Here is a 60948-nt window from a genome sequence, read left to right as displayed (position 1 = left end):
AGATTGGCAATCATATTGTTGGAGATAAATTCAAAGATAATTTTCTTATTCCTAAGCATGTCTACACACAAGACTAAATTGTTGTTTTTTTCACCAAAACCTTAAATTCTAATGTTTTCAGATTTCATTGACCAAGATCAGAGCCGGCCTTGGACTAAGGCAACCAATGCACTTGCATAAGACCCCCCACTTTTATAGGGCCCCCATTTTTTTATATTTAATAATATTATATTATTAATATTATTTTTTCCTCTCTTTTCTCCTTTAATATTAAATATATATTATAAAAATAACTTTTTTTTTTCTCTTTTTTAGTCTCGTATTATAATATATTAATTATTTATATTTTATTTTATTAATTAAAATTTTAAAAAAAAATACTATTTTATTTTTGGGCCCAAAATTTAAATTTGCATAGGGCCAAGATATTGTCCAAGATGAACATTAAAGGAAGTATATTAAAATAAATATAAATTATGTTAAATTATGTTCATATAAGAATATTTTTACCCATGATAATAAGTTATATTAGATAATTTGTTAAATAAGGTAAAATAATTTTACTTATATAGTTATTTTTATTTATTTTATTATATAATAGTTTAAGAATTATTATGTTTTTTCAATTCCTGCTCTTAAATTTTACTAATCACAAAATTTTCCAATTCTGAAAATTAACATTATCCTCTGAATATATAAACCAGATTTCATTAATAGCAGAATTATGAGATAAATTGAGATTACAAACTCAATTAAAGTTGAGGCCCAAAGTGATCAATGAAACTGGTACTCCATTTTTATAATAAATTTGTTTTTATTTAATAAAGGTGTTTTGTTTGATGATTAAATAATTTAATTATTAGAAGAGAAATAATTGAGTAGAATGAAAAATGTTAAAATCTTGAATTACTCTTAAATTTTAAGATTGTATATAAAATTGAAAAGTTTCATTTTAACCATTTAAAATTTACAATTTTACTAGTTTTTAAATAATTTTGATTTTGCGATTTTATACTTATTTTACATTAAAAAATAAATTTATAAATTTAAACAAAGTTATTATTTATTTAAATAAATTAATATAATTAATTTTATAATTATAATTTTTTATAGTGTTATTTACTTATTATTTTTAATTAATTTTATATTCAATATTAATTTTATAATTAATATTTTACCAAATTAAAACCTTACTATGTAATATAAACTCTATATTTTACTAGTTTAAACTTTCAATTTTCAATGCATTATCTTATATTCATTCTAAATAACTTGATTAAAAGTAGTTTAAACTTTCAATTTTCAATGCATTACCTTATATTCATTCTAAATAACTTTGACAAAAAGTCATTTATATTTTTTAATACTTTAATATAAATATTTTAAACATCTTATTTGATTTTAATCTTTTTCTAATAATAGGTACTCACAAAATTTATTTATTTAAAACCTATTAATTATCTTAAATGTAAAACAAAAAACTTTGATGCCTAAGTATATTCTGATTTGAAGAAAAGTTTTGTTATGAGGTGAGAAGAAGATATAGAAAAGTTTGTTTATAGAATAAATGGACTCAAAATCGTTAATATTTTAAAAATTAACCCAAAAATTGGTAAATAATTTAAAATTCTTAAAAGAAAATTAAAAGTAACAGCATGAAAATGGGTTTTTATTGTGCATAATGCCATCTTCACAAGAATATTCAAATTACCTCTAATGGAGAAGTTTATAAAGCCATATAAGAGAAAAGAAGATGACTTCCATAGTTTGTCTCAAACAAAACAAAAGGAAATACCCAACACATTCAAGTTTATTAACAAACATAAGACATAAGACCCAAATTGTTCACATAACCAAAAGAAAGAAGAAAAAAGAGACAGTTTTTCATAGCCCAATATTAATAAGACACCATCAATTAGAACCCACCTCGAAGGCGAAGAACAAGGTGAAGAGTGGACTCCTTCTGGATATTATAGTCAGCCAGGGTCCTTCCATCTTCCAATTGCTTCCCAGCAAAGATCAATCTCTGCTGATCCGGAGGAATCCCTTCCTTATCTTGAATCTTAGCCTTCACATTGTCTATTGTATCCGAACTCTCCACTTCCAATGTGATTGTCTTACCAGTCAATGTCTTCACAAAGATTTGCATTCCTCCCCTAAGCCGAAGGACCAGGTGAAGGGTTGATTCTTTCTGGATGTTATAATCTGCTAGGGTTCTACCATCCTCAAGCTGCTTCCCGGCAAAGATTAATCTCTGCTGATCAGGTGGAATTCCTTCCTTATCCTGAATCTTGGCCTTCACATTGTCAATTGTATCAGAGCTTTCCACTTCAAGGGTGATGGTTTTGCCAGTTAGGGTCTTCACAAAAATCTGCATACCACCTCTCAGACGAAGAACAAGGTGGAGGGTTGATTCTTTCTGTATGTTGTAATCTGCTAGTGTTCTGCCATCCTCAAGCTGCTTCCCAGCAAAGATCAATCTTTGTTGATCAGGGGGGATGCCCTCCTTATCCTGAATCTTGGCCTTTACATTGTCAATTGTATCAGAGCTTTCCACTTCAAGTGTGATCGTTTTGCCAGTTAGGGTCTTAACAAAAATCTGCATACCACCTCTCAGACGTAGAACAAGGTGGAGGGTTGATTCCTTCTGTATGTTGTAATCTGCAAGGGTTCTTCCATCCTCAAGCTGCTTCCCAGCAAAGATCAATCTCTGTTGATCAGGGGGGATGCCCTCCTTATCCTGGATCTTGGCCTTTACATTATCAATGGTGTCAGAGCTCTCCACTTCCAGGGTGATTGTCTTTCCAGTTAGGGTTTTGACAAAGATCTGCATGCCACCTCTGAGACGGAGAACTAAGTGAAGGGTGGATTCCTTTTGGATGTTGTAATCAGCAAGAGTTCGCCCATCCTCAAGTTGTTTACCAGCGAAGATTAGTCTTTGCTGATCAGGAGGGATGCCTTCCTTGTCCTGAATCTTGGCTTTCACATTATCGATGGTGTCAGAGCTCTCCACTTCCAGGGTGATTGTCTTTCCCGTTAGAGTTTTGACAAAGATCTGCATGCCACCTCGAAGACGAAGAACAAGATGGAGTGTTGATTCCTTCTGTATGTTGTAATCGGCAAGAGTTCGACCATCCTCAAGCTGTTTTCCAGCAAAGATTAGCCTCTGCTGATCCGGAGGGATCCCTTCCTTATCCTGAATCTTGGCTTTAACATTATCGATGGTGTCTGAGCTCTCAACTTCCAAGGTAATTGTCTTGCCGGTGAGCGTTTTCACAAATATCTGCATGCCACCTCTAAGTCGTAGAACCAAATGAAGGGTGGATTCCTTTTGAATGTTGTAATCAGCCAGGGTTCGACCGTCCTCAAGCTGCTTTCCAGCGAAGATCAGCCTCTGCTGATCAGGAGGAATCCCTTCCTTATCCTGAATCTTGGCTTTAACATTATCGATGGTATCGGAGCTCTCAACTTCCAGAGTAATTGTCTTACCAGTAAGTGTTTTCACAAATATCTGCATCTGTTCAAATTTCAACCAAAATTTATCATCAAAAACCGATCAATCATTAGATCCATTGATCGCATCGATTTACATCCAAGAAATTTAATTACAAACATAAATTTGATGAAGAAACCCTAAAAACTAACAGAAACGTCAAGAATAAGATACGATCAGAAATAGACCGTACAAAACCTACACAAATAAACGCATGCCCCTATCTAAGATAGAACTAACAATATCTAAACCTGACATCAATGAAAGCATAAAGAGAACGTAGATCTAAGAAAAATAAAAAGATGAAACGAGATTGAATAAATCATAAAGATAACAAACGATCAAAGAAGATAAATTCAAGATGAAAGAATGGAATGGAATAGAATAGAAGATCGTCTTGTACCTTGAAGAATCGAGAAGAAATGCTGAAGATGGCGATGAAGATGAAGATTGGGAGAAAATGTGGTTAGGTTAAGAAGGGAAGGGACGTATTTAAAGGGTGAGATAATAATCAAAGATTGCGTGTATAACCAGCCTTCTTTATCGCAGTAACGTGTACGCTGTCTAATAAGGTATGTCACGCTTTCTATATCTTTTATTATATTATTATTATTATTATTTTATTTTCTAGGGCTTCCTTTTATAATAAGCCTTGAATAAATTTTAGCATAGTCCAATGGGCCGGAATGCTGGATAGGTCATAGGTGACTGACTGGCTTCAACAAAATGTTGGGAAGCCCAACTAAAAAATCAAATTTATTTTAAATAATAATAAATTTATATTAATTGTCTAAAAGATTTTAAGATCAACTACATGTACATTATTCTTTTTAAAAAAATTACACTAAATTAAGTCAGCTAATTGATTTTGGGGATGTTTAACTTCTAACATTTAAATAAAATACCACAATTTAAATTTTTAATAATAGAAAAAATACAAAAGTAAAAGGTGGCATCAATTATAAGAGACCTTATAGTTTTAGTATTACAAGTATATTGTATCTTAAAATATTAAAAATATTGATTTTTTAATATACCACAAGAAGTGATAAGGTATGGTATTAAACTTTAATATTATTCGATATCAATTATATAATAGCGATATCGTACCAAAAAATATTACTTTGAAATCTAAAAAAAATACATTTTGTCTAGGTTGATTGTTATGAAATCTCAAGTATTTCTAATGTAACTAAATTATAAAAAGATTGAAAAACAATAAATTTTTGAAAATAAAATTATTATAGGATATATCATATGTTTTCGTAACCCATGTAAAAAGAAAAAAAAAAAAGTTTACATTAGGAATTCTCTTTACCGTGTCCTCTCACTTTAAAGAGACAAAATATATATATATATATATATATATATATATATATATATATATATATATATATATATATATATATATATATATATTTATTTATTGTCTCTTTAAAGTGAGAGGGAACATGAAAAAAAAATCATATATATATTATTGTTACACTTCCATTTATACATTAGATTCTAAATATAATAGTAAGTAGAAACATGTCTTACCCGTGGTTATTACCCGTGGTTAAGAGTTTTTAAAATAAAAATTATATGGAATGAGAAAATTATAAAAATAATTTGTCATTTTTTAAATGGATTAAAAATATGAAAATTATTTCTTCTATTCATACTTTTTTTTTTAATATTTATCTACTCATTCATCAGTTCTGAATATATACATATATAAAGTCACTTAAGAATGCGACATTCACATGTGTAAATTAATGTGGTTTGGGAAGAAGTACATTTTTGCATTTTTATACTCTTTTATTAATTTGATTTTTTAGATAATATTAAATTATAAAATAAATAAAACAATTATATGATACAATTGTCTGTGTTGACTCAGTATACACGGACTAAAAAAACACTTTTAAGTATGAATAGTGATGTGAAGTTCAAAGTGATAAAGTAATTAATTAATAACACTAATAAAATAATAATTGGCCTTAATTAACCAGTTAATACTGACAACATTTTATGGCCATCCAGCTAATTATTTATTGCATATGTAAATCCGAGCACGTGCTTAAAGTATGGTGCAGTTATTATTCAATATGGTATATTGGTTATGATTTGAGAATGCCAATATTTATAATTATTTGAAAACATTTGAAATTGAATAAAGTTGAATTTGAATTTGAACAAAAAAATAACTTGTTAGTTATAAATAAACTAAAGTTCAAAATTCGGATATTTTTGTATTAAAAAGTTGGAGAAAGTCAATTTTATGTTAACTATTGATTTATCATTAATATTTTATTTGACGAATTACAATTCTTTATTTATTATGTGATTATGTTTTTTTTTCTTAACATTTATTTGGTTTCAATATTACATTCAGAATTAATGTTTAATAACAGACAGGGGCGGAGTCAAGATAAAAAATTACCTGGGGTTGACTCATTTGTCCAGTTTATTCACTTAATTTGCTCTATTTTTTTTTTAATTTAGGTGGGACTGGAACCCACCCTAACCCAAGGGCGAATCTAGGATTTTTTTTTTTACTGGACTGTAAGATTTTTGGTATTATACTATTACGTGTAAATGTGTAATACGTGAACATATTAATCGATTTTTTTTACAAATACCCTTACTAAATAGATATTCGGTCAACCCTTCCTAAAATAAAATAAATAAACGAAATTTTAAGAGAGATTAGAATACTCGATTTAAAAAACAAAATTATACATGTTAAAGAAAAATTAAGTTAAGAAAACGTGAAAAATTAAATTAATTAGATTTAAATAAGTTTAAACTAAATATATAAATAAAGAAAATATAAAAATCTAATTTAGTGAATTTTCGCTATTTTCGAAGAATAAATAATATATAAATTTATTTATTTAAATAATTGAAACAAATTAATATGACTGTTTAATTTGTTTTAAATATTAATTTATATTTTTTTATAAACTTTTATAATATTTAAAAAAATATAAAAAACTATTTTACTCTTATAATAAATTATTATTTTAATCTTTATATTAAAAATAATTTGTATTATAAATTAAACTGAAATTAATAAAAAAAACTAATATATCAATTAAATTATTTTATATATAATTTCTTATATTTTTAGTTATATAAATTAAAATTTATGTATTATTATATAATAAAGAAATTAACATTATAATAATTTTTATAAAATTAAGTAGGAGGGCAGAGTTTGATTTTGTGACCTTCCCTTAATCAAATTAAATTCAAAGCGGACAAATTGTTACATATTGTTACATGTTTAACTTTACCCTCGGCTACAACCTAAGAATTTTTTAATTTAGGTGGAACGGAAACCCACCTTAACCCAATAATTTTTTTAATTTAGGTGGGACGGGAGTCCACTTTAACCCAAACATGGCTCCGCCCCTGATAACATGTAATTATAACACTTGATTAAAGTAAAATTGTATGTGTTTTCCCTCAAAAAAATTGCATGATTGGGTTTGGAACTTTTTCAAAATAGATTATAAAATTTGTTTTAGAAACGCTATAACTTTATAATATTTGTACATATTAGGAATTCTGATTAATGTGGAAGTACCTACCATCTAATAATAATAAATTATTGTCTAAGGATTTATTGGACCTGTTTGTGCCTATATTTAATTTTTTGACTAAATTCTATTAAATTGAGAATTGTTCTAATTTGAACAAAAGTTCCATAATAAGAATGATTATAATAAAAACTTATATATTAAAGTCAAATACTTGATGTTCAAAATTTTGAATTAATCTAATGCTTGCTTCAATTTTTTTTATTGATATATCTTTGTTCAATGAGTCTAAATTATTATATATTATTTATAGATGATATGCTTATTTTCACAAAAGTTTTCACAAAATTAACAATTATTTGAAAAGAATGAGTAACATCTTTTATAAAATTAAATTTATAATAATTTAATAATGAAAATGAATAAATGTCTCAAATTGTCACTTACAAAAAGTAAAAAATTTAAGTTGAATTGAGATCATCATACATTTTTTAATTTAGAAAATAAAAATTTAGAAAGATATACTAAAATAAAATAAAAATGTGAAATTCTTATTTTCAGTGTTTAATTTTATTTTATTACTAAAAAAAAATTCAATTAATGACCCTTTAAGTTAACCAACTACTCTAGATTCTCAATTGACATTTGGGAATGAGAAGAAAAATAAAATAACAGGCTGTCCCACACGCTTATAGAGATTTTTTATTTATGCTAATATATAATTATAGCAATTGTAAAAATAAATAAAATTAAGTAGTATATTTTGTCTTAATTTTATCATATTCAAGATTTCATATTATTAAAATTATATATTTTTTATTTGATATAATATTGTTTTACATTCCTGATTTAAATTACATTTTGTAAAATAAAATATTTAATAGACAATATCTAAACTATTTTAAAATAATAATTCAAATTATTTTCTTAGATCTATAATAAAAATATAAAGTAAAAACTAATGTCGGTACATTAATGAGTTTAAAGTCTTATGGCTGGACTATTTTAAAAATAAAATAAAAGACAGGGTAAGGAAAGACAACCAGCTTGGATGGGAGAAAAAAAACAAAAAATTAATAAAATAGTGAAACTCATTTCAAATGAAAATACTAGCTATTAATATTAAGAGTGACAGAGAGAATTTAAGAGAATATGAGAGGGAACAGGATAAAACTCAGTTTTTATCTCAAAACTTAAACATCTTATTAATTATCAAATCAAATAATTTTATCATTTAAATACCAAAATTACTCTATAATTTTATTTCTCTTTCTAAACCATCATTCTCTCACTTATACTATATCTACTAAAATCAAAAAATAAATTAGTCTTTAAATTTTAAAAACCAATTTTTTATAATTTTTACTAAACAAGGGTTTTTAAGATAAAACCCAAGTAAATTTTTTTCTCAAACAAGCCTACATTTGGAAAAAAGATAAATGTAATAAGAGAGAATGAATTTTTTTATTTATTAATTTTTCAACAAATCAGATTGAAATTTTCATTTCCATTAAATTTTCTCTCCCAATAATTTTTCTAATAGATATATATGAAAATTTGATATATAAATTCTAATTTTTAAAAATTAAAAGTTCCTATAGTCATGATTATAACAACTTTGTATCTAAAAATAAATTATTTAAATTAGAGTGAAATACTTAAAAAGAATGACCGCTTTGAATCATTTGAAGATGATTGACGGTCAAACCAATTTACATAAAAAGTTATTATATAAATTTTATATTAAAAATTTCTAAATTACTATAACAATTTTCACCTAAAATCAAATAATTTAAAATAAAGTGAAATATTTCAACGAAATATTTTACATAAAACAGCTTTATATAATCTGTCAAATGATTTACATGCAAATTTGATGTATATATTTCTTGTTCATTAACCAAACAAGTCTTTAAAAAACGGGATTAAAAAACCATAAAAACAGCAACAGTCCTCTGTTTTCTACTAAGCTAGTTTGTTTCCATGGCGCTTTATTATTATTACAGTGAGCGCTCAGTTTTCTCTTCATCGTCTCTATTCCTATCTTCTCTCTTTCTCGCTGTCTTCTGATAATAGTTTACTTTATAAACTTCAACAATCAATGTACACGTAAATATATCATCTTTCTCTCTATCTACCACCCGATTGATAATATTGAACCAGTAAGCCAGAGAAATTGGATAAGATCTATAACTATCGATCAATCTCAAGTACTTTTCTTCAATCTTAATGCTACAAATGAGGTTGCCGCCGCTTCTTTACGTTGTTTTCTGTTTTCTACCTGTCATTATCTTCTCCACTACTCCCGGATTTGCAGCCAATCCGACCCTTCACCCGCCGGAAGGTACGAATTCTTCTTTATTTGGATCCGAGGAGGAAAATGCTCCCGGTTTCCACTACTTTAACGAACCCACTTGTCTGAATATTGCCATTGTCACTATATATCCTTGAGCTTGATTGTGTTTCTAACTTTTATGACTGGATTTAAATGTTATTAGTGAAGGTGCTGGAGGAGATTGGGAAAGAGTTGGGAAAGAATGATTGGGATTTTAACAAGGATCCTTGCAGTGGAAAGGGGAATTGGAGTCTCCCTATTCTCAAGAAGGGTTTTGAGAGCTCTGTAACTTGCAATTGCTCTTTCAATAACAATCTCACTTGCCATGTTGTAAGCATGTACTCTTTCTTCCTCTTTCTCCTAACTTACTTCATTATGATAGAACCATTTAGTTAACCAAATGAAACTGTTCCTCTCCACTTGAATTCTTTTGAATTACAACCACCACTAAATTATTGGGTTGTTTTCCAGATTGTTCAAAGTTGTATTAAATTATCAAGAACGCATGATATGTTTGACTCAATATGATTAGTCAACTTAGTTGACCTGCCGACTTTTTGAACTCATCCATAGATGTATCAGCTGGATCATGTTCTTGTCCGTGGGACCTATTAGTGCCCCCATCTAATCCTTTTCATTTGACTTTTAGCTGGTACTAGTGTTAATATTGATAGTTCTTAAGAGAAACTATGCTAGCCGGATACTGAAAAGTTTAATGAATGAAAGTGACTTGCTTACTCTATTACTGATCCCTATAACGCCTACAAGACAAGTCATTTCCATGATTGCTATTTGCTGCTGAATTACCTTCTGTATTACTGCAGAGCTTTGAAGTCACTAAATTTTTCAGGTGACCTGCCACCACAGTTTGCAAAACTTCGTCATCTTAAGAACTTGTAAGCCAATTAGCTGCAAGTTGGATATTGATTTATCAACTTAATTCTACTGCTAAGGATTTAATGTGATAACGAAGGGATTGTTTCTTTTGCAGAGACTTGAGTCGTAACTATTTTCATGGTTCTGTTCCCTCTCAATGGGCTACATTGCAGTTGGTTGATCTGTATGTATGGATACACAATCTATTTACCTTCACAAAGATTATTTGCATTTTCTGAACATACATTATGTGATATACTCAACATACCAACTTATTGTTTCAAAATGCAGCTCCTTAATGGGAAATCGGTTATCTGGTCCATTTCCAAATGTACTCACCAAGATCACCACCCTCAGAAACTTGTAAGCAAGATGCATTTCTCAAGTGTCAATATTCTGAGGGCAAGGCTACATCTGCAGTTGAATTTTGTTATGAGATTGATTAATGTGTGCAGGAGTGTTGAAGGAAACTACTTCAATGGAACTATCCCAACAGGAATTGGGAAACTGGTTAATTTACTAAAACTGTAACCTTTTTCACCCCCTGGACAGCAAATTTGTTTCTTACTTTCCCTAGTTAATGTTTTATGATACTAATATTATTGTCTTTTGGGTGCTTTCAGTACTCTTTCATCAAATTCATTTACTGGAGAATTGCCTGTGGCACTTTCAAATTTGACCAACCTTGTGGATATGTAAGCATATTGAAATGTTTTTCTTTCAATGTTTTCATTTCAGACAGGACATAAGGTTAAAAATATGTATAAGAAGTTACAGTATATATATATAAAATAAAATAACCTAGACTCCACATTACATTAAAGATGTCAAGATGATCTTAACTTTTATGAGAATCAAACCGTTGTTAATAAAGTCATTGGTTTGTTTAGTTACATCTGACTGTTGTTTATTCCATGAGTACCAGGAGGATAAGTGACAATAACTTCACTGGAAGGATACCAAATTTCATTGCAAACTGGAAATACATACAGAAACTGTAAGTTTGCTCTAAAACAGCGTTTGTGGTGACATTTTATGCAATCCTTTTCATTTCTAGCACTCTAACAGTACAACGGAGATACCAATCTTATAGATTTTACTTCAGACAATATTTATCAAATTTAGAGGCCATAACTTTCTCCACCATGGTTGAGCCAGGCACATTCAAGGTTGTCCATTGGAGGGACCCATTCCTTCCAGCATTGGTACATTAACAAGTTTGACTGACCTGTAAGCCAGTTTGAACTCTTTTTTTTTTTTTTTCATTCTGTTCTTTCTTAATTTTTGATTGAAATGAGCTTGTGCCAATTGAGTTTTCTACTTGTGGATTCTAGGCGGATCAGTGACTTAAAGAGTGGACGTTCTACCTTTCCCCCTCTTAATAATTTGGAGTCCTTGAAGACACTGTGAGTTCCACTTTTTCTCATTTTTTGTCTAGCTCACTGTTTCTGTTCTTTACCAAGTGCAACAGAAACTGAGTTTTTAATTTACAGGATACTGAGGAAGTGTTTAATCCAAGGAAAGATACCTGATTTTCTTGGTGAACTTGTAAAACTGAAAATTTTGTAAGAAACTCTCCTATATTCATTATCTTTCTTCATACTTATTTTATAGAAACAAGGACTGTTAGCTCGCCTTTTATTTCTGTGGCTAGCTTACCTAAGATGTTACTTAATATAAAAGTTTTGTTTCTGCTATTACTCACTGACTTTGTGCATTGTCCTCATTTACTCATCAGGGACCTCAGTTTCAACAACTTAACTGGTGAAATTCCATCTTCTTTCAACAAACTGCTCAAAGTTGATTTTATGTAAGCTTATAATCTGCATATTTTGTGATTGAGCCACTTCAAATCAGTTTGATAACAATTTAAGATTTGTCTGTAGGTATTTGACAGAAAATAGGCTAGTGGGACCCTTACAAGAATGGATGATATCAAAAAACTGGAACTTGTAAGTTAGTTCCTTAGATTCCTTAATCTATTATGTAATAATTTCAACCTTGTCTGTTCAAGATGTTCTATTATCTCATTCCTATACATAAACACCATTTAGTAATTTAGTTACACAGTTTTCTCTGTCCAAAGTCTAAGGAAAACTATTCACTACTTTCTGCTGTTGGCGCTATGCAGAGATGTATCTTACAACAACTTCACTTGGGGGAGATCCAGTCCAAAGGGGTGCACACAACCTACTGTGTGAGTTTTCTCAATGCTTTTGACACTATCATGAGCCCTGAATGAAATTCATAACGTCATCATTCCTTTCTTTTAACTTTTCCAGGAACCTTGTAGAGAGCTATTCTCAATCAGCAAAAAAAATGTGAGATCCTGTATCTACATTATGTTTAACTCCTTATCTACTCTCATTCTTTGTTATCATTCTTAAGAATTCCCAATAATTGACCTGTTTACCAAGCTACTAATGTTATTCGGATTGTTTATTGCAGAAGTGAAATTCACCCATGCCTAAAGGGGAACTTCCCTTGTTCTTCTAGGAATGAACGCTGTAAGTAAATGTTCAATGTCTGCATTATGTACTTCACTAATAGGTGGCTATGACTTGTTTAATATTTCTGCCTGAAAATGAAACAAAAAAGTTAGCTGTTGAAGATAGATTATAAATGGGAAATAACTTTCTATAGTAGTTTGAGATCTTGAGCTTAGCATTTCTTTGATCAATCCCATGGTTCTTAATCATAATCACATCTGCACAAAATCAACTGCTGCACATGTATGAACAGATAATTAATAACTGCACTTCTTTTTTAGGAAAGTCTATGCATTTCTTTAATAAATGAACAGCTTAACGACACTTACAAAAATGACAGTAAAAATGAAGAAAAAAACACAATATGCTTAGATCCCAAAATTCAAATAAGACCTGCTATCACTATCAATAAAAGGAAAATTAAAAGTGTCCTTACAACAATGTAATGAAAAAAGCCCTACATGCCAAACAATGACAAATCAAAAGATTCCCAACAAGGAGGATTAAACAAAAGGCCCATTATTTACAAAGGAGACCGGGATAGGAGTTACGAAAATTACCCCAAATCCTTTTATGTGTGATGCTGCATATGTACACGGCCTTCCAGATTTTGTCATCATTTAAAAAAAATATATATAATAATTGCACTTATATATATAATTGGTTAATTTATGTTTTCATTTTAAGCCTAAGCTGTTAGAGAATGACAGAATAATTTAACTTATGTTAGTTATTTACTTTTGATATTATTTTTGGTATATCTGTTGTGTGTCTGTCTTACTACTGCTTTGTTAATTTAGATTATTCTATGTACATCAACTGCGGTGGCAATGAAGTTTATGTAAATAACACCAAGTACGAAGCAGACCTTGACTCAAGAGGTGCTTCCACATTTTACAATGCACAGAACTGGGCATGGAGCAGTACTGGGAACTTCATGGATAATGATGCAGATTTAGATTCTTATACTATATCAAATAATTCTGCCCTGCTTAATGTCTCTGAAGAACTGCAACTTTATACAACAGCACGCAGATCACCCCTCTCTCTCACCTACTACGGACTATGTCTTGGTAATGGGAATTACTCTGTCAAACTCCATTTTGCTGAACTTCAATATACAAATGACAAGACATTTACCAGCCTTGGAAAGAGAGTTTTTGATGTCTACATCCAGGTAAACACTAATAAACCAACATGACAGATGGACTAGATTAATTTGTGAAGACAATGAATGATTGAAACATTCTGACATTTAGGGGAAGTTAGTATTAAAAGATTTTAACATTGTCCGTGAGGCTGGCGGAGCTGTTAAACCTACTGTAAAGACTTTTAGTACCTTAGTGACGAACAACACCTTGAAGATACACTTCTACTGGGCTGGAAAAGGATCAACGGGAATCCCAGCAAGAGGAGTATATGGTCCTCTCATATCAGCTATATCAGTTGATCCTAGTAAGTCTTTCAAGTGATCTTTCAGATAACTCTTGAGATTTTTGTAGAAATATGAGGTTTTATATAGTTTTTTCTCTTATGTTGAGGTTTTTAACGATAGACTTTTTGCTGATGCAGACTTTAAACCTCCTTCTTCACACAAGATTAACCCTATAATGTTGACTGGGGCTGTAGCTGGGGGAGCATTTCTTATCATTGTTGTCCTAGCTGTTCTTTGGAGAAAAGGCTATCTGGGAAACAAAATAGCAATTGACAAAGGTACTTATACAGCTCTGAACCCATCTCCTTCTTTCCAACTTGTAATTGGAGATTAGTACTGGCAGTGATTATGTAAGCAAAGCAAAACAAAGATGGTCTTTTTTGAATAAAGGTCAGTTTCATTAAAAAGACACTGACAAGGCGACAAAGAAACATACAAGCAAAACAAACAGAAACACAAATAAATATCAACACAAGAACTCTTAACTGAAACTAAGGCTCTCACCGAGAAGTTTCATGACACTTTGCCCATATATGTAGAACACTAAGAAAAATTCTCTTCAAACTTACCAACGATCTTTCCTTGTCGTAAAAAAATAATTATAGATTTATATCATGGTCACCTTCTTAATGGTGTAAATTTAGTTGCACAAAAAACTGTTAACGCCCTTTTCTAATGTTTATAGGCATTGGCTGTAGTAGATAAGAGAAATAAAGTTGAAAGTGATTTAGTATATTTGATGCTTCTAGTAACAATTTCCTTAATATTTTTGCATTTCACTTTTCAACAGATCTTAGAGGCCTAGACCTGCTAACTGGAATTTTCACATTAAGACAGATGAAAGCAGCAACCAAGAATTTTGACGTAGATAATAAATTAGGGGAAGGTGGTTTTGGATCAGTTTATAAGGTAATAATCACTTTTGTATGAGAATGTTTAGCAGTTATCTTGGAAATTGTTTAATTATTATTTTTTGTTGTTGTTGCTAAATGCAGGGTATGTTATCAGATGGGACAATAATTGCAGTGAAACAGCTATCCTCAAAATCAAGGCAAGGAAGCCATGAATTTGTGAATGAAATTGGAATGATTTCTGCTTTACAACATCCAAATCTTGTAAAATTGTATGGATGTTGTAATGAAGGGAACCAATTACTATTGGTTTATGAATACATGGAAAACAACTGCCTTTCCCGTGCCCTCTTTGGTAAGCTTTTCTCTATCCAAACATGTTTTTTTTTCAATGTCCCACCTTATAATAAAATATAATACCAGAGTTATCTTTAAACAGGTCGGGATAAAACTTGCAAGTCGAAACTAGACTGGCCTACCAGGCAGAAAATCTGCCTCGGCATAGCAAGGGGATTGACTTACCTACACGAAGAATCAAGACTTAAGATAATACATAGAGACATTAAAACCAGCAACGTTTTGCTTGACAAGAACTTTGATGCAAAAATATCTGATTTTGGCTTGGCAAAACTTTATGACGATGCGCATACTCACGTTAGCACTCGAATTGCAGGAACTATGTAAGTTCCTTTTCATGAACTTCTCTCCTTTGCTCAAACTTTCCAGAATGGTTGGCTATACTCTTACTCTACTTTTTATAACATTTAATACAAATAAGAAAAAAAAAACTACATTAAACAAGCTCCAAGTCTTGAGCACATTTCAACTTACATTGAATTGGTAGCACTTAATTATTCTTTTTTTTCAATAACTATCATTTAAGTAAGCCCACACACTTCATTCAGCTACTTGTTTGCTTAAATACACTAAAATATACATGATTGTGCTTTAACTTCATGAATGTGATGTCCTTTCAGTGGCTACATGGCTCCTGAGTATGCAATGCGAGGATATTTAACAGAAAAGGCAGATGTTTACAGCTTCGGAGTGGTTGCTTTGGAAATTGTCAGCGGAATAAGCAATGCAAACTTTAGGCCAACCGAAGAATTTGTCTATTTGCTGGACTGGGTAAATAAATCATAAATGTGAACTCTATTTCAAATTCTTGGTCTCTTTAGACTTATTAATCCATTTTTTAACAACAGGCTTATGTTCTTCAAGAGAGGGAGCGTTTAATGGAACTGGTGGATCCAGATTTGGGATCTCAATATTCTGCAACAGAGGCAATGGTGATGCTGAACATAGCTCTTTTGTGCACCAATGCATCGCCAACTTTGAGGCCAACAATGTCACAGGCAGTGAGCATGCTCGAGGGCCGAACTGCAGTTCAAGATTTGCTATCTGACCCTGGATTTTCAGCTGTTAATTCCAAGTATAAGGCCATTAGAAGCCACTTTTGGCAGCACCCCATTCAATCTCAGACCTTGTCCACCACCTGTCCCCATACCGACGACGACGAGTCCTGTTCCAATGTTGATGCTGATGAAGTGACTGGACAACTTATAAGAGATGATTGATTGATTGATTCCCTTGAGACATTATATTTTATTTGAAAAACCATATTTTATTCTTAACACGAATCCACAACCAAAGTTAGTTAGGTTGTGGGAGTCATCATGAGACAGTTGCATAACTCCACAATCTAACTAATATGACATAAGATAAGACTCTTTTCGGTTGAGTACCCTAATGGGTTAGCTACTAACAATTAATTGTAGATATGTTGTTCATTATAAACACTCATTTGTAAGTTTATGGGTTCCAAATAAAGTTGTTTTTTTTTTAAATTATTCTTTCTAGTTATGAATATAAATTTAACTTAAATGAATACTTTTTTTTATTATGTAGAAAGGGAACATGAAGTTATTGAATTTGATTTTTTTTTTCAATAAAATGATCTTACAATTAGAGATTATCTTAAACATGTTTTAAATATAATTTTCTGATTCTCTTCGAAATATTTGATAAAATATTTTTTGACACGGTTTGATCTGATTTTTTCTACTATATTTCATCATTGTTATAGAGCTTTGAAGTCATCATTGAAGAAATTACAAGATTATTTTAATTTTTTATTCAAATTTTAATTATCGTAAATTTGTCATGTTATTTATCTCATTTAATTTTGTTTTTGTTTTGTTGACATTATTTTGTAATTTAATTTTATATATATAACTCTTTATTTGAATTAGTGATAATTAAATGTCATCATTATGGAGTCAGATCTGCTGTACCAGTCCATGTTTCATTTACTGAACCACCCTTCAAAAACAAATAAATTATACATTATAAATAAATAAAAAAATAAATTTTATTGTTGTTTTTGAAGGGTGGTTCAGCAAATGAAACATGATCTGGTATAGCAGATCTGACCCCATCATTATATATATATTATTGATAAATAATTTATTAAAAAATATTTTTTTTCTTAAGAAATATTTTTTTTAGATAAATTAAAAAATCGTTTCTCTTATGATCTCTTCATGATTTTTTAGCATTGGAGAGTGTCTTATTTTCTTTTAATTACCTAGATTTAACTTAATATTGTGTTTTGTTTGATATTTTATTTAGTCGTATTAAATATTTTGTCTCAAATTTTTTAATTTAAATAATACTATCAATTGATGGTGGATTAATTGACGGTGGATTGTTCGTTTTTTTTTTCAATAAATAAAGAGCTATATTAATATGTACAATGTATTTCAATGTGCTATTACATGTATTTTTTCATCATTATTATATTGCATAACATTTTTCGGTATTACTTACCGACCATCAATTAATGATAATTTTAACTATCCATCGTAATATTCAGCAGAATTTTTTCAGCACTGTTTTATTTTTTTTATCGGATTATTCTACTTTAACCATCATTATTCACACCTAAAGTTTTATTGAAAATTTTATTACAAAAATATAAAATAGATTATAAAGATGTTAAAAGAAGATGAATATTTGACCGAATTCCAACTACTACCTAGCCTCGGCCGATCGATCGATCGATCGAAGACACCACACAAGGGGAGGATTGGCTAAAGAGGAGGAGGAGGATTCGAGGAAGAGGGAAAATAAGTCTTCTTTTCATCTTTATGTGATTTTGTAGTCGCTTCACTCTTCGTCAATTTATTCGCTTCGCCCTTACTTTCCTCTCTCTCTCTCTCTATACAATCAAGCAGACAAACTAGTTTAGCTAGCTAGCTAGCTAATTGCCGATTTCTCCATCCCTCGGATCGGATCTCACCTTTTCTCGCCAATTCATCGGTAGGTAATTCAACATAGATTCACTTCTGCCGTGCACATGCAATGGCGGCTCTCGATGTTCACCAGTTTGCGCCCTGCATTACATGTCATTCTTGGAGCCCAGACCACTCTAGTCAGTTTTCTTTCTATCTCTCTCTTGTGCTTTCTATTTAATTTATCTATATCATTTCCCTTTTTTCTCATTATGGAACAACATTCATTATTATTAAGCTTGTTGCCGCCTATGTGCTAGGAAGTCCTTCTATAGATTCTAGGTTTTCTGTATTACTTTGATCAATTAATCATCATCATATATAGAGAAGAGAATAATTTGAGGCCCGCCCTAGTAATTATGGTTCTCAGTTGCTTAATCATAAATTCATTAGTCTGAATCATCCATTTCATCAGTGAGTCTTTCGAAATTGATAGATGGTTGCACGAGGTTGAGAGTTCATCTCTAACGCTTGATGTCAGATATAAAAAAATGTATTGGATGTACAAACAATAGTAGTTTGTACCTCAACTCCGTGGATAATGCACAGTTATTGAACTCTGTGCATGAGGATGAGTCATTATGCCTAAATCAAGGACCCACATTTTGCCCCTCTGTGGCTATGTCGCACATATTGTCTGCTCAACCTCACCTTATCTCCAGAGTTACTATTGTCTCCATTTCGTCGTCATCAAGAGTCCTAAAGCTAGGCTTTCTCATCACTAATCACCTTGTCTGAGTAAACCTCATGTTATCACTGACCAAATAATTTCAGCTCTTTTGAACACAATACTTAAATGGTATATTTGAGAAACTCCCAAATATTGGCATAATTTGCCTTTTTTGGTGCATTTTTCAGTATTTATCTTTATTCTTCTCCTTCTTATATATATATATATATATATATATGAAACAAAACTAAAGCATTCCATTGGATTTTATTTTATAATTTGATCACATATAGCTGCTTCTCTTACACTACAAAAATAAATGCAAATAATTACGAGGTACTAAGTTATTTACTTTTTTCATACAGTGATTGCATTTTGTCCAAACAACAATGAGGTTCATATATATAAATTTGCGGAAGAGAAATGGGAGAAGACGCATGTTCTTCAGAAGGTGTTTTGGTTTTCCCTATGTATTATCTCATGTAAAATTGTGTGAACTTGTATCAAGATTGAAGTATGGAATGCTTAACTAATTAAGGCTTTCACCTTTCTTGTTGCAGCATGATCAACTTGTTTCAGGTATTGACTGGAGCGTAAAATCCAACAGAATAGTTACGTCATCTCATGATAGGAACTCGTAAGTGGATCTTTTGTCTTGAAAGAGTTGTAGAAATCCCTTATCTTGAAATGTTTGTTAGTTCCTTTCCTAGATTTGGAATATCTGAAATGCAAATTTTCTGTTGGATTCATGAATTTGCTTTTGCCATGTGATACTTAACCTTTAATTTTTTAATGAATGCCATGTAATCCTTTTCTTTACAGGTATGTCTGGAACCAAGAAGGATCAGAATGGGTCCCAACCTTGGTTATCCTTAGACTTAATCGTGCAGCTCTTTGTGTTCAGTGGAGTCCAAAAGGTACATACACATGCTTCCCAACATTTTTGGCATCAAATTATCTTTATGGCATATCATTTGATATTTTGGTCTTCATTACATGGACGGTACTCATATAGACAATAGGAAAATCTGTGGATGATTATTTATTAAATGGATTCTCTCCTTGTTTCGCAAAGTCCATCGTCATGCTGATTCATAGTTTTGTCAACAGAAAACAAGTTTGCTGTTGGAAGTGGTGCTAAAACAGTTTGCGTTTGCTATTATGAGCAAGAGAATAATTGGTAATATGTCCACTCTTTTCTGTTTTTTACATACTATGCTGCACATTCATAAGAACTACATTCTTTATTTCGGACTGTATATGTTCATTTTACATGTAGGCATTGTGCATTTTGTGACTTGTCTCTTTTGCCTATTTTGGAGAAATCATTCATTTATTGTTATCTACACCGAAAAGGAATTCATTTTAATGCTAACATGTAAAGACTGCATTACATTTGTTGTATCAGAATTGTTCTTATGTTTGTGGTTGCTCATCAGGTCTTGACTAAAACCTTGGGTTTAAGTTATGGACTTCAATTTAAATTGACCTCTCTCTTGATGATTAATATTGATTGGCAGATTGTTTAATTTTTTTTATATATTTTTGGAAAATGGCGAACTATTTTGTTAAGCAAAACCCAAGTGTTCTTTACATTAAAAAGAGAGAACTTCCCGAAACGATTGGGCACTAACTTGAACTCAGAAAACCATAATGCAACTAAATATACTTTCAAAATATCCTTGTGTTTCTTTCTCTCCAAAATTCATAAATCATCCCAGCAAAGGAGCATCTGTAAATTTTGGAGAACAACCCTTTCCCAATAGTCTTAGTGATCATCCAAACTTTAATTTGCTCCTATTCTATTGGTGCCCTATTCACTCCCATGCAGCTGTTAACTCTTTTCCAAATTCCGAGGACAAGGCACATTTACAAAATAAGTGATCCAGCATTTCCAACTCTTGCTCACATAACACACAGTTTTCATCTTACAACCTCTTAAATTTCACCACTCTTTCCTTAGTCATAAGTCTTCCCAAAACACCCAGCCTCATGATTTTTCATAAGACTTGGCTGATTGTTATCCTTTGATTGGTGAAGAGATCACAAATGATAGGTGAGAGGGAACAAGACATTTGAGATGAACAATCACTGCTAGTTTATCAGTGAAATTAGATTTAGATGTTTGACCTTCACTAGCTGGAAATAATGAAAAGGATACTTAAAATGGAAAAAGATTAAAGAAAAAGAAAAAGAAAAAGAAAATCAAATTGTAGAAGAGCTTTATTAGAGCATAACAGATCCTAACATTATCTCCTAAAGCCTTATTGATTGTGAAGTCTTCTCTGTGATTAGCTTCAATTTAAGTGTATTAACTATTAATGGATGAGAATGTTCCTTGGAAAAAGAATATAATGATCGTGAACTTCTCTTAGCATTTTACTGCTTCGCTAATTGACTTGTTTGTGGAGAAAAGTTTTCATGGTGTAGGAAAGTATATTTTCCTGAATATTGATTTTAGCTACTAAATGGGAAAATTGATGACAACTATGACTGGCTGAAAAATGTTCTCCAACTAATTCTAAATTTGCTTATTCACAGGTGGGTCAGCAAACTTGTTAGGAAAAGACATGATTCTTCTGTGACAAGTGTTGCCTGGCATCCAAATAACGTGCGTATAGGTTTCTAAATACGTCTTCTGAATCTTTTCCAATTCAATACAAGAGTTAAAAAGACATTGCATCTGATTATTTTAATCTAAAATACCATGGGGCATTTTTTCTTTTTAAAGTATATAATAGTTTTGCTTAAGTGGCTGACTAATTGCTGCAAAATATGCATGTGTATATTTATCAAGTCCACAGATGAAATCTTCAACTATGCTACAATTCATTCCTGGAGAATCTGCCAGTGATACTAAGCATCAATAGAAGATATCATGTAGAAATTAAATGTCACTAGACTTTGTCCTATCAATTTTCACTTGCGTCAATTTTGGCATCGCAACAGTACTGTGTAAATGCTGTCTAATTGTATGTAGAAAGATCATAAGCACGGGAATTGTCTCAAGAGTTCTTTATTTTTAGAAAAGTCTCAAATAGTTATTCTTTTTGTGAAAAAAAAATGCGAGGATATGAATATGAAATTATGAACTGGTTTCAGTTCTCTATTACCCTAGTCACTCATTGGCCAAATACTACTTTGAAAGAGCAAGGTTGAATCTTCCTTTGGACATTTTAGTGTGGTTTGTACTAGATCATCCTTATCTAATTTTTTGGTAGGTGATATTGATGATAATGCATGTCATGAATGAAACCTATCTTAATTTGGTTTGGTCATCATATTCTTATGTTATGTGTGTCTTGGAAAGATTACATAAGTTTTTGTTTTGTACTTGTTAAGGCAGATTACTGGCTATATGCTTATGTATTTGTATCTACAGGTTCTTCTGGCTACTACTTCAACCGATGGAAAATGTCGGGTTTTCTCCACATTCATAAAGGGTGTTGATAAAAAGTATTCTGGCCGACTTTGTGATTTCTCCTCCTTGTACAAGTACTGAATTGAATTCGTTTTATCGTGTTATAACCCAGGGAATCAGGAAAAGCCGCTGCATCAGATTCTAAATTCGGAGAGGTTCTATCTTTGTTACTGTTCTGTTGGTTAAAGTTTCTTCTGTGACTAACTATTTAATGACAAGTATTACAAACATCGTCATTTTCTTTCTGTATATTTGTCAGCTTGTCTCCTTTTTTGAGAGTTTGGCAAGTTCCTATTGTTGGAAATCCTCTGGAATTTGATAGGACTGCAACATAAAGACGCAGAAGCATGATAAATATTAGCATATGATTGCTTCCCCTTTGAACATTAAGAAAGACAAAAAAGTTCTAGCAGGTCGCTTAGGCCTATCATAGGTATTGAAGTATTAGTTAATTAACTTAAAAAGAAATAATAGAAGAAATATCAAGAAATGAGAATTTAAGTTAAATATTTATCTCCCCTTAAATTTGAAAAGTCTTCTTGTCAATGGTTTTCTTGAACTACGTGTCTTGTCTATGCTACCATCACATACTTTCTCTGGAGCAAGACAGAAGTGTGCAGAGGAAGTTCTAAATGATAGCAAGGAGATAGACACTGGCTGGGTATTGCTGTCGTGAATTATTGCTTTGACTGTAGATGTTACAGGAGATAACTAGCTTTCCTTCAACCATGTAGTATTTTTGCTATATATTTCTGGGCCTGGAGTATATGATTCAATAAATAATAGTGTGAAGAACTTTTATGTGTTTCAGTTGACTTCAGATCTGCCTTAAATATTTCACCTCTCTTTTTTCTTCTTTTTTGTTGGAGCAGCTAATAGTCCAGCTTGATCTCTCAAATTCCTGGGCATTTGGAGTTAGATGGTCACCAAGTGGTAATACCTTGGCTTATGTAGGTCAGTATCTTTACTTTGGTCATCCTATATGCTTCCTTGTTAAAATTTTGGTGTGTAATGATTTAATAAGGAAAATGTTTCCAGTTACATATATTCAATTGTCTAAATTACTTGGATGTTATTTTTTAATTCCTAATTTTGTACCGACTCCTGAATCCTGATGCCTAGATCATTCGGACTGGAAAATTGGAAGACATTTACAAATATGCAAGTTACTCATCATATTCAAATTCTATATGGCCTATTTTAAAGCTGCTTAATATCTTGACCTAATCCGACAGATCAAGATTTTAGTATGCGACTGGAATCTAAATAAATTTGATCAGAACCACTGACATTCTTTAATCTGCGTGGCTTTCTATTTCTATGAATTCTTTTGAAAATAGTGAGGTAGCTGAACTTTCTGCACGGTTATGTCAATCTTCAAAAGGCCAACTAAACTGTTTTTATCTTATCTGCTTGATATGTGATGATTCTTCAGGTCATAATTCAATGATATACTTTGTTGATGAAATTGGTCCATCTCCCTCTGCTCAAACTGTAGCATTTCGTGATTTGCCCCTCCGTGATGTGGGTCAGCATCCACTCTCCTAGTATATCGTTATTGCCAGTAGATATATGCTTGTGATGATAATGATATCTGTTTCTGCGTTTTCATCTTCAGGTGCTATTTATTTCTGAGAAAATAGTTATTGGAGTGGGTTACGACTGCAATCCAATGGTTTTCACTAAAGATGAAAGGGGGTTATGGTATGTTATTTTCCTTTCAGTTAAAAAATGCGAGCTATCCTACATTGTAAGTGATTTTATGCTGTCTGATAAAAGAAAAATGTAGATCTGAGATCCCTTCGCAACTGCACACACATACATGAATTATTACTTCCTAGTTATTTCGTGGTTGACTTTTGACATATAAACTTACATCTGTTATCCTTTAGTCTTTCAACATACTTTATGAGATAATCTCATTTTGGCTGTTTCTCATAATATGGTCTGTCGATGTAAAAAAAAAAGAAGCACCACTGCAGTTCATCAAAACTAAGGATGGTTAATGGTTGCTCCTCACTCTAATTTCTGTGACTTATTTCTCTTTCCTAATTTATCACTTGTGTTTATATTCCTTTTACTGCCTCTCCACATTTAATCTGATATTGTTGTTGGCCCAATTAGTTCAAGTCTTAGCTTAGTTGTTTCCTTTCCATTTACTAGTTTGACATTAGTTGATCATATTGTGATACTCACCCTCTAACAAAATTTTTAATCTGAGTTAGTAACGGTAGGATCAGTTCTGGTGATGTAATAAACCTTCCGGCTTGTTATTTTCAGATTCCTGCATCATACTTCTTTTTTGTGTGTGAAAGTACATTGTCTTTTGATTTAATAAATGAAAAAGGAAGGTACTTAACATGCTAAGTACCCCCCAAAGCTTATAAAAACGCCAAAAGACAAACTTGTCTCAGAAACATCCCATCAAGGCAGATTGATAAAAAAAAATGTAGAACTATTTAATCCCCATTCTTTGCAAAACAACCCATATGATATCAGATTTGTTCGTCATTTATTCTCACTTGGCTTGAAGACTCTTGAATTTCCTTCATTCCAAATTTCATAATTGATGTTGCAAATGTGCATCTAAAAATACTTGAGATTCACCTACAGTCTCTCCAGTGATTCAAGTCTTCATATATCTCTAGTTTCTAGGGTAGCGTTTCAACATCATGCATTTAGCGACTCCTCCCGACAACAAGGGAGTAAGGACAATTAAAGAGCAAGATGATCAATAGTTTCCTCATCATCATCTATTCAAAATGGAAGAGAACATTTTGGATTGGCATGAATAATCTATTTTTAGTCATCAACCTTTCATGAAAAGAGAGACATACAATAAATTGATGCCTAGTAAGTAGTAACCACCTTCCTGCATCATACTTTAGTTATGTGTTATATAATATGTTTTACAAAAGAAAAAAAATGATACCCATTCAGCCATTATGTGACTGGTCTGTAATTGTTTGGTCTAGTTCCCTAGCTAAAAAGATGGCTAGATTCACCTTTATGCAAGGACCAGATATGAATAATTTTCGAATCAACTGTGTCTGCTGCTGATATCTACATATTGTGTACTATTATGTTGTTACCTTCCAAACATTAGTGAAAATTTAATCTTCTGCGTTTTATTTGTTTTAGGAGCTTTACCAAATTTCTTGAGGAAAGGAACAAACCTTCTACAGGGCAAAAATACACTTCACAGGTATCTCCAAATTGCACTCATTACTTAAGATTTTGTTTTTCATGCATCAACTGTGTAGTGTAGCACATGGTTGAATGGCTCTTAATTTTTTCTTTTTGTGGCACAGCTCTCTGGAACATTTGGAAGATTGTATGGTGGTCAATCAAGAAACGAAAACAACAGTTCAAAACCACATGGAAATGCTCATGATAACTTTATCAAGTACTGTATATATGTTGTTAAAATTCTCCTGTTTTACCTTACTTGCAATGGATCTTAAAACTTTGGTGGTTCTTCTTTAAAATATAGCTGCATCGTGCCAATAAAGAAAGTCGGAAATGCTAAAATGACTCGCTTCAGTACGTCAGGTAAGGATGAACAGTGAGTATGCATACCGGTATCCTCTTTCTCCCTTTTATTTCTGATCTCATATTTGTATTAACTACAGGTCTAGATGGTAGGGTGGTTGTATGGGATTTGGTGAATCAAGACGATTTAACCGAATACTTGTGAATGATGGAGGTCTGTCTCTGTCTGTTTTCTTGCTTCAGATTGGTGTCAAGATCTAATAAGCTTTATGAATAGGATTCAGAGAGCTTAAAAACGAAAAGAAAAATGATTTGTGTAATTATTTACTCATTCCTATGAAGAACTTCCCATTCAGGTGATGGTGGTTCACTCGCTGCTAGAAGAATTCCTTTCTTTATTTTCTTAATGTTTTATGTTTTGCTTTGAAATGAATGATTCAGATATAATATTTATCATTTCAATTGAATTCAATCCTTTCTTTCTGTATTTGCTTATTCCAAACAATATGTTTTAGAATCTTATTTTACTCCCTCCTGCATGATTTGTTGTTTCTCAAAGAAATTGGCAATTTCTTGATTTCTTTTACTTATTTGAATTATACCCTTTATATTTTTGAAAATAAAATGTCATAGTATTGAGTACTTACAAAAGAGAATGATATTAAATTTGCATGATAGTCCTATATGCATATATTGTGATTTGTGAATAGGGATGAGCGTTTTGGGTAAATACTATATAATATTTATTAATGGTATAAAGTTATTAACATTATTATTTATATTAATAAAATAAAGTTATTGGAGGACATTTAATATTTGTAGTAATGTTCCCATATTTATTTGTTTATATTGCAATCCCTCTAAATAAAGTATTCTTAATTCTAAATCTTTTGATCAATTTTATCAAATTACACTGGTTTATACATGTATACAACATAAGTTCCAGGATCAATTCAGATATTACGTACACTCAAGAGCATTCAGTTTGATTCTCAAACTACTGTCAATTTGAAGAGGACTATAGCGATTAAGGTCAAGAAGATACACAAAAGACGATTCATTCTTCTGCAGCACTGGAAGCACTCAAATCCACACTGAGATCAAGAACCTGCTTATGACATTGGTAAACAATTCGTCTTCATGAGATCAAATATCAATTTTGGCTATAAAACAAAGATTTTTTTCACCTTCCCAGTTATCATGGTATACAAGCTAAGAACATCAGTGACCGTCGTCTCAAAGTGGGTTGTAGCATCATAAAAACTCTGTTTGGTAAAATTGAAGTCAGTACGAATAAGTGAAACATTGTTTATCTTGTTAAGAACTCACAGTGGATATAAAGCAATTGTCCAGAGAAGGCTCATATCTGTCGTATACATCAATGAACATCTCCTCAACATGGCCTAGAAGATCGATCCCAGGTTTGAGTTCAATCTCCGGCTGATCAGTTTCTGCCTCTGTTGACACAAATGCTATGAACTTCCCATTTGGAGCCACATTGTGAGTATAAGAGCAACAGAAAAGATACCTGTATCCATTTATTTATACAGATTCTATCATTAATTCCAATTCTAACCATATGGTTCTAGTTATATCAAGATCAAGGGATGCAAAACAATTTACATGTCCGATTTTCGACCCAACTGCTTTTGTGGAAGAATGACCTGGACAGAATGTGAATCATTGGTGTTGGGGATCGGATGGCTCATTATGCATATTGCCCTAGCAACCCTTCCCACTTTTCTCACCTGTACAAATAGAGAATCAACCATACCTCATCAGAATAATCAATAAATGGATCATTTTCTTTTTAACAAGACTAGTTTTTTTCCTAAAGAAAGAGGCTAGCACAACATTCCACCGTTATGAACTCCACTTCAATTAAGGTGCTTGTAGTGAGAATCGAACATGAGACATCAGCCTCTTAATACATCACTAACCCGAGAATCAATGAAGGCATGCATGCTACTTAAATTATTGTACCTTATTGGGCAAGTAAGAAGGATCACATACAACTTTCTTGCACTTGACAGTTTCACCTTCCGATGTCACACCAACAACCTCACCTACTTCATTGAACTCCACCTAGTATTGATCCTCAAGCAGGTGAAATGATGTCCAACCAGAAAAATAAAAATGAAACCAGGAGACTGATTAGGAAGTAGTACTACCACGCAGTCAGGTTTGCTCAACATGTAAGTCCCGCCATAGGCAGCACTAAGCCGAGCAAATGCCTGAAATAGTCATAGTCAGCAATGCAATTAATGCAGTTTCAAGAAAGGATGGAATTTTGTAACCTGGGGGAGCTCTCCCAAACCATACAATGGGTATATGTAGGGTGAACCGCCTTGAAAACGAGCCAGAGACTCTGCATAAAGCTGTTGTGTGAAAAAAGGAAGTAATTTGGTAAGTGATGAAGAAGCTAGAAATCTAGAGTTAAAACATTCTGGGACAGAGCAGGCATCCAACATTACCTTTCATTCTTTTCACGGTATCTAATGCAGGTTCATTCAAGTATCGGTCATCTCTGTGTAAGGCGAATGCATGACCAACAAAGTCCACAGTGTTTTCATCCAGACCGTATTTTCTGAAGAAGAAGAAGTCATCGAGTACTAAAGAAATTCTCTATAGTTTTGTCAAAATGAGGAACTTACGTGAAAAGATCTCTAGTTAGAATCCTAGTTAGATCCATTCCCTCGTGTGTTTTTTGATCCTTTTCATCATAATTCTGGACATAGATGATGAATTTCCGAGCACGACGCTTCTCAAAAATACCCATAAGGGGAGATTTGAGGGCTTCCACATCAGTTGCTGGTACCTTGTAGACCTATATCAGAGAAATGATAGATTTCTGAGCCAAATAAGAAAAAAGGACTCCTCAGGCTCATGTTAACTAACACACAGCTTGGTATATATACCTTTCCTTTGTTGTAGACATAGCTTCCATCCACTGCTTTAAAGTACAAATATTTTGCTACATCTGTGTGAATGAGGACCCGAACAAGACTGTCATTGGCCATCATAAACTGAAAAAGAAAAAGAAGAGATTATTTCCATAGGATAGAGCTGGTGAAGATTGCAAAAATGAAGTAAAGAGAAAGGAAAACCTTTGGAATCATATCTACATTGTAGTCCTTGCTTGAACCTAAATGAGGCGGCGGTTGATCATTTCCTCTAAATCTCTTCCAGAGCTATTTATAATAAATTGACAATCTCCTTAGAATGAACATCAACAACAAAACTACAAAGCATATACCTGTTTAAGATTGAGAGAAGTGGACTCTCCTCCATAATAGTCATTCCGGTCCATGTGAAGAACCTGGTTTTAACAATCATCAAAAGGGTTAGCCAAGATAAATACACTTTTTAGTTTTGTTTCAAACAATTCATTCAATAAAAGAATAACAAGCAGAGCAGTTGCCTGCTTCCTTGTCAATATTGTCTTTAGTATTAGCATTGTTTCTTTTTGCATATTATTTACTTGATAATATCAGAGCACTACTAACAAAGGGCCGATCCAATCCAATCCAATCCAATGGAGAATCAAAATCAGGATTTCACAACATTTGATGGATTCTCGGTAGTGGGTTTGAAAAGGAATATTACTGTTGATTGACTGACTTGGATTTATCACCACAAGGAAGCACAACCAGATGTCATGATGTTCTCAAAACATTTATTTATTTATGAATCAAAATTGTGCAAACGTTAAGAAAACTGATGAAAGTAGATGTTGAACATGGGTTCTTCCATGGGAAAACGAAACGAGATTTGTGCATGCTTAAGAAAGAAAGAGAGTTAATTAAAGACATCTGAAATATTTTTTTTTTTTTTTTTTTTTTTTTTTTTTTTTTTTTTTAAGTTAAGCTAGAAAAGGAGATAAATAGCTCAATTATTATTGCATACTCTGAGTAGTTTTTATCGGATGGGACTTGGAGTTTGAATTGGGTCATATAAAATTCAAACTATTACAATTTTAGTCATTTGAGATTTTTATAAACTATTACAATTTTAGTCATTTAAGTTTTTTTTTTAATTAGGGAGAATTAACATGACACCCTACTTTCATTTAAAATATTTTCAGATAAAATTAAATACGTGACATTTTGGTCTCTTAAGTCATGATTTTTAGATGGAATGAACTTTTGTAAATATTTTGGTCGATTGTTGAAAATATTTTTGGTGATTAAAAAATGTGTGATATAAGGAAAGATTTGAAAAAAAATGAAAAGAGATAAATTTAGTATTTATTGTTTTATCGAACTTCGAAATTATATATTTTTGTGTAGGGTCTATCAATTTTGTTTTAAATTGAGTTGTTTTTATAGATATACACATTTTTGTATTGTTGAATGCATGCATGTCTTATCGCATGTTTGATGTGGGATAAGAGTTGAGAAAAAAAAAAGATAATTGATAATTTTTTATAAATATGGTAAATTAATTAAGAAATAAAAATACATTAGGTTAAAGTAAGAAAACAAACCTATTAAAATTGTGATAGTTCAAGTAACATATAACACAATTCAACTCAAATTCAAGTCTCAAATAAATAATAAATAATAGGACTTAAATAAATACATAAAAATTTATAAAATTAAGCAAATAGATTAAAATGGTAGAGTAATTAAACTTGTTTTTCTACACAAGATTCTCACTTTTTTCACATTTTTTATACCCTTTACAATGAAATTTTAATTTTGTGATTTTTCTAAACATAAAAATAAAATAGTATAAAATCAAAATAATTTTAATTTTATAACAATATAAAAATCTTCCTTGTCATTGAGTACATAAGAGTCCTTGTTTGAAATTGGCCAGCCGATCTATGTTAAGGGTTGAAGGTGGACTTAAATTCATTTGGATTTTTGTTTTTGTTTAGGTTAGAAATGTGACCAAATCTTTTTTTTTTTTTTTCAATTTAATTCATTACCTATTTATTTAATTCTAAAAAAAGGTCAAACCAACATTTATACACTTATTTCATCCATAATTTTTTTTTATTTTTTTTTTCCAAACCTACTCTATTTTTTTTTTCCAAACCTACTCTATTTTTTTTTTCCAAATGCACCCCAATTTTAACACGTCACTGTCTAAGTGAATATAGTGTGAATATAGTATAAATTTAGAACAAATGAGTATTTTAGTTTGGTTAGTAATTATATTTTTTATGATATAAAAAATGCTGATTTTAAGTTTGTTTATTCATAGCTTAAAAATTAGTACAAATGTGTAGGTTATCATATCAAATATATATCTAAATCAATCATGGAAGTATTTTTCAAAAGAAAAGTTAATATATGTAACGACATTATAACCAAAGTAAGACCACGAATCCAAAAAAAAGATATTTCCAAAAAATTCATTTCTCTATCCAACAACTAGCGACTTCCTTTTTCGGCGACTTCCTAATTGTTAGAATTATTTGTATTTGATTGAGCCATATACAGAATTAGAGCAATCATTTTGTATATTGCTATTTGTTCGGATCGCTAGTTTTGTTGATAATTTCTTTTTCTTTAAGCATGTACGTATTTGGACAATGGAGGAATGTGCATGCAAAGTAGAGTAGTACTTTGAGTGACAATGTTTGGAGGTGAATATAACGATCATGATGTTCTTTTGCGTCGGACCCAGTGGCTATATAGAACAACATAGAGCATTAAGGCGAGAATAGTAGCAATAAAGGATTCACATATCTGCTTAATATATTGGATTGAGGTCTTTCTGGCCGACGATTTAGTTATAGTCAGTCTGGCAAGCACCATTCGCCATATGTTGATCGTCATATCAGAGCAATCAACGAATATTATGGAGAAGATGTCCTCGCAGAAAGTGCTCCCCTGAAATGGGCTTTGTTGCTTATTGGTTGCCTCCTTGGCCTTGCGACGGGTGTTTGTATTACTGCCTTCTATCTTGGAGTGAGTCAAAAAAAGAGAAATTATTTTGAAAAAAAACTAACTTAGTCATTTTAAAAACAAATTCATGTTCAGCGCCTATTAATTATATGTTTAAGCGTATTTTTCAGTTAAAAAAACTTAATTTTTTTAAAAAAAAAAATAATGTTTAATGTCTTTTTCAATTAAAAAAATCTAATATTTTTTAAAGTAAATATGTTCAGTACCTATGAATTTCATATTCAACATCTTTTTCAGTTAAAAAATTTAGTTTTTAAAAAAAAAATTCATGTTCAACGCATATAAACTTTATGTTCATTTTCAGTTAAAATAATTTAATTTTTTCACCAAAGAAAATCATTTTCAGTACTTTTTTCAGTTATTTTTTTTTTAAAACAAGTTCATGTTTTTTTTATAAGAACATGACTATGTTTTTACAAGGTAACATATTTTTAACTTTTCAGTTTATTTATTTATTTTTTTTTACAAAAGTTAATGTCCTAATATGTTTATTAATGCAACACTAAATGGAATATATAATTCATCATTCTTGATATCCATATTTAGAGAGACTATCTATATATCTATATATATGAAAAAAAAATCATTTGGATATATACTTATACAACTATACAACTAGCTCAATTAAATATATGGGTAATAAAAAATCATTTAAATATACTTATTATACAAAATAAGTTTTTTTAGCCTACATTAAAAAACATAGTTAATTTTTAATTTATATATTTATTAATTAAATATTAATATATTTTTCTCTACTTCTTTTTCAATAATTATACTATCTAATTTTATCTCATTCTAAATTTTTCATTATTTATATATTAGTTTTTTTTCATCTTTATTTTTTATCTATTTTTATACCGTCAGTTAAACTACCAAAAAAGGGTAAACCCATATGAGAATGACATTATAGGTGCTTGCGATGGGACGGATTCTCATTTTTTTTTCATTGTAGACTTTTTTTAGTACTAAATTCTCATTTTTGAACAAATTTTGATAACTTATTTATGAATTTTGTTCTACTGTAATCTTTTGTGAAAAAATTATTTCTTATTTATTCTAATATAAACAAAAATAAAACTAATAGTCTTTCATTTAATTTTTGATTAATGGCTTATAGTAGTTAAATATTTGATTATTACTCTTTTATTGTTTGATGAATGAATTTTTATTATTATCAAATTCTTAATTATTAGTTTTTGTTGTTGTTGAAGAGATGAGTCATTCTTATATACAATCATGAAAACCAATCAATTTTAAAATAATTAATAATCAATGTTAATATCGAAATAAAACATAAAAAAGAAGAAAAAAAATATATAATTTAAATAATTAACTATGAATGTTCATATACATAGGAAGAATAAGAAAAGACAAAAAAGAAAAGAAAAAAAGATAAAATTAAAATAATTAATAATAAATACTATATGAATAATAATAAATTTATGAAAATAAATGAACATACAATTCCTCATTCTTGATATCCATACTAGGGAGGCTCTCTTTATCTAAATATATGTATAAAGAACAGTGACAAAAGGAGGGAGAGAAGAGAAAGTTTTTTTATTTTTTTAACGAATTAAATTGTGACACATCATTTTCTCTCAAATTTTCTCCAAAATTTCATCTCCCAATCATTTCTCATATATAAATATGTACTCATTCTAGTGTTCATACAACCATCGAATTGCTTATTCTCTCTTAATTAGTTCACAATTGTCGGCGAAGTTTCACTCCGTGGAATAGGTACGTTGACCATCGACGTCTTAACTAGTAGATGGTTTATTATAGTCGTATGTTTTATGTGACACATGTGCCACGTGAGATTCGTGGTCATACTTTCGTTATCCGTATATTTCTCTTTTAAAAAGTATTTATCCTTTTTATGGTATATATTTATATTTAAGCAATGTTATATTTAAAACATATTTACGTTAATTAATATAGTTTCTTCTTGCTTGGAGTAATACTTTTGAAATATTTGTTTTTTTTATCCAGTTTTCAAGTTTTGTTTTATAAAGAGTTAATTCTTATTAATTCAAAAATGAGTTACATATGCAAAATTAATTTAGAAATAATAAAATAAGTCTAAATAATCAAAACGGTTGAATGGTAATCTAGACATTAAACAATATATCAAATTTGCAAAAAATAAAATAAAATTAACAATGAAGATGATTCAATAATCTTGTATTTTTTTTAGGTAACTTCAAAGACGAAGTCGTTTGAGTTCCATAAGGATAAGTGAGGAAGTATAGTAAGACAAACAAACCAACTTAGCGATGTCAGAAAAATCTCTACGAAATATTATGGGCGACAATGAAAATTGGCATTGTTAGTGGGTTGGTAAACAACGCCGAAAAATGTTATGTCAAGTTATAAATGATCATCTTTATATGATCAAAATAATGAAAAATCCATTAAAAAACAAAACAAAACAAAATGAAGATAAATGTAAGAGTTCATCCAAATGAAATATCAATTCAAATAACTTATTATTTAACAAATTAGAAATAACTTTAAATTGGACAACTTCATCCACTTTATTATTAAAAAAATGATGAACACGTACTCAAAAAAATATCCTCAAAACCATGTTGAAAAAGTTAACTATGCAAAGCACATTTTATTGCTAATTAGGCTTTATTTACATCATAAAACTTGTTTTGATGTTGATGTTTTTATTATTAATTAATTTTCCAATCATAAATAAAATATTAAAATAATTTTATGTAATTTTTTATAAAATTTAAATACAAAACAGATTATAATAATTAAACAGATTAAAAATTTAAATATATTTTTTAATCAAAGAATACTTTTTTCAAATTTATTACCATTTATTAAATATAACAAGATTACCATGATTACCATATTTGTTATTATATTTAATAAATAATTGATAAATTTAAAAACAATTTTATGAATGTTTAATTATTATATTGTTATGGTTAAATATTTATATATATATATATATATATATATATATATATATATATATATATATATTAAAATATAAATAATTAAATTTATAAAAAATAATTAAATTTAAATTATATATTAAAATATAAATAATCAAATTTATAAAAATAATAATTTAAAATATATATCAAAATATAAATAATTTAGTTTATATAAATAATAATTTAAAATATATATCAAAATATAAATAATTTAATTTATATATAATGAATTTTAAATGTAAAAAAAAATAATAACTTAAATAATAAACTAGGTTAGTCTGGGAATGAATGGATAAACTATGTTAGTTTGGGAAAATGAACACCAAACAAGGTTGCTTTGAAAAACCATTCCATTAAATGGTCTCAAGTGCATTTATCAAACTTAATTTTAATGACATTCATGTTTCTTAACATAAATTTTATTTTTTGAGGAGGAGAAATCCAAAATAATTATTTACATACAAAATAACAAACATTATTAATCTAAATAATTTATTTTCCAAAAAAAAAATATTTTTCATAATCAAACAAATCTAATTTTGTAACAAAAATAAAATCAAACAGAGGAGAAATAAGGTGTGTCACACTATATAGTCTATGATGTGATGTTTTAATTAAAAAATTCAATTAATTGAAGTGAATTATTATTGTCCATTTGTCCTAACTAAGACCTTGTTCTCTTTGAGTTTTTTAAAAAACTTATCCCAAATTAATTTTCCAATCCATCACTTCTCAACAATTACATCACTCATTTCATTAACCAAAATACTAAAATACCCTCTATTTTAAATTATTATTTTTTATTTTATTCATATATATCAATACCCTTTAAGTCTTTTTACCAAAAATAATCATCACATCGTCAAAATCATCTCCAATCATTACATTTTTACCTCTCTAGATTTTTTTAAAAACCCCAATTCTAACAAGGCCTAAGTGATTAATCATGGAGCTAACAAAACAGAGCTTTCTGAATTATTAAAACATTTTTTATTTTTATTAAATATTAATAACTTTTAAATATTTTCATTAAATAATTAAATTTTTTAGATAAATAAATGCATACAAAGTTATTTAAATAATAATCATATTGAACAATTGTTATTAAAAATAATAATACTAATTCTTTAATAAAATAAAATAAAAACTTTAATCATAGAGAAAAGGCGGTGGTCATCCGGGTCCATCGCTGATGGAGAGAGTTAATATTTAAATATTAATTGTTTGTGCTCGCTCCGATCTTTGTGGTCGTTTAGTTTAATGTGTCTTTGTTGTTACTTTATTATTAGTATTTTTGTATGAACAGTTTAATTTAATTTAATAGATTATTTTTTAAAATTATATGATAATATTTAAAATGATAAAATCAATTATGCATAATAATAAAGTGGGACATAAAAACAAAATAAATACGTTACCCAATAGCATGGTCAGCCCCGAAAATTAAATATTTATGGGGTATATGTATTTTTAATTTTTTTAATATTTTAAAAAATGATATAAATATGTATAATAGATTAATATAAAATTATTTTAACTTAACTAGTTATTTTTTTTTTTATCATTATAGTGATTATAAATTTATTGTTAAAATTTTAGACAAAAACAATTTTTTTAAAGGCCTTTGAAATGTGTATTTGTTGCCTTACTTTTTGTGATTGTAATTGTATTGAGTTCATAAATCTTTAAAAACAATGAATAACTCTTTAATATTCAATTTTTCAAAATAAATACAAAAATTATTATAATAATATCATTAACAATAATACACTTCTAAGTACTAATATAAAATGTTCGACTATTTCTTATAATTTATAATAATTTTTTTTTTGTTAGATGTTAAAAATATTTAATAATTTTTATATTTTAAGCAGTCCAATCCATCTTATATAGCTCTATGACGTAACATTGTGGACCTATGGTGATGTGCTCTCATTTTCATGTCCACTTCGATTTTATTATTTTATAATAAATAAGTGGTGGAATTTTATTCTTTTTAGATTCTTATGTAATGTAACATTTTATAATTATTATAAATAGTATTAAAATAATAACATCATTTCAATTATATTTCTCAAACAAAACTTTATCTCTAGTTTGATGATGTACTTGTCTAAATTTTAAATACTTGTATATATATATTTTTATTTTAAAATTTTAAAAGTTAATACAACTTTATAATAATAATTTTGTTATGTAGAATAAGAAAGTAAAGAAAATCTAAGGTTTAGAATAGGAGCAGCAACAGAAAAATGAGAGAAGCCTAAATATTCTCTCTCCATCTCTCTCCAGAAATCTCTCCTTCTCTCTCCCACTAAAATTGATCAAGGTACAGGTTTGCTATTTCAGATATCTCTTCTCTGACGCACGTATACGCATCGGAGCTATTTGAGATCTCCGTTGTTGATTTGCCAAGGATTTCTTCAATCGCCGCAGATTCTGATTCAGAGAATATACTTTTTCTATGTGCTAACTTTTTTCTGTTTTCTTTTCCTCCGATTAGTAGTAGCACTCATGATGCTGCTGATGATGATGATGGAAAGCATGACGGCTTGTAACAGATGAACATATCTCTGTTTTAACGTTCCTCATGCTCTCAGGCTGGCTGTTGGATCTTCAATCTTCGAGCTCTCGATGATTTTTGTGGTAAGGTTGTAAGGTTTTCTGGCTTTTTTTTGAAGCTATTGTCCTGAAAAGTATTGTTTGCGCTTTGTTTTTCCGGTGTTAGGAGTTCAAGCTGCTTGTCATTTGGCGTCGTTAGGTTAGAGATAGAGAGATGTTTATTTCCTCGTTTCATTAGATTTTGATCGAGATTGAGTTTTAGATCCGATTGCTCTAGTTTTCTACGGAGAAGGTTGATCCGTTTGGTTAGGTTTGCATTTTCGATTGAAATTGGTGGTTTCTGTTTCTTAAAACAAAATATTACTACTGTTATATAAAATCATATTGTTTCTGGGAAGAAGATCGAGAAATCATAAAAATGCAAAAGGAAAAGATCATGAGAGGTAGTAATGGTTTATATTTATCAAACAAGGATAATCCAAAAGAGCCACCAATTTCATTTGAGACTGATCATGATTCTGGAATTGGAATAGAGAAGACAGAAATTGTTCAATTTACACATGAACAAGGCGATGGTATGGCGAATGAAAGAGATGTGCATCATCAGAAGAAACTCTGTCGACAAGACAGGGTTGAGCTTCGACGTTTATACCAAACTGCAGTTAGTTCTCGCGATTGGGATCTTGCTGAAAGCTTGATCTCATTGGCAGATCTTCAGATGCTTAACGATGCCTTGTGCATTTCATTGGATTCAATATGGTTCTTAAGCACAGAAGAAGAGTTACATGGGATTACTGGATTAATCGAGAAAACAGTAGCAAATGGTGCCCATGATTTCACAAGAGCTGCTCTTAGAACTTCTTTCCTTGCTTCATGTGTTTTTGCCTGCCAGAGTAGAACAATGAGTTTAGCAGATACAGTTACTGTAATGGCTCTAAGGTTGCACGAGCGTCTACAGGAATGCAACGGAGATGAGGTTTTGAAAGCAGAAGCAGCTGCAAAGGTTCAAAAGTTCACAGAATGGGCTTTAAAATGTATAGGATTTCATTCACGCAGTGGCAATGACAATGGAGATACAACAGGCAGACAAACCTCATCCGTTGAGATCCAACTTCAGTTATCTGCTTTTAAAGTGTTTCTAGATATTTCTGGAAGCCATCTAAGTGGAAAGGACTTTACAGAGGCATTTGATGCAGCTTGCTTTCCTCTCACCCTCTTCTCCAGTTCATTTGATCCTGGTTGGGCTTCTGGTTTATCAGCTACAGCAATTCAAGGGTTGTTAGGGATGTTGGTTGAAGGTGGTGCAGACAATGTTAATCAGTGTTTTCTTGAAGCTTCCCGTTTTGGAAGCACAGAACTCGTCCGCATACTCTTGCAGGTAAAATCTATCACGGGCCTTGTTTTTTTCCCTTCATAATCATCATCATCATCTAATAAATCGAGTTATCTACAGATTGCACAAAGGAACAGCTTGGATGTGGACGTTGACTTGGGTCTTGGATTCGCATCCCATTATGGGAAGATAGGAACAATGGAATGTCTAGTTGAAGAGGGTAATGCAATGGCGTTCTTGGGTCCAATGATGAGAGCAGCCGAAAGAGGTTGCATGCAAGTGGTTGAATGGTTTGTGAAAAGAGGTTGTCGAGACATGGAACTATGTCTAGCCTTAACAGCCGCGACATCAAGTAGTCAACTTGAGATCGTCTCCTACCTCTTACCCCACGTCCCCCTTCACATCCTAGCAGCTCTAAGTATCGAAATCATAAAAGCCGCCGGAGAGAGGAGTTCCGGCGGATCACTGGAAGGAGTATCATATCTCCTCCGATCAAATTTCCTAGGGGATCCTTCCGCCACTTATGCTGTTGCAGACAGCATTGCTCGAGCAGACGACGAGGACGAATCGATTGCTCCCGAGCTTAGATCATTCCTAATGGAACATTGGTCGGAGGAGGCTTTTATGGAGGGTTTGAAAATGGGTGAAGAACATTATTTGAATGTGGTTAGGATATTGAAATGGGGTGAGTCTGGGATTTGCTTGAGGGATCTTCCTGGACCGTTGAAGGTGGCGGTGGCTTACTTGCCGTTGTATAGGGAATGTGTGAAGGAAGGAGGTGGAGTGGGTGGGGATTGGTTGTATTCGCGGCGGTTGATGGGACAGTTGGTGGCGGCGGTTAGGAGTTTGGAGGGTTGGGCGGCGGTGGAAGATGATGTTGGGGGAGAGGGGAGAGAGATGTTGGGTGTTTTAGAACATCATTTGCCTCTGTTTTTGGTTAAGTCTAAGTCTAGATCATTTTAAAATGTTTTATATAATATTGTATGTATGGATTGGTGGAAATGGAGGTATGAATCAATTGTGTAATAACGGCATTGAAGCTCATTATTATAACTTTGTTTAATAATGAGCTGATGAAGGCCATAAAAGACAAGGATTATATACTTTTTAATCATGGATTCTCTTCCTCTTTTAATTCATTTTTAATTTGTTGTTAGTAATAATTTTTTTTTTATAAAAGAGTGTGTCTCGTTTTTTTGTCTTTCAGATTTGAGTGGTGTTGTGTTTTATTCGGTTCGATATCATGTTTAGTTAGATTGATTTTTTCGTTTCGGATTTTTTTAATCCGAATAAAACTCTTACTCATTGGTGGGTCGTTTGTTATTTATACATTCCGATTGTGTTGGTAATTCACACTCCGATTGTGTTGGTAATTTATTTTTGAATATGTGTTCGTACTCGTCTTAACAACAACACCTGAATATGAAATTATTTTTCAATTTTAAAATAAAGAGTTGTGAAATTTTATTTTCATATGAAAACTCTTTTTACAAATATCTCATAATTTGTATGGATTCTCACTATTCCATACATATGTGATCAATAATCATTTGTACCATCTTTTCAGGCGTTATTTGTCAACCATCGGCTAAAAGTAATTTTAATTGCCGCTCATAATATTTGATAAATATTTTTACGACATTGTTTCATTAGTCAGTCGAACTGGCTCTACTTTAAAATTTATTGTTCAAGAACTCAAACGAGTTCGTTTTTATAGTAAATCTTCAAAAAAAAAAAAAAAAAAAAAAAAAAAAATTACAATATGTTGAATCTTTTTCATTGCAATTTTTTTATATTTTAAATTGTTAATTCAATTTGATATCTAGACCATAAATATTTTATAATTTAAGATTTTGATTAACTTTATAAATTATTTTGATTTCAAGATTTTATACAATTTCATATCAATAAAGTGACAAATAAATGAACTCATATAATTAATTTTGTAATTATAATTTCTCTTAGTGTTATTTATTTATTTATTATTATTATCATTATATATTTATATATATAATAAATGTTCTTTTAAATAAATTTGTACCAAGGTAAACTCTATTTTACTAATTATAAATGTCCAACTAAGAAACTCTTGATTTTAAATGTCTTGATCACTGGTCTAATTTTTTTTCTTTTATTTATATATTTTAAAACATAAAATTAGTGAAGTAATTTATACAAAATAATAAAGTTATTTATTTATCAACAATATTATTAAAAATATAAATTTTAAATTTTATCATATTAACAAAATTCATCATTATCACAATAATAAAATAAACTTGTTTTTATTTTTTTTATTATGCTATTACCTTACATAAATAAAAAATGATACATAGATAGTCATTGGACCACTTTAATTGGAGGTGAAAGGTTAGGAGGTGTATTTCTCAAATTCGACCCGTTTTACACTATCAATAAAAAAATTCAAGAAAAAAGAACACAGTAATTTTCTTTTTTAACTTCATTTACAAGATTTGATTTTATATGAATTTTTTTTTGGAAAAACGGTTTCGTTTAAAAAAAAAAAAAAATCTTAAAACCGGCCAAACAAGTGTAAGCTCTTTAAAACCGGCCAAACAAGTGTAAGCTCTTTAAAACCGGCCAAACAAGTGTAAGCTCTTTAAAACCGGCCAAACAAGTGTAAGCTCTTTAAAACCGGCCAAACAAGTGTAAGCTCTTTAAAACCGGCCAAACAAGTGTAAGCTCTTTAAAACCGGCCAAACAAATATAAGCTCTTTAAAACCGGCCAAACAAGTGTAAGCTCTTTAAAACCGGCCAAATAAGTGTAAGCTCTTTAAAACCGGCCAAACAAATATAAGATTTTTAAAAACCGGCCACACATTACAAGTTTTGAATATTTATTCTAAATAATCAAAAAGGGAGAAATTGATAGAAAAATTAAGTAGATTAATTTTAAACCGGCCACACATTACAAGTTTTGAATATTTATTCTAAATAATCAAAAAGGGAGAAATTGATAGAAAATAATTGTTATAACTTATGAAAAGTTTAATGAATAGATAAAACTAAGTTCAAATATATATGTTAAACCTCTAAGTTATATCAAGTATATTAATTGGTTTAAATATAACAAAAAGCTGTTGTAGCGTAGTGGTAAACATCTCTGCCCGTCACACAGGTGACCAGGGATTAAATCCCACTGGCTGCAAATAATATTTAAAGTTTTGCTATTTCAGGGAAATTGAGCAAAATCCATTCGGTTGGAAATATATATATGTTGTTTGACTAAAAGCAACCGGTTCGTCCAAGAAGTTTAGTCAACCGGTTGGTCAACTAGAGTTCAGTTAGGAGATCGGTCAACCGGTTCGTCCAAGAAGTTCAGTCAACCGGTTGGTCAACTGGAGTTCAGTTAGGAGATCGGTCAACCGGTTCGTCCAAGAAGTTCAGTCAACCGGTTGGTCAACTGGAGTTCAGTTAGGAGATCGGGCTCAGTCAGCCGGTTGGTCAACCGGAGTTTAGTCAAGAGTCCGGAACCGGTCAGTAAAGTTCAGTCAAATCGGATTGGTCAGCCGACACTTAATGCAGCCGCTCAGTCATAAATGTTCCGGTTGATTAACTGCAGCCGCTCAGTCATAAATGTTCCGGTTGATTAACTGCAGCCGCTCAGTCATAAATGTGTAATCCAAATCCAGAAGCAATCTCCAGGCAGCAGGTAGCTGTCAGGCGGCCGGCTAAGAGCTGCCATGTGTCCAAAATGCAAACCGGCTAAGTGCATGTCTGTCATGTGTCCAACATGCAAACCGGCTAAAGCGCATGTCTGCCATGTGTCCAAATTGATCTGTCCAAGAATGTGTAATCCAAATCCAGAAGCAATCTCCAGGCAGCAGGTAGCTGTCAGGCGGCCGGCTAAGAGCTGCCATGTGTCCAAAATGCAAACCGGCTAAGTGCATGTCTGTCATGTGTCCAACATGCAAACCGGCTAAAGCGCATGTCTGCCATGTGTCCAAATTGATCTGTCCAAGAGGGAAGGCGTGCAAGCCTCTTGATCATTACCAGGAGAGAGAAAATATGACCGTTGTGTCCTCTCAGCTATAAAAGGAAGACGAGACGTCTTCATTTAAAGCAGCAGTAATCAAGCGAAAAATATCAATCACATCTTTTTAAGAAATTCATTAAGTTAGAGAGATAAAGTCATATATTCCAAAAATCGGTTTGCCTAAAACCGGAAGCTTTTTTGTGTGTTTGTGTTGAGTTATTGTATTACATCAAAGAGTGAGTTTGGTGTAACCGGCGAGTAGCGAAGTTGGGCTCGACCGGCAGTGCTGTTGTAACTATAAAAGTTAGTGGAGATCCTTCTCATAATTTGAGAAGAAGGGGTGACGTAGGAGGGTTTGCTCCGAACATCCATAAAAAATCTTGTCTCGTGTTATTTTCTTTATTTCCAGCTTACTCACTCTAAAAACCGAACTATTACCAACCTAAACATAATCCTTAACCAAACCGGTCCATCTATCTTCTCTAGCCGATCACTTACAAATATCATCCAAAGTCTTGTGTGTTGCTTCAAGCCGAAACAAACTACTTCCGCACTTGAACTCGGTTCAAGAAGTTTGTAACGGTTTGCGTAGTGTTAAGAAAGGTTTTAGTCTCTAACCGGACTATCACCAACTAGTGTGTGTTGTGTTGTTGTAAGCGGCCACCCTTACCGAAACCGGAAAACACCCCGGTCTTCCAAGGGCGTCCCCGATCCTAACATATCGTTGTGCATATATGGCATGTCCAACAGTCCAAAAGCTAGAAATTCTTGCACAACATGTTACATCAATATTGAGAATAAGACATTTTTATCATGTTCCATATGCAAGCACTGGTAAGGCTCAGAGTCAAACTTTGTTTTAAGTAGCTTTGGTCATCTATGCAACTTTTTTTTTGAAGAATTCAGCAAGATAATAAAATTAGCATTTTAATGTAAATGTTGTATATGAAATATAGTAATTTTTCCTATAGGATCTACTTACTTATTTTGGGGTGTTCACCTGCTACTTTTGTTGCCTTCAGTTATCTCATGGTCTTAATTATCATGAACAACTACCATTTGAAGTGCTTGAGACGAACTGATGATGTTAAAAATAGTGAATCCTTTATATGCACCTATTTCCCCTTGATAATGAGTGGAAAAATTTGGGCTGTTGTAAATAAACATCTGGTGAACATTTCACAAAAAAAACATTCTGTTCCAATTTTTCTGGCTTTGTCGTGTTAATTGCTATTTATATTTTTCAGAATCCGTCGAAAAGTTATCTATTGTAATCAAGGTACTACTACATCCTCTTTTGGCTAATTGAAAGGATTTAGGGTTTGCCAAGGTTTTTGGTGTTATTGTGTCTGTTATTAGTACTTCGATTAGCAAGAAGAATGAGGCGATTGAGAGGCTCAGTGCTGATTCGTTCTTGATTAGTAGTGATCCTGATTAGATGAAGAGTTATGGAAAGATTGTCATTGATTTAAGGATTATGGAGAATTAGTTAATAAATGTGTATGTTGATGTGTTCTTATTATGTATGTTCTTATTATGTGTGTTATTGGTAGTTTAGATTTGTTCAACTTTTGGGTAGGGCAAGACAACTTACTATGTAGTAATTAATTAAAACATTTATTATAATAATATCTCAACTTATAATATCCCAAAGTTGTTCATATTTTGATAAGGTATACTAATGATAAGGTATACTATCAATACAATAACACATTTTTGTCTAACAATTGAAATTAATCAAATAGAAGAACATATATTTGTATATATAAATCTGCAACTTTTATGTGTAATGATGGATCTGATCACAAATACATAGTTAGATTTATATAAACACCAAGTCAACAAAAAAAATATAACAAAACATAATAATCATTCATGGTTTTCACATGACAAACTAGTATTGAAAAGTGAAAACAAACCCAAGAATCACAACTGTCTTTTTTTTTTTTATCAAATCACCATAATTTAAAAAACATTGGAGAAAACAAAATAAACAAGCTCTCCCCTGCTGAAATGAGCAACAAACAGAAAAGCCCGGAAGGATGATATATCTGAAATGATATGAACAGTTGTTTTTGCTCTTGGTCAAGGTCTTGATGAACCCAAAGAGCTTGTAGAAATCACTTCTCTAGATCTTGTTGAGTTTCTCCGCCTTAACAACATGATTGGCTTTAACTATAGCATCCTGGGCAGTACTATGATAGTAAAAAAGGCAGTCATGTTTATTAGAGTAACGATGGGATCCACACAACATATTCCCACATCGACATGGCGAGTTCCTTTCCATTAACAATGTTCTCAATGGATGAGGCATTAAGTTTGGTATCTAATGACACACCAATGTTTGAATGTGAATTAGGATGATAAATAAACATAGAAAATTCACCAGCAATGAATGATTTAACTCATTTAATTGTACTGAAAATTGAAATCCACCTGTTCTGGAGCACCTTTGCTGACATGATGCATTCTACCTTCACTATCAATATATGTCAAGACCGTTCTTTTGTCATTCGGGTTAAATGGAAGGAAGTGAACTTTTTGAATCCCAGCTCGAGCCTATTGTTTCTCAATATATATTCAACAAGTTAACTGAAAACTTGTGCAAAAAGGTAAATAATTAGATTTTTTTTACCTCCTTTGGATCAGCTAGCATCCCTACAATAGCAGCGTCAATTTCATCTTGATTTTCCATCCGAGATGCTCTGGCAGACATCAAAATTACAATATCTACATCTACTCCTCTGGAAATTACATTAACACAAAGAAAAGCTCCATGCAACATTTTTATGAAGAAACTCAAAACGATGAAATCATGTCCAACAATAAATTACCTCAATAAGTTTTTTTTTCACAAAACGAGGTTCATGTCCAACATTTTTATGTAATTAATATGATTGTTCACAAACCTACTAAGACAAATGATGTGAACCGATTTCCATTGTCACGGATAGGACAGTGGGCATTACAATGGGAATTCCACCTATAAGCAGTACTAGCAAATTATCAATTCCAGTATAGTAGGATCGACGCTGAATAGGGTACATCACAATAATCTCGATCAACATGCCCACTGCAATAGAACATATGCAGAAATTCCCTATGGCAGTCAATACCTGTGTAACAGAAATGAGATTAGTTATGAATGAATACATTTAAAGATGACAGACACCAAACTGACATACCTTTTGAAAATGGCCAACTTGATTTGTATTGTCTACTAGATGAGCAGCTTTACCAAAGAAGGTATGCACACCCGTGGCAATCACAACAACTTCGATTTCTCCTTGCTTGCAGGTAAAATCAGAGTAAATCTCATCTCCAACAGATTTTGTAATAGGAAGACACTCACTAGTTAAAACAGACTAGAGCATCCAATCCAATTTTCTAAACTCAAAGGAAGGCCCTTCACGTAACGGGAAGGTCTTCGCGTAATGAGAAGGCCTTCGCGTAACAAGAAGGCCTTCGCGTAACGGGAAAGCCTACGCGAAACAGAACCAAATTAGAGCATACGAGGAAATGAAATAAAAAACATTCACCTTAAAATCAAAAAACAAGATTATCTGCAAATATCATCATCGACAATATGAACAACCAATATGAAAACCAATATGAACAATAAGATGAACAAAATATGAACAAATATGAATAATAAGAATAGGTTTAGGGTTTGATAATTGAAATAAGAACATAAATCGATCCGTATGATGAACACATGATATTAGAACGGGGTTTTTGGTATTGATCTGTATGATGTGTTCGTTTAGGCTTCCGCCGCCGTCACCGTCGCCATCGTTGTCGCCGTCTAAAAGAGAAGAAGAAAGAGTAGAGAGAGAAAGAAAAATATCGAAAATTAAAAAAATTAAGTATTTATATGAAGAACTTTTTACTCCGCATTACGCGATAAGGGTATTTTCGTAAAAAAAAAATAAAGTGGTCACCAAAGTAATAAAAATTACCAGGGGACCACGGATGCAAATAAGTGAGTTATTAGAGTCATTTCATTAAATTTCCCAATTATACTTGGTAGACCAACTTGACTTAGGTTTTAAGGTTGTTAATATTTATGTTAATTTAAATAAATTTGATACATTTTATGAAGATCATAGGCATAAATAAAATATTTTTTGATACGTACTTATATTTGAGATCGATAATAAATGTAATAAATGTATCTTGGTGTAAAAGTTTTTTTTTACTTTGATCAAACACATTGGTTTCCTGCTTCAACCTCAACTTCCTCTCCTTTTTCTCTGTTTCCTTTCTTTCTTATTTTCCTCGGAAGGTTGTGTAGCACCAGAAAACAATTTTAGAAAAAGAGGCAAGGATGTGCAATGCACAAACCTAGTGAAACTCGGTAGCACTAATAAGCCACTCAGACTTGAGTACATAATTTGGTAGAATGATTTAAGTCCCTTACATTATTTTTTAGGCATTTCGGTAAGGCCTTATTCAAATGTTTTTTTCCTCTCTCAACGATAGTATGTGTCTGAAATTGTAGATCGCGCGGGTATGTCATCTTGTAAGTCGTTGACTACGCCGGTTGATACCACACCGGTTGATTCTTCTTTGTACCGCAGTTTGGTTGGTGCTCTACAATATTTGACGTTTTCTCATCTTGATATCACGTATGCGGTTCAACAGATTTGTCTCTTTATACATGATCCCCGGGAGATACACATGGCGGCTCTAAATAAAATTATCTGGTATATTAAGGAAACTCTTGATTTTGGCCTTCATTTGTAAGGGTGTTCAACTAGTCGGTTAACCGGTTAAACGGTTCTGGTTAAATCCAGTTTTACCTCTTATTTTACAAACCGGTTAACCGACTAGTATTGGTATCGATTTTACCGGTTTTGGTTTCACTAGTTCCGGTTGGTTAACCGATTTAACCGTCAACCAATAATTCAATTTTTTAAATTTAAGTATTAAACATAATAAATAGTTATTTTTTCAAAATTCTTGTTTGTGTCGTATTTTTATGTTTTTCTCTATTTATTTACCTGTGTTATAATATATTATATTATTGTTATAATATAATATATTATATTATAATAATATTTCATAGAAATATATTATATTATGGTAACAATATAATATATTTCAAAAGTTTCCATTTTTAAACTAATAACTATATAAATTATATTTTTAAAAACAATTATATACAAATTATAATTTAAAATTTAAAAATAAGTAATATATTATTAAATATTATTTATAATATATATAATATTTACAAAATAACTAATATAAATATATATGATTAAATTATTACCGATTTACCGGTTAAACCTTTAGAAAAATAGTTCAACCGAAAACCGAATCGTTTTACCGTTAAAACCGGTTAACCAATAAACCGGTAAGCTATCAGTTTGGTTGGGTTATCGGTTTTCCGGTTTTTTTCATAGCCCTATTCATTCATCTCCATCCTTTGTTACATTACTCTTGGTTTTCACTGATGTTAACTGGGGTGGATGCCCGTACACACGTCGTTCGATGTCTAACTATTGTGTCTTCTTGGGAATGTCTTGGTCGGCTAAGCGTCAAACTACTTCGTCTTGTTCTTGTGTGGAGGCTGAGTACTGGGCAGTTGCGAATGTGGTTTAGGAAACTTGTTGGTTACGAAATTTACTCATAAAACTTCATTGTCCAGTTCCCACCGCTATTATTGTTTACTGTGATAATATGAGTACGATTTACCTTTCTAGTAATCCCGTTCAGCACCAACGGACCAAGTACATTGAGATGGACATTAACTTTGTTCGTGAGAATGTCTCACGCGTTCTGGTTCGAATTCTTCATGTCCCATCTCGCTTTCAACTTGCGGATATCTTCACGATGGGGATTCTGAGAGTTCTTTTTGAAGAATTTCGATCCAATCTCAGCATACATCGCTCACCTACTTCGATTGCGGGATGTAATAAATGTGATCAATTAATAATTATTTTGAGTTTTTTTATATATGGTTGAACTAATTAATAGATTGAAAATCTCTAAATGAGTGGATCTCAATGTTATAATTTTGTATATAGTTTACATTTTGAAATGAATAGTAACGGATTGTATTCCTTTAATCTCTGTCCAATTTCGTAAACAAATATAGTGTTTCAAACCCTATATATATATATATAGGATTAAAGATGATAATAAAAAAAAAACTCTAAAAAAAATAATTATTAACATTCATAACTTTTAAATGTTTATATATAATAAATGGAATGACAACGTTTTACTTCCATATTTTGGAAAGTTTGAAATCTCGAGTAAATTTATCCTGTAACATCTTTTATACCTCTATAAGGTCTGAGTGACTGTAAATCTTTAAGTTTCTGAAATACCTCTAATACTTCCGTCATGGTAGGCCTATAAGTTGGATTAGTTTGCACACACCATACAGCCAATTTCTTAATTTCTTGTCCATCATCATCGTCATAGGTTGGATCTTTTTGCAAACTCTCGTGGATGTGTACATTCTCCATACCTTTAAAAATACACCACCATCTATCATCGAAAACCAACGACAACCTAGTTGGATCCGTTATATTACCTTCAGATATCAAACGTAAAAGAAGCACTCCAAAAGAATATACGTCGGTCTTTGTAGTCCAACTACCTACCAAAAATCTCAATAGTCAATTAATAACATCTTAGTTAATTAGTAAATCTTATATTTCACTAAAAAAAAACAAATCATATAATGTCATCATAAGTATGAGAAAGAATCATTTGGGAAAAAACTTTTTCCAAAACAAAATAGCTTACCACTTTTGTCAAAAGTTAGTTTCACTTCGTCTTGACATCCCGAACATGCTCTAACCATATCTATTGGCCGATTTGGAAAAACTCCACCCGTTATTAAGCCAAAATCAACCAACGTTGGATTGTATTTCTATATTTAAATTACCAAAATAATTATCATACACTACTTGAGATTGTTTTTGCAGAGATGTGAAAGACAATTTAAAAATATACATAAAAATGATCAAAACTAACCTCGTCTAACATTATATGAGCTGCATTTAGATTACGAATAATGAAAGGATCCATATGATACGATGCATCATGTAGAAAGTTGAGGAGGGAAGCCACTCCACATGCAGCTTTAATCCTATCTAGCCATGTAAAATCATCTGAAAATGAAAAAAAAATTTATTAAGTTGATACACTTTAAATGTTCTTGATGATGGACAAAATGTCTCATCTTACTTTAGTCAAAAACAAAACAATGAAAATAATAAGAAAGAAAAGAAGTATACCTTTAGGCAGGAGATTACTAATGGAATCCATGGACAAAGACTTACATTGTAATGCAATAGCAACATGTTCATCTTCAATGCAATAACCAAACATCCTAAGCATTGCAGGATGGCAAACATACTTTTCATGATTAAGAAGTAACATTTCATCCTAAAACATTGGTGTTGATCCAGTTATATTTAAGAAATTAATATGTTTTAAACACAAGTTAGCGAGTAAAATTCTTATATAAAACCATACCCCAAGTCTCAGTAAATTATCTTGATCAACGTCCCATATCTTCACAATCATGTATACATTACCCCATATAACACTTCTCTGAACTCCACGAAAAAGTTTTCCGAACTGAAACCTTCCAATGTAGTTGTCTTGACTGAAATTGTTAGTGTAATCCTTCAAGTCTTCGATAGTACATTTATGGTTATCCGTGAACACCTTCCAACTGAAAGAATCTGGGCAAAAACAACATCGGTGGTCTTGAGGATTAAAACTTGTTCATCAATTTCCAATACCTTTTTACAAGCATTTAATTAACCCATAGATTTCTATTTGAGAGAGCACATATAGCTCTATAAAGAATACTGTACAAGACACTAAGTCAGCAATGATCAATAATTCTTAGATATAAAATCAAATAAAGTGGTTATGCAATTAATAATTGATGTCTACCTGATTCGGTGTCATGCAAGGCTTTCTTCCTTTCCCTCGTATCAAGAGAAACTGAAGGGTCCACACTTAAGAGTTGTTTACTTTTCTTGAAAACTTGCAATTTGAAAAAACTCTGAACAACTTCATTCATAGCCGGTTCATCTTCAAGTTGTTTACTTTTCTTGAAAACTTGCAGTTTTAAAAAACTCTTGACAACTTTCTTTATAGTCGGTCGATCTTCACGAGAATGAGATGTACAACTCAAAGCCAACTTTGATAGCTTGCACCCGTCTCCAGCATAGAAGCCTTGGTTTTCCTGGAAACTAGGGTGGACAAATGATTTGCCACCCATATGTTCTTCATATGCCCAATGATCTACCATAGGATCATCCGAACACATACGTTCCTCTCTATTCACGATTCTTGTGGTCAATCTTTTCGTTATGAGGCTTAGTAGCATAACACCAAATGCAAAGATATCAGTTTTTTTTGTCCTCATTGCTGCAAGAAAAAAAACATATTAGTCAATAATGTCAAATTAAGGGAATAAATACACAATTTTCATGTAAAAAAATTGGATAGAGAGAATAATATAACCAATATAAATAAATTGAAAACATACGACACCTTCATGTAAGAACTAAATTAAATAAGATATACTTGATGAGAGTATTTTTAAGGCGCCACAATTGTACCAACATAAATAATATGATTAATTGGTGATTTTAATCAAAATTGTCATACCTAACTTGTTTGATGAGTGATGAGATAATAAGTCGGTGTCCAGGTAACCAAAGCATCCACGAGAAAAAAAATGAGAAGAATGTACTAACTTTTTTGAAAAAATCCCACCCGTTATCATGCTGAAATCAACCAACGTTGGGTTGTATTCCTGTGGCAATGAACAAAAACTAACTATGATGGCAACACAAATTTTAGATGAAAATAAAACATCACACCTATAGAAATATAATACAGGAAACTGACCTCATCCAACATCACATGTTCTGCAGACAAATTGCAAATCAAAAATGGGTCAAGATCTCCCCGTCTAGCTTGGAAGAACTTGAGGAGGCAGGCAAATGCAAAGGCAGCTTGAATCCTTTGTAGCCATGAAAAATCCTCTAATATTGCAGAAGATATATATTTAGATATAGTTTCAAATCATAGATAAGATTAAAGTAAAATAATTGTCCAAGCTCATCTATATGACATATATAGGCCAATTCTTCCATTCTAAACCATATTTTTCAAGTTGGTTTTATATCAAAATACTAATAACATTAAAAAGATGTGTCAAAAAATATTCTATAATTGTTATTGTTGTAGAAAGTAAACCTTTCAATAAAAGGTTATGGAGTGAATCCATGGTCTTCAGATTATAAACAACAGCAATATGATCTTTGTTACAACAATATCCGTACAAGCTGACAATGTATGGATTCACAATCCTCTGATGACGAAGCATAATGAGTTCATCCTGCAAAAACAATAAAATTTCTTAAAACAAATAAACAATAAAAAAAATATCATACAAATCAGAGGGAATATTTAGAACAAAACATTACCATAAGTCTGCATTCATGATTTTGGAGATAATTACCAAATATAAAATTTGGTGGATCCCATATCTTTATTGTGAAGTGTTGCTTCTCAAGAAAGCCACGATAAAGATTTCCAAACTGAAAATTCCCAATTAAGCTCTCCTTACTGAAATTATCTGTCATTGCTAGTAAATCCTTGGATGTGAGTATCTTTGGTTCTTCACCTAATCGAAATGGAGAACATGTTAATTATCCAAATATGCTTATGCAATTTTCTATATCAAATTATCATTAGGCACATGTGAAGCCTCTTTTATTTATGGTGAGATCAATCCTTCTAGCTAGCAACACAAAAGGACGTGGAATCAGAAAACTAATGTTGTATTATTTATATAAAGGAGAACTATTCTCGACTTTTGTGGAATCGCCGTTAACATTAAACATTTCCAAAAGTACCTCTATCCCTATTGATTACTCCTCAATCGTCCTCATTCCTAATGATTTTTATATGCACATAATACATAATGTTTTAGAGATAACTTATAACATAATTAAGAAATGTGTCTAAATCAATAAAACAAAATTCATAAATAAAGATGAATACTCAATAGATGATAGTAAAACAAAGAATCTTAGAAAAACAATTAAAGAGAATATTCAATGATTATATATAAAGAAGAGATAGATATTCACTTATTTGTGTATATCTAGCTTCCATTGTTGTATTATAATGGAGTTTCTTCATCTTCACCGTATCAAGAGATACTCAAGGATGGCTAATTGAATTATTCTTGATAAAATATGTTATATATAATATGAGATTAAATAATATAATATTAATATCCATAACTAAGAAAATATTATATTTCATTTATCTTATAATTTATTACTATATTTGTATAAATAATATATAAGATAAATTAAATCAAATCTATTTTCAATTCAATAAATTAATATTATATTTTGACTTAGAAATCGTTACACCAAGTCATCATAATATTAAAATATATTTGCTTAACCTATATACTCAAATTTAACTTAAACTTTTAATAAATAATTAAATATTTTGAAACTATAATTTTGTTTTAAAATTTAAAAAGATTAATAATTTTAATATATATATAATATACTTATAATTTGTAAATTAATAATAATTTAGAAGATTTTTTCAAACAATATCTTTTTAAATAATATATATATATATATATATATATATATATATATATATAATACAATTTATTTAAAATAAATAAAATAAAAAACACTTAAGTAATGATATTTTTAGAATATAACATTTTTAATAATATTAATAATTTTATTTTTTATATGTCTATTTATAATATATTATTATTTAAAAGATATAGATTTTATTTAGTTAAATAATATCATAATAATAAAATATATTTTAATAATATTTTGAGTTTTTTAAATATATTTAATAATATCTTTTTCATTATTATTTATTTTACTAATTATAAATATTATATATATATATATATATTAAAATTATTATTTAAAATAAATATAAAATTAAAATTTCAAAATATTTTATTAATTATTATTGTAAATTAAATGTTTAAGTTAAAATATTTAGCTTAAACAAATATATTTAATTATAAGATTAAATGGTGCAGCCATATTTTTATTTTTTAATTTTTCTATGTGAGATTTAGTGTTTGAATCTTACTCATGTATATTTTTATTTAGTTTCAATTTAGATGACATGTGTATAAGTTTACATGACAATTATAATAATAAAAAATTTACATGTAAAAGAGTTTAACATAGACAAATTCATAATTTTATTGAGATATTTGAGACATCCTAACTATAAAATGTTTGAATTATTGATAGGATTTTCAACCCAACTCACAAAGTGATTCAATCAACCTGTAACAATACTAAAATTCAATCTCATCCAATTCAAATAAAATAAAAATAGGACCATGATATATACCCCCATCAACACCAACCCAACGACCCAAAAAATTGGAGTGCCCTAAAATATTCTTACTTTTTTTTTTAGTTTAATAGTTATATTTTGTATTTTATTAAATTAATATAATAACTTTATACTATTTTTTTAATAAAAGTAACATAGTTGGTTAAATCGATATATTAACACATATACTAACATAAGGATAAAACCTTGTTGGTGTTATAATTTTTAATTTTTTTAATTTCGGGGGCCGTATAAGGAGGACTTTATGTGGTCACATTACCATAAAGATCGGTTTTGCACACCATGGTGGTCAATTGAAAAAAATCGACTTAAAAGACTAAAAATGTCACAGGTTTAATTCCTACTATAATCATAAGATAGCGGGAATGGGATAAAGAATTTGTTGAGCCACTCTTCAATTCATTGCACCTTCTTGATCAAGTGTGGCCTTAAAAATGACATCAAAAGACTGCCTCAATTCAAGACTCGAATGATTGTAAATTAATACTATTCATCTTGGTTCCATAATAATTTTCATCTGTCACATATAACTTATCTTTACCATTTTATGGTAAGATTCAGTTTATCACAAATTATTTAATGAACTAGATAAAAAAAAAAGTAAAATATTTATAACACGTGGAATGTCACCGACCAGGGACGGACCCAGGATTTCGAACTGGGGTGGGCTTGAAAAAAAATTTACAGTGGACTTAAAATAAAAATGAGAAAATTTTGAAAAAAATAAGTATATAAAAGTAATTTTATCATTTTTTAATAATTAGATAAAAAAAACAATGAATTATATTAATTTTTTTAAGAAATTAAGGTTAATGTCATATGTCTACCGTAAAAAAAAGATTTTTTTTTTTTCGGAGTGGGTTTCAGCCCACCCGAGCCCCTACATAGATTCGTCCCTGCCACCGAGCATAAACTACATTGCGGCTAATGAATGATCCGCCAAGCTGGGGTTCCTCAATGTCCTGTGAATGTATCTCGATGCTACCTCAGTGCCCGAAAAACATTCTCTTCCTTTGGATCATCTTTTGAGCTTCAAAAACGAACATCGTGACTCAAGTTTATTTCTCAACTTTGTCATTTCCGATTTTCATAAGTATTGAGGAACGTTCATTTAGGCCCTTAGACTTTTCAGCCTTTTAAATTTGTCCGGTAATTTACTAATTTTAATTCAGAATTAATTTATTAATTTGGAATTAATTTGGCTCTCAAACTTTTTGTCTTGTATAATTTTTACCTTGAACTTCCAATTTCGGGTTATTTTCAATAAATTCGAAATTATTGGACTATTGTTAACGTTCATTTCAACCCCAGACTTCATATATGTCCAATTTTTGCTATGAAGTTTCAATTTCCATTTTTTTGGGAAATTCCTTATGGCTTGTTTGGTTCATTTTACACCAAACAACCTTGTTTCTTCAATTAAAATCTATAAATAATTTTAGAAAAAAATACAAAAATGAATGAATGGTCAAAAATATTATTTTTTTATAATAATAATATTTTGATTAGAGTGATTGGGAGAGAAAATAGAAAAGAATGATGTGTCACTATATCCTATATCACTGTTGAAAAAATGATAAAGGGTTAGGAGAGAGAAGAGAAATAAATTCTGTTATTTTTTTGGCTAATCAAATTGTACGTCATTCTCTCCCCAATTTTCTCTCACAAATTCTCTCTTAATCATTTCTCTAATATTTTTTCATAAGTTTTGAGGAAGTTTGAAAAATAGCTTATTTTGAAACGCTCATATATCTTAAGCTTTATGGCCTGTAAAATTATGAAATTTTTATAGCGATTTTGAAACGCTCATATATTGAGCTTTATGCCCCGTAAAATTGTGAAATTTTTATAGTAGGTTCAAAAAATAATGATATATATAAATAAAATAAAAATTAATAATTTAAAATATATGATAATTTATATTTTAAATAATGAATTAAGTGATGTGATGTTTGATTTTGTTTGTGATAAGGTTTGTTAATATATTTATTAGAAAAACAATATATATATATATATATATCCTTATTATTTTTTTTCCAATTATTATATAATAATTGTTTTCAAATAAATTTACATGATTTAATATTATTAAATATTACGTGACTAATTCACCCAAATAAATTATATTTTTCAAGAATTAAGATTTATTTATTTATTTCCTCAGAAGAGAAATTTGATGAAATGACCCTTATAAGGGGTTTAATTCTAAAAAAGATTCACGCTTGATAAATTTTGTAAAAAGGGCTTTTTCGCCCTGCGAAATGTCCATCTTGCCCCTCGCACGCCCACTCACCACTCAAAGACGCGAAATATCACTCTCGCGTTTTCATCTAAAATGCGTTTTAGATGAAACGCGTGAGTGGTATTTCACGTTTATAAATTTACGTGATTAACAACTATTGCGTTTTATTGTAAAACGCGTTTATTAACTCATGCGTTTTACAATAAAATACGATAGTTGTAAATCACGTCTTTTATCGTATATATTCATATTTTGCCCCTCATTTTAAAAAAAACATTTTCCATTCACGATCTCGACTCTCTCACTTTCCATTCACGACTCTCCAACTTCCAACTTCGTATTTACAACTCTCGACTTTCCATTCCAACTTACAACTTCGTTCAACATCATCATCGATCAACTCTCAACATCGTCGTCCGTCTCTTCGATCATATATTCCGGTGAGTTTAGGGTTTAGGGTTTAAGTTTAATCTGTAATGTTCTTATTATTCTCCTGTTTATATTGATGAATATTAATGTATAATCCTTAACTTTTAGGGTTTATGTAGCTTTTAAGGTTTATGTGTGTATATGATGTTGTTTGTCCAATGTTCTTCACTCACGAGTATTATATCAGTGTATTATTCTTCTTCTACATGCATGCATGTTTTAGGGTTTATAATAACCGCGAATTGTTATTCACGAGAATTATAATGTTCTAGAGTTTCTTACTCCAATGTTGTTCTTTTTTTATAGATGGAGTCCACCATAATTCTTGAGTTTGCTGGTATGGTCTCATGGAAAACCAATATATCAAACATTGCCACCAAGTTTGCTGCAATGGATCTAATGGAAAGGGTAGAGCAAACTCAATTCCGATTTTTATTCAAATGAGCCATGACACTGCAGTTCTCAAAAACAATAATACATCAGATGCTTCTCAGGAAGAGCAACTAAAATTCTATGGAGATGACGTTCCTCGTGAATGGAGAGGAGCTATGCTTCAGGATGAAGGAGTTTGTCACTGTCACATGCCTCAATTTTGGGAGATTCTCTACGGTGGAAAACATTTTCAATGAAGTGAAGAATGTCCACCTTTGGTTGTCAAATATTTTAAAGGTAATATGATTGTTAGAACAACAGACCTTCACTCAAAATTTGTGTCATTCTCTGATAAGGAAGATGCATGGAAATTGGGGATGGTATACCTGGTTTACCATTATCTCTTCGCCCTTGATCCAAAAAGGATAATAAATATCAAACTCCTCAGCATGGTCGAGGACATCGACACATTCCTCCAATTTACATGGGGAAAGTTGTCCTTTAGAGCAACCCTAAAGGGTTTGAACAGGGACTTGGAACACTACAGGTCGTTATATCTGGAGAAGAAGAAAACCATGGAGAAGAATAACAAAGACAAGAATGTCAATATTTCTTATATCGTATATGGGTTCGCACTAGCCTAACAAGTGTGAACATATGAGGTTATCAAAACATTTGTCCCCAAACTTGCAAGGAATACGATGCTTCAAGCGCATGAGCATGTCTGCCCATACCCAAGGATAATACAGTACAAATCCAACAGGAAGAGCACTGCCTCTGATCTTCGCACTGCCCTGCAAGGCAAGATTGTCAAGAAGATGAAATTGTCTGGAAAGGAGAAGGTCTTATATGCCGGGGAGGACTTTGAAGATATGAGAGGTAATTTTTATGATTGATTATTTGAACTTGATTGCAAAAGGAGGAAATTTGGAGATATTCAAGATGTAGTTCCTCTCAAACCTGACATGAGGAAGAAAAAGACAAATTACTCACCCTAGCACCTCTCATTCGGTTCCTATCAAACCTTCTACGAGGAGAAGAACCTGCATCCCCTGCCCTAACAGCTCTTATTTTGTCGAGACCGGGACTCAAGAAGATGATGATGCCTCTTAAATGACTCCAGCATAAATAGATCCCCATGATAAGATGGCCCTCAAATGACTCCAACAACAATAGCCCCCTAGGATGGATGTAGATTGGATCAACTGACGAATGAGCTAAATGAACTAAAAACTGAAATGAGAACTGAAATAAATCTCATAAAAGAAATGTTAAACCAACTACAAGAACAATTTGACATATTATCAGCCACACTAAGGGAGGAACAGAGAATGAGAAGATTGAATGAGAAGTATGTGGATGTGCTTGTGGAGAAAAAAAGGTGAAGAAGGAAGACAAGGAGGTGAATGAGGAAGATTTGGAGAAGGTGAATGAGGAATATTTGGAGGAGATGAATGAGGAATATTTGGAGTTGATGAATGAGGAATATTTGGAAGTGAATGAGGAGGATTTGGAGAAGGTGAATGTGTTAATTGAGAATCTGGTGAATGAGAATATTGAGATATGTATAATTCAAGTATTTGGTCTAATTCAAACATTTGGTCTTTTCTTTAGGATGGCTTGTGGAGCTGAAAAATGAGGATGTGGTGGAGAAGAAGAAGAATGAGAATGTAGTGGATGAGGACAGGTAGAAGAATGAGGTATGTCTAATTCAAGCATTTTGGTCTAATTCAAGCATTTGGTCTTTTTTTTAGGATGGGCTTGTGGAGTTAAAGAATGAGTATGTGGTGGAGAAGAAGAAGAATGAGAATGTAGTGGATGAGGACAGACAGAAGAATGATGTATGTCTAATTCAAGCATTTTGGTCTCATTCAAGCATTTGGTCTTTTTTTTAAGATGGGCTTGTGGAGCTGAAGAATGAGTATGTGGTGGAGAAGAAGAAGAATGAGGATGTGGTGGATGAGGACAAACAGAAGAATGAGGTATGTCTAATTCAAGCATTTTGGTCTAATTCAAGTATTTTGTCTTTTTTTAGGATTTGGTGGATGAGGATGTGGTGAAGAATGAGGATGTGGAAGAGAAGAAGAATGATGATGTGGTGGAGAATGTGGTGAAGGATGATGTATGTATAATTCAAGCATTTTGTATTTTTTTAGGATTTGATGGATGAGGATGTGGGGGAGAAGAGAATGAGGATGCAGTGGTGTAGAAGGAAGACAAGCAGAAGAATGATGTATGTATAATTCGAGCATTTTGTCTAATTCAAGCATTTGGTCTAATTCAAGGATGTGAATGAGAAAAAAGACAATGTACAGAAGAAGAAGATGGTGCAGAAGAATGTGGTGGTGCAGAAGAAGGTGGTGTAAAAGAAAGTGGTGCAGAAGAAGAAGGTGGAGGATGATGTGTTTGTGGACAAGAAGGAAGACAAGGTGCAAAATAAGGTGGATGTGGTGGTGCAAAAGAAGGACAATCAGAAGGTGGAGGAGGATGTGGTGGAATTCGACGATGCAACCCATGTCCAATTTAAGAGAAAGAGGTTGAGGTCGAAAGTACTACTTAGTCCCTACACCGACCCTGCTGGAAAAAAATGAGGGTCAAAGATCCAATGATTATCGATCCTATGGAGAAATTTGATCCGAAACTACAAAAAGAGTTGATGAAAGAGTTGGGGAAAACAAATAAATGTAAACAGCTGGAGCTCAGTACTGGCACTGTAGGCTATAAATTCTTCGATACAATGCTGAGAACAACAAAGTGGCTAACTGATGTGGAGATCAATGTCGGATGTTATCTACTAAGAAAAAAACAATCACCTACTCTATGACGTACACGAAGGATTTCACCATCGCAGATTATCATCTCGCCCCTTTATTTTCATCATACTATGACCAATTTGTTGTTGATTCTACTGATGCTGATAAGAAAGAAGCCCATGTTTTTGATGTATCCTTTTATGTGTACTACTGGGGGTAAGGAAGAAAGACATATGCTCACGTGGAGCATTGTTGATAACATTTACTTTCCCCTCAACCTCGAAATGAAACATTGGGTACTGTGTGTTCTGCGAATTAAAGAATAGAGAATTGATGTTTATAATTGTGACCCGTCAATTTTCAAGGACGACAAATTTGCAGAATTCATGATACCCATGTGTGAAATGTTGTCGCTCTTTCTTCATAGAGCAATGTCTCCAGTTGGAATTTATAGATATCCTAACATGACCATGGAGATTTTAACATTTCGTAGAATCCCACATCCAGAAATACCAAAAACAACAATAAGTAGGGACTGTGGTATTTTTGTATTAATGTATATAGAGCACCTGATTGCTAAACTTGGTCTTGAAAATTACATATCAGATAAGATGAAATTTTATAGAGAAAAGTGGACAGTCAGGTTGTTCCACCAAATTTTAGAGCCATGAAGTGTTATTCTTGTTATGTTGTAATATGTTGAAACAATTCACTATATTGCTGTAATATTATTGTAATATGTTGAAACAATTCACATCAATAAGAGATATCAAAGTTTGTGACAAATTTTCGTAAGTGAGTTAAAGACACATCATATTACAACATAACTCACTCACGAATATTGTAATATTCGTGAGTTAGTTATGTTATAATCTGCGTGACTTAAAGACACAACAAATTACAACATAAACTCGCTCACAAATATTGTAATATTCGTGAGTTAGTTATGTTGTAATATGCGTGAGTTAAAGACACAACAAATTACAACATAACTCACTCACGAATATTGTAATCTTCGTAAGTTAGTTATGTTATAATTTGCGTGAGTTAAAGACACAATAAATTACAACATAACTCACTCACGA

General features: G+C 31.2%; 5 protein-coding genes and 1 long non-coding RNA gene across 12 annotated transcripts; 3 read left to right on the top strand and 3 right to left on the bottom strand.

Moving 5' to 3' along the window:
* Positions 1–1741: 1741 nt before the first annotated feature.
* LOC124938536 (polyubiquitin) lies at positions 1742–4056 on the bottom strand. Its single transcript, XM_047478994.1, has 2 exons — positions 3897–4056; positions 1742–3517 (listed from the first exon to the last, which is right to left on the bottom strand). Exon 2 carries the CDS (start codon positions 3515–3517, stop codon positions 1916–1918), a length of 1602 nt encoding a protein of 533 aa, XP_047334950.1. The 5' UTR covers positions 3897–4056; the 3' UTR covers positions 1742–1915.
* Positions 4057–9046: 4990 nt separating this feature from the next.
* LOC124938535 (probable LRR receptor-like serine/threonine-protein kinase At1g07650) lies at positions 9047–16858 on the top strand. Of its 5 annotated transcripts, none has more exons than XM_047478988.1 (24): positions 9047–9364; positions 9519–9693; positions 10180–10251; positions 10347–10415; positions 10523–10594; positions 10687–10758; positions 10855–10926; positions 11157–11228; positions 11390–11461; positions 11566–11637; positions 11725–11796; positions 11970–12041; positions 12118–12183; positions 12363–12428; positions 12514–12552; positions 12680–12738; positions 13521–13897; positions 13980–14175; positions 14293–14433; positions 14946–15064; positions 15151–15361; positions 15446–15686; positions 15984–16134; positions 16212–16858. In XM_047478988.1, the coding sequence occupies exons 1-24, from the start codon at positions 9250–9252 to the stop codon at positions 16581–16583; spliced, it is 3045 nt and encodes a 1014-aa protein (XP_047334944.1). In that variant the 5' UTR covers positions 9047–9249; the 3' UTR covers positions 16584–16858. The 5 variants fall into 5 exon arrangements, with proteins under 5 accessions (XP_047334944.1, XP_047334946.1, XP_047334947.1 ...); XM_047478990.1 differs by having other exon boundaries at positions 9048–9364; positions 9519–9685; XM_047478991.1 differs by having other exon boundaries at positions 9048–9364; positions 10347–10419.
* A 1171-nt stretch (positions 16859–18029) lies between these two features.
* On the top strand, positions 18030–26451 carry LOC124938538 (actin-related protein 2/3 complex subunit 1A-like). Of its 2 annotated transcripts, XM_047478997.1 has the most exons (15): positions 18032–18439; positions 19335–19420; positions 19530–19606; positions 19792–19886; positions 20080–20149; positions 21511–21580; positions 22352–22425; positions 22503–22545; positions 23263–23344; positions 23826–23914; positions 24009–24094; positions 25532–25595; positions 25702–25796; positions 25884–25942; positions 26023–26451. In XM_047478997.1, exons 1-15 carry the CDS (start codon positions 18370–18372, stop codon positions 26085–26087), a joined length of 1125 nt encoding a protein of 374 aa, XP_047334953.1. In that variant the 5' UTR covers positions 18032–18369; the 3' UTR covers positions 26088–26451. The 2 variants fall into 2 exon arrangements, with proteins under 2 accessions (XP_047334954.1, XP_047334953.1); XM_047478998.1 differs by lacking the exon at positions 22503–22545 and having other exon boundaries at positions 18030–18439; positions 22352–22433; positions 23222–23344.
* A 487-nt stretch (positions 26452–26938) lies between these two features.
* On the bottom strand, positions 26939–27166 carry LOC124938574. Its single transcript, XR_007099408.1, has 2 exons — positions 27070–27166; positions 26939–26990 (listed from the first exon to the last, which is right to left on the bottom strand). It is a non-coding gene; the product is annotated as an uncharacterized LOC124938574 (long non-coding RNA).
* Positions 27167–27199: 33 nt separating this feature from the next.
* LOC124939488 (guanosine nucleotide diphosphate dissociation inhibitor 1-like) lies at positions 27200–29223 on the bottom strand. The gene is made up of 10 exons (XM_047479960.1): positions 29139–29223; positions 28990–29073; positions 28801–28908; positions 28537–28709; positions 28360–28469; positions 28180–28262; positions 28054–28116; positions 27866–27967; positions 27506–27630; positions 27200–27410 (listed from the first exon to the last, which is right to left on the bottom strand). The coding sequence occupies exons 1-10, from the start codon at positions 29190–29192 to the stop codon at positions 27200–27202; spliced, it is 1113 nt and encodes a 370-aa protein (XP_047335916.1). The 5' UTR covers positions 29193–29223.
* Positions 29224–36958: 7735 nt separating this feature from the next.
* On the top strand, positions 36959–39774 carry LOC124938164 (ankyrin repeat protein SKIP35-like). 2 transcript variants are annotated; one of them, XM_047478546.1, is made up of 4 exons: positions 36959–37092; positions 37267–37409; positions 37492–38703; positions 38779–39774. In XM_047478546.1, exons 3-4 carry the CDS (start codon positions 37744–37746, stop codon positions 39619–39621), a joined length of 1803 nt encoding a protein of 600 aa, XP_047334502.1. In that variant the 5' UTR covers positions 36959–37092; positions 37267–37409; positions 37492–37743; the 3' UTR covers positions 39622–39774. The 2 variants fall into 2 exon arrangements, with proteins under 2 accessions (XP_047334502.1, XP_047334503.1); XM_047478547.1 differs by having other exon boundaries at positions 36991–37092; positions 37270–37409.
* The last annotated feature ends 21174 nt before the right edge of the window (positions 39775–60948 follow it).

Source organism: Impatiens glandulifera, chromosome 5, assembly GCF_907164915.1.
Source record: "Impatiens glandulifera chromosome 5, dImpGla2.1, whole genome shotgun sequence".
Taxonomy (NCBI): domain Eukaryota; kingdom Viridiplantae; phylum Streptophyta; class Magnoliopsida; order Ericales; family Balsaminaceae; genus Impatiens; species Impatiens glandulifera.
The sequence above is the reverse complement of the archived record's forward strand: the minus strand, read 5'-3'. Positions and strand labels throughout refer to the sequence as shown.

What these genes read in the sequence shown, in the direction of transcription:
- LOC124938535 (XM_047478988.1), top strand. Translation starts at nt 9,250, where the DNA reads ATGCTACAAATGAGGTTGCCGCCGCTTCTTTACGTTGTTTTCTGTTTT. An exon ending in ATCACCACCCTCAGAAACTT is followed by an intron (nt 10,595 to 10,686) that starts GTAAGCAAGATG and finishes TAATGTGTGCAG; the next exon opens with GAGTGTTGAAGGAAACTACT. An exon ending in GGGTGCACACAACCTACTGT is followed by an intron (nt 12,429 to 12,513) that starts GTGAGTTTTCTC and finishes TAACTTTTCCAG; the next exon opens with GAACCTTGTAGAGAGCTATT.
- LOC124938538 (XM_047478998.1), top strand. Translation starts at nt 18,370, where the DNA reads ATGGCGGCTCTCGATGTTCACCAGTTTGCGCCCTGCATTACATGTCAT. An exon ending in TCATCTCATGATAGGAACTC is followed by an intron (nt 19,607 to 19,791) that starts GTAAGTGGATCT and finishes TTTTCTTTACAG; the next exon opens with GTATGTCTGGAACCAAGAAG. An exon ending in AAAGATGAAAGGGGGTTATG is followed by an intron (nt 24,095 to 25,531) that starts GTATGTTATTTT and finishes TATTTGTTTTAG; the next exon opens with GAGCTTTACCAAATTTCTTG.
- LOC124938536 (XM_047478994.1), bottom strand. Translation starts at nt 3,517, where the DNA reads ATGCAGATATTTGTGAAAACACTTACTGGTAAGACAATTACTCTGGAA.
- LOC124938164 (XM_047478546.1), top strand. Translation starts at nt 37,744, where the DNA reads ATGCAAAAGGAAAAGATCATGAGAGGTAGTAATGGTTTATATTTATCA. An exon ending in TCGTCCGCATACTCTTGCAG is followed by an intron (nt 38,704 to 38,778) that starts GTAAAATCTATC and finishes AGTTATCTACAG; the next exon opens with ATTGCACAAAGGAACAGCTT.
- LOC124939488 (XM_047479960.1), bottom strand. Translation starts at nt 29,192, where the DNA reads ATGGACCGGAATGACTATTATGGAGGAGAGTCCACTTCTCTCAATCTT. An exon ending in ATGTAGATATGATTCCAAAG is followed by an intron (nt 28,909 to 28,989) that starts GTTTTCCTTTCT and finishes TTTCTTTTTCAG; the next exon opens with TTTATGATGGCCAATGACAG. An exon ending in GTTTGGGAGAGCTCCCCCAG is followed by an intron (nt 28,117 to 28,179) that starts GTTACAAAATTC and finishes TGACTATTTCAG; the next exon opens with GCATTTGCTCGGCTTAGTGC.